Source organism: Acomys russatus, chromosome 15 (genome assembly GCF_903995435.1).
Source record: "Acomys russatus chromosome 15, mAcoRus1.1, whole genome shotgun sequence".
Lineage (NCBI taxonomy): Eukaryota > Metazoa > Chordata > Mammalia > Rodentia > Muridae > Acomys > Acomys russatus.
This window is the reverse complement of record NC_067151.1, coordinates 65,130,024-65,199,240: the sequence shown is the minus strand read 5'-3', so window position 1 is coordinate 65,199,240 and position 69,217 is coordinate 65,130,024. Positions and strand designations below refer to the sequence as shown.

Sequence of the window (69,217 nt, the reverse complement as noted above, 5' to 3'; positions counted from 1 at the left end):
AAGCTGGACAGTGCGAGTGGATTCATGACGCTGGGTGCTCTGCTACACTGTGAGCCCTTTTTACCCCAAGAGGCTTCTGAAGTTGGAACCCCTGAAGTATCCATGTTTTAATCATGATATAATTTTTTTTTTCTGAGAGACACAGACATCCCCTTCCCATCCGTCTGATGCCCGGAATTTCTTTTCCTTTCTGCAGTCCTTGAGGCAGACAGACTGCTAAGAGAAGAGAGCGAGAAGACAGAGTAACCGCAGCTTCCTGAGTCGGGCACATCACAGGAACAGGAGAAAGGTCAGAATCAACAGCTGGACCCAGGCCCCCTTGACAGTGGGTATGGTAGGAAATGTCACTTTTCTCACAGCTTTATGCCATACAACTGAGAGGCTCAGAGAGACTGACTTTGGTGGTATGGTAGAAATGGTAGATTTTTGTTTTTGTTTTTTTCTGAGACAGGGTTTCTCTGTGTAGCCTTGGCTGTCCTGGACTCACTTTGTAGACCAGGCTGGTCTTGAACTCACGGGGATCCACCTGCCTTTGCCTCTCGAGTGCTTAGATTAAAGGCGTGCGCCACCACGCCCGGCCAGAAACGGTACATTTTGAGTCAGTCACCTCTGAATTCAATTATAGCTTTCTTATTAGCCAGCTCTGTGCACTTGAGCAACGTAACCTAATTTACCTTTAGGATTGATGTGAGGACCAAACACACACACACACACACACACACACACACACACACACAGCCTGTGCTATCACAGCTGAGCTGAAAGCACCCTTTCCACACAGATCAGGTAAAGGACTAGCTTGCAGATTACCAGAAAAGCTGTGGAAGTGCTCAACACAGTGACATTAAGTGAATGGGCTTCACTTCTCTGAGGTGTCCTGGGAAAGCTATGCAAGAACATGGTTCGGCATGGAGATGGAGTGGTCGCGGTGCCACATGCCTTTAATGCCAGTACTTTGGAGGCAGAGGCAGGCCTCTGTGAGTTTAAAGTCAATCTGGTCCACACATCAAGTTCCAGGCCAACCAATGGGACCTTGTCTTAAAAGGTGGGGTGTGGGGGGGCAGAGTAGATGCTGGGAGGGATACTGCAGAGATGGTCCAGTGGTTAAGAGCAACTGCTGCCTTTGTAGAGGACTTGGGTTTGGTCACCAGCACCCATATTGTTGGCTTACAGCCATTGGAAACTCCAGTTCCTGGGATCCAGTGTTCTCTCTGGCCTCTGTGGGGGGCACCAAGTACACACATGGCGCACATATCTACACGCAGACACTCATACATACACATAAAATAAAAAGATAAGTCTTAGAAGAGGGGTAGCGGAGAACAATCCACAGGCATCTCCTAGGTCCTAACCTGATAGGCTGCTGGTAGAAGGATGAAGGGGCTGAGGGGCTGCTGAGTGGCTATTCAGCCTGCAAGGGCAGAGAGGCGCTTGGCATCTTAGCGTCACTTATGTCTCAAGAGCGTCCTTTTCTCCAGCCTTACTCTACAACCCCCCAAATTCTTACAACCACTTACGGCCCTCTCAAGTGCTTGTGTCCTCTCAAACTCAGCTGTGCTGGCTCAGTGGTGGCAGCTGCTCACGCCTGTCAGGGACAGTCTGAGCTAGGAGTCTCCTCAGAGCAAGGGCAACAGCGGCTGTTAGAAAGCCCGTGGTGGCATGTGTTTTGGTGTGAGATGGGCAAGGACTCAGCAAGGAGGAGGGAAACTAAGGACACTGGGTAGATGGCTGCAGCCAAGAAAAAAGACTCCCTGGGGCTGCATGACTCTCCTCTTGTCAGTCCCTCCTCCTGTCCTACTGGCACCCCCTCCCCCTCTGATGCTGATGCTGTCACTACGAGCTCCCAGCATGCCAGTGTTTGGGGCTCTGCTCTGTCCTCTGTTGGAAGCACATTGTAGTGCTCAGCAATTCTCCCTCTGACTCCACTTCCTCTCTGAGGTGACATCTATCCAGGGGCAGCTTCCCATTGGGACCGCACTAAATCCAGGTGAGGGAGCTGAGGCTGGTGCGAAGCACCCAAGGCGGCGGTGGCTCCCTTCCTTCCACTGCTCCTCGGTGGCTTTGGCTTGCAGAGCCGCAGGCACCCTCGCACACGACCCCCCTAACCCCCTCCACCACCACCACCCCAGCTGCACATTCCCGTGTTTGTTAGGAGATTTCTTGTGTAAGAATCCCTTCAAAGACAGGGGAATCAGGGAGAGAGGCTGCAGACTGGGAAGGCGAGGAGTGCTGACCCCTGCAGGCCTTGTGGGCCATTTGCTGCACGTGGCGGCGAGGCAGAAATGGGAGAGAAGTGGATGAAAGCAAGTAAGACTCCAGAGATGATGTTTCATTCTTGCTGCCCCTGTGGTGGCTTTTGACGGGGCCGGGGAGGCGGTGGAAGCAGCTGCAGGCAGAGAGCCAGTGTGCAGCCGGGCTCCACTCCCACGCATCCTCTGTAATCTTTGGCTCTAGTTCTTTCCTACACCCAGGGGGCACTGGCTGGATTGGGTACCAGGTAACAGAAAAGAAACGGGGAGGCTGTCTGCTGGCCACCCGGACGAGCAGACTCTAAGAAGCTTGTAGCGCATCCCAGCTCCACCTCGGAAGTAATCCTCTAGCTGTTTGACAACTGGTCCTAGTTATTAACGGATATACATGCAAGGAGAGCAGACGGGAGCCCTGTGTATCTTTCCTGCCTTGTGTGTGGGCGCCTGGCGGGCCGGCGGGGACATGCTGGCGATAAGGTCTGTATCTGCAGCTCTCTGGGGTCCTCAGAGAAGGGGTGACATCGCTATCCTCGGACTAGAGCAGCTCTCATACGCAGGCGACAGGTTGTGGGAGACTAAGCTGTTCCGCTGGCCGTGAGGCTGCGGGTCAAGAAATTTTAGTTCTACCTTTGCCTTTGGCTTCTGAAGCGGACTCAGGCAGTCTGCAGTGTGGAAGGAAAGGTCAGAAGAGCTTGGCAGTGACCCGGTTACCCCCAGAATTCTTATCCCCAGAGGGCCGAGGTGCTACAAAATCAAAAGTCACGTGGTGCTTGACCCGCCCCTTGCCCTTACTCCAAAGAGCGATCAGACCAAAGCAGAGGGTCACTGAGGTGAGGAAGGGGAGAAAACCCACAGCCAGCACCATAGCCACACCCCTGCTGTCCAGAAAGAAAGGCCCTGGGACCCCTGGCATGGTGATGTTGGGGTCAGAAAGGGTGCCATTTGGTGGTTCAACCTGAATGACTTCCAGCCAGGTCCTCAGGGAGTCATTCCCAGCGACATTACTGACTACACAGACATAGGCCCCCCTGTCCCGCAGCTGCACCGATCGGATCTCCAGGGTACCATCTTCTAGGACCCTGACTCTCCCAGCCCTTCCCAGCCAAGCTCCATGAGGCCTCATCCAGGAGACAGTGGGGGCTGGGTCCCCATCTCCAGAGCAGGAGAAGACCGCATGCCCGCCCTCCTCTGCAATGACCCATCGCGGCCCGGACGTTCGGATCAGGGCTGGTTTGCACGTGAAGTGGTCTGGAGGCAGGATGTCGGAGAACTCCCTTAGGCTCTTCCCGTGGACGAGCTGGGGGCCCGCGCAAGCTGGGGGAGACGTGCCAAAGTCTAGGCGGCTGCGGCGGCGGAGCAGCCAGAGGAGGCGGCAGTCACAGGTTAGGGGGTTACCAGACAGCCTCAGGGTGACCAGTTTGTCTGGAGAAGGGAAGGCTGTTTCCTCTAGGGTCTGAAGAGCATTGTCTGCCACATCCAGCAGGTGGAAGGCAGTCAGGCCGTGGAAGGCATGGGCAGCGATGGAGGTAAGGCAGGCACCTGACAGCCTGAGCTCCTGGAGCCGTACCAGGGGGCTGAGCCTTCGGGCTGGGATGGCTGAGATGGGATTCTGAGATAGATCCAAGACGCGGAGAAAACTCAAGTGGTGCAGCGCCTGGAAGGGCACTGAGCTCAGATTGCAGCGGGTGATGGCAAGGCTGCTCAGATTGAGCCCAACCAGGCTCCCTGGGTCCAGGGCCTCCAGAGACGGCCAGTGGTGGATCTCCAGCTCCTGTAGCTGCCCCAGCCCTCGAAGCGCCCCAGACGGCAGCCTCTCGATATCCAGTTCTCGAAGCCTCAGACTTACTAGCACTGGGAGCCGGGCAAGGGCTAGGCCGGGCACCGTGCTGAGGTTGCAGCGTTCCAGGGTGAGGGTACTTAGCTTGGCCAGCCCAGAAAAGGCCCCTGGAGCCACGAACACCAGGTGATTGTCTCCAACCTCCAGCTGCTGTAGGCTCCCTAGCTCACCAAAGGCTCCATCTAGGAAGAGGACGATCTGATTGAGGCGGAGGTCCAGGAGTGTGAGGGCAGACAGGCCTGAGAAGATCTCAGGACCCACAATTCTCAGTCGGTTGCCTTGTAGCCTCAGGGTGAGCAGACTCTGTAGGCCGTGGAATGCCCCAGGCTCAAGGGTGGAGAGCTGGTTGTAGCTGAGGTCCAGTTCTTGGAGCTGCCCCAGTCGGGAGAGCATGCCCCTCTGAAGGCCCCACAGGCGGTTCCCACTCAGGTCCAGGAGCTCTGTGTCCAGTGGAAGTCCTCCAGGGACAGCGTCCAGCCGCCGATGGGCACAGAGTACTGCCCGCGCCTGGGAGGTGCAGTCACAGGCCGCGGGGCAGCTACTGATGCTCCCTCCGGGCAGGAGGAGAAGGAAAAGGAGTGAGGACCATGGGAGCCAGGCTTGCTTTGGAGTGGAGGCTGCGTCCATCCCCTGAGGCCTGGAATAGATGATGACATGCCTTCTTTGGAAAGTGGCTTCAGATGGTGGTGACCCTGCATTCCACTGAACTGCCTTAAAGGGGAGGAAAGCGTGGCCTGTCTGGATCTTGCCAGCAGGTGTGGCACACAACTAGGGAAACTTGCCTTTGCAGCCACAGGATTACCAATCACGTACTTCCTAAGCATGGAACGCTAGCCAAGATTTCTGTGGTAGAAGGTGGAAGGGACTGAGTAGTGGGGAAAGAACCCTGCATCTTCATGTAGGGAGCTTTCCCCCTGTATCTACGAGACCAGGGATACCTCAAGTCCTGTCTCCCTGACATCTGCTCTCTGCAAAGTCTGCTGTTCCTCCCAATTTTTTTGTTTTTTGTTTTTTGTTTTTCAAGACAGGGTTTCTCTGTGTAGCCCTGGCTGTCCTGGACTCACTTTGTAGACCAGGCTGGCCTCGAACTCACAGCGGGCGATCCACCTGCCTCTGCCTCCTGAGTGCTGGGATTAAAGGCGCGCGCCACCACCGCCCGCTGAGCCAACCCGTTCTTGTTCTCCCATATTGTGTCCCTATAATGGTACCTAAGGCTCAGGGAGATCCCACCCAGACTTGAGTTTCTGACCCTGTGCTGACCTGAAAGAGGCCCTCACCTTGACCAAGTCATCAGAAGCTAGGGGCCATGCAAGCTTCAGCTTTGCCCCAGTCTCTGCCCTCTTTCAGCCTGGCCCAAGGCCCAGGCTCTGGACTTGCCAATTTGGTGTCCCCAGAATGTTTGTGTGGACGACAAGCATGATTGCGTATTACCCATGGAACAGAGTACAAGGACAGCGGGCGACCGAGATTGGGAGTTCCTTACAAAAGGCCCGAGGGCAGCAGCGCGTCTTCCCTTAGAGATAGGGTTGGGATGTGGAAGCTACCGGAAAGGTGCTCACATTGTGCACGGGGCCCTCAGCTTTGAGCTCCCCTTACGTCCTTCCTTACTGGTGTTTTGGTTCTAGTTTGTACGTGCCTCTGAGGGAGAGCGCCTACTCCTTCCCACCTGAGCTGCCCAAGAAGGCACAAGGAAATGGTTTGTGAGCCAAGGAGCCATGGATAAAGAGGAAGAGACAGTGCATGCCCTGGTGCCATGGGTGGGAGGAAGGGAGCCACTGGCTAGCACCATGGACACCTGGGTAGAAGCCGTGATTAGCACCCATCTATATAAACTGGGTCTCGGGCAGTACCAGGAGATGGTGACCACGATAACTGTTGGGGGCTGGACAAGGTGCTAGAGATGGGGCATCCTTAGTGTTGAGCGCCTCTGCTTGCTAATGCCGTGGAGACCACAAGAGAAGAGGAATACTGGAGTTAGAAAGAGATGGCAGAGGAGCAGGAGCGGAAGCAAGCTGATGCTCCTGGAGGCAGCCTGCTGTTTCTCCTGGCTGCAGGTCTTGCACCTCTGGACTTTAAGGCTTCGGGCTTTCTGGGCCCCGCGGAGTCAGCTTTCTGTTGCGCGTCCTATTTTCTCCCACGTGGGACACAGAGGGGACTGTGGCTTGCCCTGCCTTCCTGCACTCTAGGAGAGTCATTCTGGAGACTCTCCTCCGGCCGCATCAGAGGACGATAGTGGGTGGGAAGCTGAAGAGAGATGCTGAGTTCAACCCTCACTGTGGAGGTCAGGGGAAAGGGCAGGGGGCGAGGGATGCCGGAAACTAGTGTGAAGGGACTTGGGGAAAGAGCTGCCCCTTTGACAGCCTAACAGGCATCTCTGCTGTGCTAAGAGTTCTCAGCCTCCCGGTTCCCCGCGCCTGCTCTGGAAGTCCACCTGACAGCTAGCTCTTCATCACTATTGCTGCAGTTCCTGTTCCTCCCTTTGCTCTGCACTCAGCCAAAGTGCAGTGAAGCATGTGTGCCAGCTCCCTTCCTTCCTGCGTCCATGAGTTTCCTCTTTGTCCCCAAAAGCCTGCTAGCCCACTGGCTGGGGGACTCAGGGTCAACATCTTTTATTTATAAGGCGGCTCGTTTAATCATAGTCTTCCTTTGCTATTGTCTGTGGCTGCAGGACTGGCTTCTGCTCACTTTTCAGGAAGAGATGGGTGTTACAAAACTCTTCCTGGGGTCTGGAGTCTGGGCCATTGCTCCCCCCCCCCCCAGGAATACGGAGATTTTTTTTTTTTTTTTTTTGGGGCTCTGTGTGACAGCCACAGACCCACATGAACACATATCCACTTAAAAGCGCAGCAGACTGAGGTACCGGGACCTGCATGGTGAGGGAGCACTTAGGAGATTTTTGGAGTAGCCACACTGACTGTGGGGAAAACCCCTTCCTAGAGGTAGAAGAAGTAGGGGTGGTCTCCCTGGCGTCTCCCCACTGCGGGTCCTTGGGACATTTTAGTTTTCCAATCGCAGGATGATCAGTTGGCGGAGTGGAGTGTGCAACCTCCCTCTCCTAGACCGGCACACTTAACGTGGCCTTGTCTTTGAGGATGCCGTGGGAAAAGGGCAGCTGAGACTTGCATACAGAGAGGGCAGGGGCACTTACCGGAGAAGCTGGAGGGTGGCATCAAGTTGGGTGCTGCATCTCTCCAGGGCTGGGGACTGTCCCATCCGAGCTGCACCTTGGCTTCTCCACCTCCCCCCGTGTGCCTGGCTCCCCACTTCCCGCTGCCCAGCAGCCTGCAGCATCAGCCGGCTGGCAGGACTGCTGTGGCTCCTGCTGCTACTGCAGCCGTGTTGCCAAGACCGAGGGAGAGAAAAGAGCCAGAAAGCATTTCTCCTTTTTTTTTTTTTTTTTTTTTTTTCTTTCCCTCCTCTTCTCTCTCTTTAAACCAGAATGAGGCTGCCGCAACCCTGTTGGTGCAAAATAAATAAATAAAGCAACCTGGGAGGGCTGCAGCAAGCGCCACTACAGGATGACGAATCCGCTGAGGAAATGAAGGGGGGGGGGGGAGGACTCGGCAGAGGCAGGGGCAGGGTCTGCTACCGAGACAGCCTGCCTGGGAAGCTTGAAAAGACTTCTGACATCCTGGTTCCTCCTGGGGAGCTAGAGAGCTCTTGGGACGCTGCTTCCACAGACTCTAGTTTCTTAGACGCAGGGCAAATTCTGTTGGTTCTCTCAATCTAACCTGGCCTGTGGGCATCATTTGTCGGAAGTTCTCTGTCTAGAATATGTTCCTGCAGCAGCTTAGTTTGCCATCCCCCATTGCGGGTGACTGTGAGCCTCAGTTTCCAAGTCTCCCTGGGGGATTGCTTAGCGTGGGGGAGAATCTGGGGTGGGGTGGGGTGGGGTGGGAGATAAAGTTGCTGACTCGACACAGCGAGCAAGACTGCGGAGAGGAAGCATGCATCCTGGGCAGTCACATTCAAGTCTCCCACCGCCTGTGTGCCCTGCACCCTTGCATGAGCGCACACGCACAATACCCTTCCAGCCTTTAAAAATCGTCTTTAGAAAGAATGGCACAAGTTGGGGGTTTTATGTTTACCCAGCTAAACCCTTCCATGGAGAAGGGGAAAAATAAATCTCCCTCCTCCTCATCTGCTGTCTGCCTTTACAAAGCTGGGAGAAGTTGTGAGCAAGATTATGGAGAATAGGTCCCTGGCCTGTCCCTAGTCATCCTGGAGTCGGAGGCACACAGGCACAGAGCAGGGGACAGTACTGCCTTCCTTCCTCATAGGGACAGCAGTGTAGAGGCTGAAGTCAGGGCATCCTCCCAGGGGCTCGTCCTTGGGTTTTCTGGTGGGTTAGCCAGCCTCTAGCCCTCTGCTTGTCTTAGGGATGGTTTGCAGGACAGAAGGCAGCTGGAGCTGCGATGGTACCCACTAGGGAGCAAAGCTCTTCCTTAAGACCCTCAGTCTTCTCAGAGGTGTGACCTCAAGGAAGAGACGGGATCAGAGGGAAAGTGTGTACAGTACGGTGTCACCCAAGGCAGAGTCGCTGTGCCCCATCTGCGTGTGGAGGTGACAGAACGTTGTCACTGTGGGGAGAGCTGCTGTGTGCTCTGCCTCTGCGTGAGTGAGCGCCTCTGATTAGGCTGTGCTAACAAAGTTGGCTGTAGGAGTGCACACAACAGCTTCAAACTCTAATTTTTGCCAGCAATGCTCCCGGTCATCATTGTTCTTTCTCTCCACACCCAAGCCCCATAAAACGGTCCCCCTGGCCCGCCCCTGTCCTCGTCTCCACCCCAACTTCATTCTGTACATATCCAGGTAGTTCAGGTCCCAGACAAAGGGCAGGGTGGCTAACAACATTTCTGAACTAAGAAGAAGGAAGGCAGGAAAAAAAAAAAAAAAAAAAAAAAAAAAAAAAAAAAAACAACAACAACAACTCAAGCATCTGGATTCCCGTTATATGCGTACAGGTCCTTCTGTGTGCTTGCCACCAGTCTCTGAGCTAGATCCATCTCCCCCAGCCGGAGCCCACGGGGGAAACGCTATGAGGTATTCAAAGGACTGTTGTTAGCTTGCAAATCTAGAGTTGAGTTCTCTTCATCCCGGATTTATGCCCATTTGTCAGTTTGGTTTCAGTTTGATTCTGTCACCCTGCAGGCCTTTTTATGTACCATCCATCCCATACCCTCCAGAAGCCAGGCTGGAACTCATGGGCAGTCAAACACAACAAGCCTTTCCTTTATCGCCAGATGCTGTTGTGCCTGGGGGCAGAACACCAGTCTCGGCAGTCACTTACTCCTAGGGACATCACCCTCCACAGGGAGCAGAAAGGGAGAGGCTGCGAGAACGGAGTCCAGGGAGGCCAGCCAGCGCGCTGAAGGGAGCAGGCAGTTGTCCTTCCTTCAGATCACTTGGAGAGGCCCTCGGGGGACTCGACATCAGTGCTAAAGAGCTCCTTATAGAGTGGGGGGAAGGCGGCTTGGACCACGATGGGGTGGAGGTGCTGGAAGACCTGCAGCTTTTCCACATGTTGGCTGCACAGGCTCCGGAGCGTCCCCTTGGGTGGCAGCTGCGGGCAGGTTAGGAGGGAACAGGGATCAGTACTTCAGTGCTTACCAGAGCAAACACATCTTCATGCAGTTACCGAGCTAGGATGACCCTCCCTGCCTCCCCCGCACCTGCCCCCACCGGAACAGCCAGTCCCACTGGTTAGGTATATGTGTTTCCAGAACCCGAAGGGAAGATGGAACTGGTGCGGGACAGGTGAACATTTTCTGGGTTCGGTTTTGAAGGCCACTTCTGTACCCTTAGCACTGTGCCTGGCTTGGAACGAGGGCCTGCCTCAGTGAGGGCGGAAACGGCTCTGCCCACACATGAACTGACTGCTCTCACGGCTCTTTGCCTTGGTCGTCTCAAGTACCTAACTCTTTTTGCTCGGCTGATTCCCACGGTCAGTGTCAGCCCTTCTGAGGATAGCCCTCCCCTGCCCGACTCCCCTCCCTCGCTGGGGTAAAGCCCTTCTTGTAGGCTTCCTTCTGGGCAGCAGCACTTGCTACACTGTAGAAAAGGGATCCCATTTGTCTGCCTCCCTGTCCCATGTGTGCATAGATAAGGTCCGCCCGTCTTTTTCTCACTGTGCGTCTTCTGTTCCTGCTACAATGCTGGCACGAATGCTCAGCAAACTGCTTGTCTGAACTAAACAGAGTTTCTAAGCAGGCAACCAACACAGTAAGTAGTAAGCCAGTGCCCCAGCCTTCAACCAACGGAAAGGTGCACCTTTACAAAAGCCCATGGGGCCAGAGGCAGGGACCAAGAAGACTCCACACACCATCCTTTCTAGGCAATTTACAGCCAATGAGGCGAGACTTAAAAAACACCTCTTTCTTAAAACTTAAAAGCTTCCCCTTCTCAGCTTAGCTCCCTAGAAAGGTAACAGTCAGAGAGAAGCAGGCAGCAGGTGACTCCTCACATCTCTTGACTTTATCGTCCTTTTGAAGTACTTGGTTCTGCCCGGGTTACTTCAATAGTTTTTTTCTCACCCCTGCCCCAGAGATGTCTGTTGAGAAACTTGGTGAATCTAGGTGAGGCACTGTCAGAAGCTCTGACATAACATCAGTGGATAAAATGTACTTTTATTAAATTTACACACTTAATACACAGTAGCCATGGAGTCATAAAAATGGTTCTGTGCTGCTTAACAACTCTTTGGGGAATTATGAACCTCAGACTACAGTGGTCCCCTAGTGTTAAAGGTGTAGTCACAGTGCGGCTGGGTACACCCTGTGGCGCCCCTCAACGTGAAGCTATTGGCACACATTTCTTAGAGCATATTCCTGTTAGCAAGTGGCGTACAGCCTTATCTGACACTAACGCAGGCTGAGGGCTGGAGTCCGTCTCCTGTTGGGTGGTTGTTTAGGGAAGGCCTGTTCTGAATGAAGGCATGAATCAACATTTGGAAGCAGGGGAGAGAATAGAAGGGAGACTACAGCAAGTGCAAGAGACCCCGAGAGAGATGGGGCCGGGCAATGTATGTTTAAGGACTAGCAAAGAAACAGTGTAGTCAGAGTAGGGGAGACAGAAGGGATGGTGCAAAGTCAGTGGGGAAGAGGCCAAGGGTCACATCATGGTCCAGGGGATCATAACACAGACCCTAGAGTTGAATTTTGGCAACTACAGGAGACTGGAGAGTGCAAGAGGCAGGCGATGGGCTTTCCTTCTTAAAACGGGCAGGGTGGACGCTGAGAGAGTGTGTGTGGCTCTGACATGCCATACAATGATAGAGGCAGAGGTTGAGTTAGGAGTTTAATAGCCCAGCTGTGACTGATAGCTGGAGGTACATCATGGGAGGTGTGATGTAATTTGAAAGTGGATCCTGCGGGGGCTGGAGAGATGGCTCAGAGAGCACTGTCAGTTCTTCCAAAGGTCCTGAGTTCAATTCCCAGCAACCACATGGTGGCTCACAGCCATCTATAATGAGATCTGGTGCCCTCTTCTGGCCTGGTGGCTCACCTGCAGGCAGAACACTGTATAAAAATAAAATAAAATAAAATAGAAGAAGGAGAAGGAGGAGGAGGAGGAGAAGAAATCGGGCAGTGCTGGGCATGGTGGCACATGCCTGTGATCTCAGCACTCAGGAGGTAGAGGCAGGAGGATCATGAGTTCAAGGCCAGCCTTGGCTCCATGAGACTCTGCCTCAAAAAAATAATACAAAACACACCAAAGTGGACCCAAATAAGACCTAAGCAAATGATTACATGGACAGGTCCTTCACATAGGTTGTACATTAGATTCCCCAGTGGTGGGGCTGGAGAGATGGCTCAGAGGTTAAGAGTGCTGGCTGCTCTTTCAGAGGTCCTGAGTTCAATCCCCGGCAACCACATGGTGGCTCACAACCATCTATAATGAGATCTGGTGCCTTCTTCTGGGCTGCAGGTGTGCATGCAGATAGAGCCTAAAAAAATTCCCCAGCGGCAGCTCTGAATGCAGCACTTTTCTAGTCTTGGCTCCCTTGTGCAGAGCTCTCACTCTTCCTATGATGTCTCTTCCCTGACGCTGTCCCTCTAGAGCTTCCTGGCCTCTCGTCTTCTGCTTCACTAGTCACCCCAGCTTCTGACCTCACATTTACCAAAAGTACCATGAGGGCTGGGGAGACGGCGCAGTAAATAAGGCGATGGCCTTCAAGTATGAGGGCTGGAACCCACATAAAGAAAGCCAGGGGAGAGCTGAGCGCGGTGGCTGATGGCTTCGATCCCAGTACTTGGCAGGCAGAGGGCAGGCTGATCTTTGAGTTCAAGGCCTGTCCGGGCTACACAAAGAAACACTGTCTTGGAAAAACAAAACAAAAACAAAAAGAAAGAAAGAAGAAAGAGAAAGCCTAACGAAACAGTACATGTTTGTAATTTCAACATTTGAGAGGTGGAGACAGGCAAATCTCTGGGGCCTCTCAGTAGTCTTAGGTCAATCACAGGCCAGGCGAGTGAGAGCCTGTCTCACATTGAATGAATGAATGAATGAATGAAAGAAAAACATAAAGAGGTTGGACCACCAAAGGAATGAGACCTGAGGTTACCTGGCCTCTACAGGCATCCTCTTCTGCACATGTGCCCACATGTACACACACACACACACACACACACACACACACACACACACACACACACACGAGCCATCCTCCCTCTGTTACTATTTGGCCTCCTTAGAGTCCCATTCATCCATTCCAAACCTGGATCCCTGTTCTGCCCTGTGAACGTTTGTTAAACCTGTGTCTTTCCTGGTCTCTTGCTCTTACCTCACCTCTTTAAAGGAAGCAGTTATGTTCTGCCCTCTCTACTCTCAGATTGTGGAGTGTGTCTACATTTTTTTATTTGTGTGTGTGCAGGTCAGAGGTCAACTTGCAGGAGTGAGATTCTTGCTTCCATCATGCGGGTCACAGGGATGGAACTCAGGCCATCGTGCTGTGCTCTGTGGCAAGTATCTTTACCCACTGAGCCATCTCACTAGCCCCCTTAAATTACCTTGAACCCCTGTCTACACCATCATAATATTTTTCCAACCCCCCCCCATTTTTAAATGTAGCCCAGGCTGACCTCACACTCACTATGGAGCTGAGGATGACCTTGAATTTGTGTGCCTCTTTCTCCCTTCTGCCTCCCGAGTTCTGTTTTTGCAGGCGCGCACCACCATGCTGTGCCTCCGAGAGCTTTCATAATAATAAATTAGGGGCTCCTGGGATATTGTCGAAAGAGCACTGGGATTAAGACTTGTGTTATCAATTAATACATGTCACTGAAATAACTTTTTTGCTACAGGGAGATTTTTTTAACAACTGACCTATTATAACTGGGTTGCCACAAGGATAAGAGATATGTCATCAAAAGCACTTTGTTAACCTCATGATTAAAACATCGCACATTCTGCTCCAAGTTAGCATTGTATTTAGAAGGTACACAAGTCTCTTTATACCAGATTAAAATATCTAACCAGGGACAAGAGCTGCCTCTCTGTGTCTTTCCACGGTGCCTTGTATAAGCAGGTGCTGGGTAAGCGCTGGCTATATTAAACTGAATGGTTCCCTGGAGGTCTCTTTCAATTCCAGGCTAACGTCCCATCTCTTTGCACTTGGAAACCCAGGCTCCTGCAGTCCTCGCTGCTGTTGCAAACACCCCGACACAGTGCGGCACTGCAGCACCGCACCCCTCCTCTGCCCCCGAAGACCCTGGGCCTGATGCCGCAGGACCGGCAGTGGGCGCGGTCTTTCCCACCCTATGGACTGCTCTACCTTGGCTAGGAGGCCTTGGCGATGAGTCTTGCAGAGATGGTGATGGAAGGCCAGTTCCAAATTGTACTGCAGATGCTCCACTCTCCTCTTCTCTTGGAGGCCAGGACGGTCTGAAGGGAGGGATGAGACCAGAGTGAAACGGAAACAACACAAGACAGTCGTGCCCAGCAAAATGGTGTCATGTATCTTTTTGGAGCAGGTGTATCTAAAAAGTGTGTGTGTGTGTTGGTTTGATGACGACAAGCTATGGGATCCTGGGCCTGTTTAGCTAACTACTAGGGAAACCAGGCAGCCATGAAAGGGGTGGGAATTGCTCACCTCCTAACTCCAAGCTACCTTGTGCCTGGTAACCTGGTATTTCAGGTAGCTGCTCACTCAATGTCGGCACTAGGTTTCCGTCACGGGGGTAAGATGCTGGAAGAGTGCTTCCCCATTCCTACGAGAGCGACTCAGACAGGTGACCCCCTGAAGTGGCCCGGGCAGGCACCAAGGCCTCTTACGTAGTCTGCCATTCTCCTTCAACTCCCTCAAATACTCAGAGGTCATCTACAAAGTCTTGCCTCCAGCCTGAGGCCATGTTAGCAGAGGCGGAAGACACATACTGCCAAGTAACAAACCCAGAGCCTTAGACCCACTTCTCTGCGTCCTCTGGATATTCAGTGTGCAGCTGGCTCGGCCCAGCAGCTCTAGCCCAGTGGCCTGGGCACTGGAGCGCCTGCCCCATCGGCCTGCGCTCTGTCTCAAAGTGAGCTCGCATCAGGTGGCCATTCTCGGTCTTAGTGGCCCAATCTGGAGGCAGTTGTTAAGGTTTTTTAGGTACAGCCTGGATGAGTTACATCAGAATCTGGAAGTGGTACCCAGGCACTCAATCAGTTTTTTTTTTGTTGTTTTTTGGGTTTGCTTTTGTTTTTTTGAGACAGGGTTTCATGTGTAGTCCTGGCTCCCAGGCTGGCCTTGAACTCAGAGATCCACCTGCCTTTGCCTCCCGAGTGCTGGGATCAAAGGCGTGTGCTCCACCACACCCACCCGGCTACTCAATCCGTTCTTAAAGCTCCCCAGGTGATTCTGATGAGCAAAGGAGCCAGTGCTGTGCACTGACCAGTAGTTTAGCACCTACAGGAAACGTGGCTCACTGTCTTCCAGCCTCCTTGCTCTGTGCTACTGCTGCCCCACTGAGTGCTGCCCCATCTTAAGGTTCACCTGGACGCCTTAATCTATTCTACGGGAGCGTTGGGCAGAGCTCATTTTGCTACTTCCAACAACCTCCCCGATGCAGCCACTTTCAAAGGCCGCCCCAGCCACCAGAGCGCCCTGTCCCATGCCCAGCCACACTCACTGGCGTTGACGAGAACCAGGGCAGTGTACAGCGCAATCTCATCCTCGGAAAAACACAAGGCACTGAGGAAGTGGGAAAAGTCGAATATGGAGCCGATGAGCTCGCTGCAGCCTGCCGGGGTGGAGATGAAGAGAGTAAACATGGGAGCTGGTCCCCAAGGACACCATCCTCTGGCGTTTAGAGCTGGGGGGACCATCAACCCCCCATTTAGAGGCTTTACGTAGATAGGGTTGGCATTGGGAACTTCTCATTTCCTCCTGGCCCCTCACCCAAAGCTCGGAACAGCTCCACGCCACCATATTTGCCTTCAAAAAAGACTGTATGGTTGTCAGCGTTGTAGGCCCGGCACATTCTGACCAGCACGACTTCCATCGCTCCTGGATAAGGGGAGAGAGACGGGGCGGGCAGTGGTAAGCAGAGGTGGGGCGGGGTAGCCGACTCCCTCAGCATCCTGGTTTCCTTAGGCTAGCTCCCTCCACTTGGCCCTGGCTCTGTCTCCCAGGCTTGCTCTGCTTCCATCCCAGCCCACACTCTCCCCTCACCCCATCCTCCGGCCTGCCCTCCCCAGGGGCACCTGCTTTCAGTAGTATGATCTGGTCATTCTGGCAGAGCTCCATGAAGCCGGACAGCCGCTTGGCAAACTCCACCACGTACTGAATGGCCTCAGTGAGGTGGTGGGCACAGCGCTCCCACATCTCCCACATAGACTGCAGGGACAGGGGATGAGACCTGTGACCCTCCCAAGCCCCTGCACCCCACAGACTGAGGGTGTGAGTTTTGCTCTTGCATGCCTCCAACTCTCAAGCCTATTAGCACAAATGTACCCAAGGTCAGTTCCTATCATGGGGTTTCCACTTACTAATAGCCCCCAGCTCAGGCCGAAGAAACCTGGGAAAATGTATAAGGGATGAAAACGTCTAATTTCTTAACCCCAAGCTCCCTTTTCCCTAATAACCTAGTCTCTTGAGAAGCCCATTCAATGCTAGAGATATCAGGATTCTGTTATGGGAGAGAAAACATTGCCAGAGAACTCAGAGAACTCCCCAGATCCCTGCAGAGTGGCTCTGGAGAGGAGGCGATGGCCTTCCTGCAACACTGTGACAGCTGCTCCGGAGGAAGGGAAACTGTACAAGATACAGTTTCACGTGCAATGTACACATTGTTACCTAGTGCTGTCTGCTCCCAGAGTGGGACAGAAGAGACAGCAGACATTGTAGAACCTCTCATCTGAACTTGACTCTATCACTTGGTGACCCTGAGCACATCTGAACTTGACTCTATCACTTGGTGACCCTGAGTACCTCTGCCTCCAAGTAAACGCTGCTCTCAGAGGTCAGTTGTTGGAAGGGCTGAGGAGGATCTCACAGGCACCTCTAACCTTTGACACTGTGATATGACATGGTTATTAATACAATTCACACTTGGGAATCCAGGGCTTTTTGTTTTGTTTTTTGTTTATAAAAAACCTCATGTTTTAAAGCAGGGTGCGGTGGCACATGCCGTTAGTCCCAGCACTTGGGAGGCAGAGGTGGGTGGATCTCTGTGAGTTCGAGGCCAGCCTGGTCTACACAGTGAGTCCAGGACAGCCAAGGCTACACAGAGAAACCCTGTCTCCAAAACAAAACAAAACAAAACAAACAAAAACCCCTTGTGATTCTTGCATTGGGCCACACTTAATCACCACTGTCTTTAGACACGTGCAGCTCTCAGAGGCTGCTGGTTGGACTACGTCATCAAAGCTACAGTGCCTGGCAAGAAAGGGTGGCCAATAAACGGCCCTCAGATACGGACTGGTATCAGTTTCTGACCGGGGATGAAAGGTGGTGTGGCAAAGTCTGTGTGGAAGAGGACGGAAGTACTTGCTAGCAGCTAGGCAAACTTTGCATAAGCAGGAGCTGCAGACACACTCTCATCCAAGCGCCAGGATACAGACAGACACACCTGTGACCAGCCTGTCTGCGGCATCCCACCACTCGCACACCTGCAAAGGAGCCATCTCTGGGCTCTTGAGGTAGTGGTGGGGTAACGCCCTCCCTTCCCTAATGTCTCTTGCCCTCACCTTCCTCTGGTAGCTAGTCACCTCCTCCCGCGAGAAGAGGTTGGTGCGCTGCCGCAGCAGGTCCTCCAGTCGCAGCTGGCATGTCTCTCGGTAGGACTTGCAGACATTCTGTGCCAGGTACTCTGGGGCCAGAAGAGGAAGGTGCAGCTGGAGGCCGTGGGTTCCCACCCTGGCCTTGATAGAGAGGCCCTCTGCCTGCTCCATCCTGCTCTGCTGCCCCCCTCCCTTGGCTCTTTGCCCAGGATTTCCCGAATCCTTAGGGTGAATGTTTGGTTACAAGGGGTGCCCGGGAAGGGTTTCCCCTCACTCCCACCACCCTCAGCCTTCCCAGATGCTCACCTATGTCTGTCAGGGAGGCATACGGTGCCTCTGGGGCTCTGTAGAAACCGGGGCTGCAGTGCTTGTCTGGACCCTGCTCTGGTTCCCCAAGCTCAGGATGCTTGGGTCCCTCAAAATGAAGTCCTCGTCTTCCAGGAGTAAGCTGTCTGTCTGTGCTATAGATGCTATCTCTGCCTTCAGCTTTGCTTCGCTCTGGGCTATACTCAAGGTGGCAGGAGGCCCCTTGGACCTCTGGTTTGGCCAAGGTGTTGGAATATGGCGGCGGCCCAGAGCCTGAGGCTCTCAGGAGGCCAGGGGGACAAGCAGAGGCCTCAGGTAGGTCAGGTGAGGCGCCCAGTGGTAGTTGCCCATCTGGGAGCCCTAAAGTGTATGTGGGTGTATCTGCCCCATGACCCCCTGCGGGAGGAGCCTTCGCCACTTGTTCCTGCTGCTGCTGCTGCTGCTGCAGTTGCTTTTGCACTTCCGCATTCAGACTGTCCCTCTGCTTCTTGGACATCCGGCCGAACTTGACAGCTGAAGAAAGTTCAGGAATCAGTACAGGAGGCAGGAGAAGCCAGCACAAGGTCAACTGGCGCATGAATCAGACCCCGAGCTCCATTTCTCCAGCTCTGCCCACGGATGAGCTTTATCTTTGGGAGCTTAAGCGTCAGCATCTGTCTCACTGGCATTTGCATCTCCCCAGCAATGTCTTTCCAGGTTTTTAGATTAGATGCTAATAGTGACAGGACTCGAGGGATGAGCTTGGGCTGGGGCCTGAGAGCAGGGCTGAGGTGGGGGTTAAATAGGGGGCCTCAGGCTTTATTGGGGTCAGCTCGCCTATCTGGGAGGGCTGGAGGAAGGGAAAGGCTGCCGAACACAGGTTTCCCTGTGGTCAGGTCTGCAGGCTCCCTGGTGACCTAGATACTTACCACAGCCCAACCCAGGCTCCGTGGCTTGCTTCTGAACATCCTCTTCTGCTCTCTCTTTCCTGCCCTTTTCGCTCCCCCAACCCCTCCCAGGTGTGGGGGCACAGCCCTTCGCCCCGCCTGCCCCTTTGCACCCCTGAATGTTTCCTTTCACTTCGTTATTTTGAGCACTGAAAAATGCTGACAGGCTCCTCGTGGTTCCCTCCTCACCTCACGCACCCCCCCGCTCTACCCAGGGCTCCTTCTGTGGTGAAGACAGTGGATGAGGCCCTGGGAATGCCACATTCTATCCCCCACCTCCTGGGTCATTCACAAGCCAACTATGTCAGCCGTCCCTAACTACACTCCTGTGCCCCAGAATGGTTTACGCAGGGCTCAGAGGGAGATGGAGCTAAACTTGGGTGACAGGGCAGGAGGTAACAATGTGGGAACTGGATGGGGTCTAGGCCTGGAGAAGGCAGAATGAAGAGACCTCTTTAGAGGGGAAAAGGAGAAGAGAGTATGATGGGATGCTGGGAAAAGTTTTCCGGAGCAGAGGTTGGAGTTGAGGGACTCTGAGGAGCCTCCAAGGATCCTCAAAAAGATGGGGCAAAGGGCTATGTGAGAAAGAATAACCAGAGGGCCTGGCAGGGCGTGGTTGCAGGCCAACCCTGTCTGGCAAGTGCCAGGACGCATCTAGAGAGTGCAGGGAGTCCTGGGGAGGGGGGTTTCCCCCCCCACATCCTCACCGTCTCGGGACATGCCCAGAGCCAGGCACTTCTGCAGGCGGCAGTGCTGGCATCGGTTGCGGCTGGTTCGGTCTATGGGGCAGTTCTGCTGCCGGGTGCAGGAGTAGGTCACGTGACATTGCTGGCTGCGGCGGAAGAAGCCCTGGGAGGACACAGACGGCTTGTCCCACCTGTGCCGAGCTCGAGTGGCTCTGAGGACCACCTCCTCGAGTGGCCCTGAGGACCGCCTCCGACCTACGCGACCTACGCGCACTGGCCTCAGGACTTTCTATAGCCGGAAACCCACCAAAGTCCCCAGACCTCCACCATCCCACAACAAGACAGGTCCTCCTCCTCCTCCTCCTCCCCCCTCCTGCTCATGACCCTTGGGAGACCACTGCAACAGCCAGGTGTGCATCTGCAGACGGGTGCCTCCAACTCACCTTACACCCCTCACAAGTGATAACCCCGTAGTGGATCCCAGATGACTTGTCCCCACAGATCTTGCAAGGGATCACCTCGATTTGCGCTGGAAGAGGAGAGGAGAAGTTAGTTCAGGATATGTCTTTCTGGACTTCACCACCATGAACCTGGGGCTGCAGGTGTAGGGGTACGGTGTTCCCCGCACCCCTGGCCCGCTTCTCCAGTGAGCTCCAACATGCCCTCTTGCATCATGGAAGGGGGGGGGGGTAAAGAGTCTGAGGAGGCTGTGTTTTACTCACAAACGCAGCTGGGAGTTGTATCAGCTTTTATGGAGACAGAAAGCAGCTGCAAAGAGGCCACCTGCTCAGCCCTTCAAGCTGAACCTCTCCAGTGGCCCCTCCTATCCTGCGAAGGGCCTGAGGAGCGCTCATTGCTTCCCGCCCAAGGGGCTTCCTTTGTGCCTCCTGCCCCCCCCACCCCCTCGCTGAGGTTTAGAGCCCATGGAGAGAGTGTGAGACGTGGCAGGAGGATGAGGTACGCCAAGCCACTGGGCACTAGACAGAGATGTCAGTCACCCCTGGAAGAGAGAGAAGGGCACACAGGAACAGGAACTGAGGGAGACTACCACAGTGGGATTCAGAGAGACTAGGAAGAAACAGAGATGGAGCCTGGAGTGTGGCCGGACCCGGCTTTGCTGACTGCCGAAGGAGCCCTCATAGGGTTTCCAGATGGTTGGCCCCAGAATCAGCACAAAATAGTGCTCTGCGTGCAGTGTGTAAGAGGATATGTACAAAGGCATCTAGGCCCCTCAGTGTGAGCCCGGAACATGACTGTGTCACAACTGGCCGAGATGAAAGCCCACACCATTCACCTGTTCTCTCCAGAAATGAGGAACTGGTTGGCTCAGGCTCGCACAGCTAGTCTGCTTGAGTGCCAGGTCTACACGCCCACTCTCCTGAACGGTTCATTGTGTGTTATGTGCAGGGCTTCTCGACACGTTTGAAGGCACACTTGCATATGAGTGTGTGTGCACAAATGAAAAGTATTAAGTGGATTGTGGGGCATGATGCCACACACCTTTAATTCCAACCCTAGGGAGGCAGAGGCAGGTGTACCACTGTGAGTTCAGGGCTAGCCCTGATCTACATATCAAGATCTAGGCTAGCCAGGGCTACATAGTAAGATCCTGTCTCAAGAAGAAACAAACATACATGTGGCCCGTGGACTGATGGTATGCTGTCTGTGCTAGTGCGCATGTGCATCTTTGATGAGTAGAGCTTGCTTTTTGGCTACTAAAGCCCAAGATTTTCAACAGGCAATGGTGGCACACATCTTTCATCCCAGGGCTCAGGAGGCAGAGGCAGGAGGATCTCTGTGAGTTTGAGGCAGGCCTGGTCTATATAGAGAGTTCCAGGACAGCCAGGGCTACACAGAGAAAGAAGCCCTATCTTGGAAAACCAAAATGAAACAAACTAAAACCAAAACAAAACCCACAAATTTTCATTCCTGCTGAACTCACTGTAAGGCTGCCTGATCACCCCTGCTGTGGCCTGCTGTTGTGGCCCCCTGCTGTGGCCCCAGGTGGATTTCCTTTATTCTGTCTCATGCCTGTCAGTCATACCACTTTCTGCAGTGTTTCAAGAGACACATGAGGCACACCAAGCCACTGGGCTACACAGAGATGCCAGTCACCCTTGGAAGAGAGAGTAGGCCACACAGGGACAGGAAAGGCCTTCCTCCAGTCCTTCTGTAAAAGGGAGCTGGATGAGCACGCCCTTGCTGCCAGCACTCAGGAGGCAGAGGCAGGTGGAACCCTGTCAAGTCCAGGCCAGCCAGGCTGGTCTACAGAGTGAGTTCTAGGACAACCAGGGTTACACAGAGAAACCTTCCAAACAAACCAAAAACTAAAGAAGAACTAGAAGGACTGGAGTGAGGAGAAAAGAAACAGAAGCTAAGTGAGGCCTAGAGGCCAGCCACTCCAGATATTTTCAGCAGCACATCTAAGGACTCAAGTGTGTGTGTGTGTGTGTGTGTGTGTGTGTGTGTGTGTGTGTGTGTCCATCACTGACTGACCTCTGGCTTTCCCTGAGTGGAGAGACTAGAGCTGGAGAGCAGGCCAGAAAAATGGTCTAGAGTAAAAGCCCCTTTTCCTCTGTGATGTGTCCCCGCCCTAGGGACAGAGGAAGTGCCTCATGGAGAGCAAAGTCACTCCTATGTGATCTCACTTCCAGCCTGTTGCCTGGTCCCATGTGACCCTGCTAGCTGGGCGGCGCTGTTTTAAGAGGTGGGGGCAAGAGAGTCAGGAGATCTAGATTATCCTTGGCAACATAGTGAGTTTTCAAGGCCAGCCTGTCTCCAGAAACCAAACAACACATGGGCCTGCTGATGTGACTTCCCAAAAAATATTCCCCAAATATTCCATCACCCTTAAACCATGCTCTACTGAAGCCAGCCTAGAGCTAGGTCAGACTAAGTAGCTGTCTCCTCAAGGGATTGCCACGTGTGCGTCTGAAGTCCCTCCATTAAAGCTCAGTTCTTTGTCCCACCCCCAGACATACCTGCCACCCGCCAACTGCACAGTAAGCTGTGGCCACCAGACATCAAGAGCTCTTTTTGGATTGTTTCCTGTAAGTTACAAACTGGTTTAAATGCTGGGGGGGGGGGGGGAGGAAAAACAAGAGGAGTCCTGGGTGCCTGGAAGAAGGGTGGAAAGTGTGGGCGCACGCACACTTCCAGTCACAACACTCGCAGCCTCAGTTTTCTTGGCAGTGAATGAGGGTGGGAGTGACACTGCCTGCTGTTCAGGTCAGAGAGCAGGCCACACCGTGGAGGGCAGGACACTGCAAGGGCCAGCTATGACTGCCTGCCTGAGATAAAACAAATCCATGGGCATGGCAGGCTGGCAGAAGCACACGGGCCCACAGGCTTTGCATACGCTTTCCCCTCTACAGCCTGTGGGTACAGCTCTCTTTAGTGGCCCTAAGACCAGAGAGAGGGAGAAACCAACATAGGTCACCCAGAAAAGCAAGTGGTAGGGAGATTAGGCCAAGCCACAGTGGGAACTCAGGCCCTGGCCCAACAGGCAACCACAAGCCTCCCTGCCTCTTCCCTTCTCCAAGAGCCACATCCGCGTGCCGTGTGTACACTGACCGCACGGATGACCCCAGGCACACCTCCTGTCCCATACCTGACCCACTGTTGTTCCTAGCCCAGGAGCCTGACCACAGTGTGAGTAGTCCCTGCTGTCTTAGAAGAGATGTGGCCAGTCAAGGACTGGAAGATTTGGTGCCTGTGTGAGAGAGAGAGAGAGCCCTGGGCCCCCAGCTACCTCTACCTTCCCCATCGCCAGTCCACGGCAGTGGTCCACAGCGACACAAGCACATAGGATCGGAGCTCTCTGGGTTAGAATCCCTGGCCAAATAAGCCAAAGAGACGGAGAGGTCCAGGACTGTGGGGAAATGGTTATAGCAATGGAGAGACAACAGAAATAGAGGGGACTCTCTGCTGTGTCCTGGCCCTGCGGCTGCCCTGTGCCTCCACACCGCCTGGGAGGGGACTCTCTGCTGTGTCCTGGCCCTGTGGCTGCCCTGTGCCTCCACACCGCCTGGGAGGGGACTCTCTGCTGTGTCCTGGCCCTGTGGCTCCACACCACCTGGCTTCTTGCGTTTCTCTAAGTTTCCTTCCCCTCCCCCTCCACCTCCTTCAGTACCATCCACCCTAAACACTTAAATATCAAAGAAAGTATCAGCGTGTGTATATGTGTGTGTGCGCGCGCGCGCGCGCGCGCGCGTACGTGTGTGTGTGTGTGTGTGTGTGTGTGTGTGTGTGTGTGTGTGTGTATGCCTGCGGCTGGGGGAAGAAAGGAGGGGAAAGGCTGGGAGGGAGGTGGTGAGAGGAGCTGAGAAACACCTTCCATGACAAACCTTTAAGACTCACAGGGTAGCCTTTAATCCCAACACTTAGGGAGGCAGAGAAAGGGGTGGGGGGGGGCGAGAATCTCTGTGAGTTCAAGGCCAGCCTGGTCTACAGAGTGATTCCAGGACAGCCAAGGCTACACCGAAAAACCCTGTCTCGGAAAAAGAAGACTCTCAGGGTGAGCCAGTCCCTGAACAGCAGGCGGCAGGCCATGGGAACCCTGCTTGGGTAGGGGTGCTGAGTAATCGCAGGATTACTCAAACTGTTGCCTGGGAGCCTAGTCTGCCAGGAACTTACCATCTCAGGGCTCACCGGTGCCAGGAACTGGAGCCAACCAAAGGTCAGGAGCCCCCAGGCCAGCCCCTGGCCCATGGCTCATGCAGCAGCTAGACTCTGGGCAAATGCTTTCTTAGGACTTTTGTCTCACCTGCTGTCCCCTCAGTATGCCTGTCTCCTGAAGGTTATCATAAAGGAAACCCTCAAGTCGGGAAATCTCGACACCCAGAAAGCCGGGAAAGGAGGGTTGCCATGAGTTTGAGACCCTGTTTCAAAAAGGACCGCCCACCCCTCTGACTCCATTCTCACCAAAGCAGAAATGCCTGGAGCAGGCTTACAATGATCGAGCGAGTAGCACTGAGCCTTCTGCACTTCATGAAAAGGGAACCTGGCGGTCTTGTTATAATACTGGACCTGGGGCCACAGATGTAGCTGATTAAGGGAGGCCTTGCCTAGTGTGCACAATGTCCTGAGTTCCGTGGCCCAGCACCACGAAACAAAACAAACGCAGGTCTTTGTTCAAGCAGCCCAAGGCGGGGCTCGGTGAGCCTGTACTTTAAGGAGCTCCAGGACGGGACTCTCTGCCTTGAGACAATACTTGGAATAGAAAGATTTTTAGTCCCTCTCACTGCTTTTGTGCCAGGCTGCTCCTCCCAAGGGGTCAAGCCAGGTCAAGCCTATTCCTTATCCAGGCCAATTCACTTACGCTTATTCCTGTGCCTTCCCTGCCAATGTAACGTAAAAAGCGTAATTATGATGTAGCTCCAGAAAGAGTCTTCCTTTGGATTGCTTCAGCCCTGAGCAGCTCTCCAGAGAATGCCCGAGAGCCTCCTACCAGGAGAAATACGGTAGAGGCAAGCCACTTCTGCCTCCCACCTCCTCTAATCTCACCCAGCTCACAGCTGCAAGATTCATTGATAGTGCTTTTGACTATACCCAGAGCTGGGCGCTGGGCCCTGACCAGGTGCCTAGCCACAGAGAGGAAGTGGTGGGGACAGAGAGGGGCTTCCACCCAGGGGGGTCTCACTCCAGAAGGCCCAGGGGCAGAGAGGGAACGGGTCAGGGCCGAGGCACGCTAGGGCTCTCTCTCCTGTGCCTCTCTTCCTGCTGGCCATTGGACACTGAGTAAGGAGGAATAACGACAGATGTAAACACTGCCTGAATTCTTAGTGCACACCAGTCTCTACACTGTGTGCGTGTGTGTGTGTGTGTGTGTGTGTGTGTGTGTTTTGCTGGAGACAGAACCCAAGGTCTCATGTACTTTTTGAACTACCCTATTTCCCCAGCATCGAGGTTTGTTTGTTTGTTTGTTTGAAATATATTAGTTGTGCATGCACATGAGCCACACACCAGGATGAGTATGTGTGAAGGTCAGAGGTCAGCTTATAGGAGTTGGTGCTCTCTTTCATCCACCAGGGGCCTGGAGATGGAACGTTAGTTTATCAAACTTGACAGCAAGGACCTTTCTTCATCCTCTGAGCTGTCTCACCGCCCCACCCCGCCTTTTAAACAGGGTCTCTCTGTGTCCTCAGGCTGGCCTGGAATGCAAGACCCTCCTGCTTTAACATCCCGAGTGCTGGGATTATAAATGTGAACCACCGCACTTGGCTTTCTTTTCAAGAAGTATTTATGGGCCAGGCAGTAGTGGCGCACGCCTTTAATCCCAGCACTTGGGAGGCAGAGGCAGGTGGATCACTGTGAGTTCGAGACCAGCCTGGACTACGGAGCGAGTTCCCGGACAGCCAGAGCTGTTACCCAGAGAAACCCTGTCTTGAAAAACCAAAAAAAAAAAGTATTTATGGATTGTTATATGGCATGTGTGCCTACTATACACATGGGCACACATGCTACAGCTCACACGTGGAGGGCAGAGGACAACTCTATGGAGTCAGTTCTCTCCTCACTTTCATGTGGGTTCTAGAGATTGAACTCACGTTGCCAAGACTGCACAGCAAGGCCCTGTAGCTGCTGAGGCATCACATTGTCCTTGGGACTCTTTACATATGCTTTTAACGATCACAACCATTCCGGAGAGTCCCCTAATACTGTCCCCACTTTACAGATCAAGAAAAGGCCGAACAAAGAGTTTACATCCAGGTCTTGGTAACTGGAGCCAGAGTCCTCAATCACTAAGCTGTAACCCCTTGGAGGATGAGCCGCGTAAGGATAGCAAAGAGGGTGGGATGCAACAAGGCGGACACGTGTGAGGTGAGGGTGATGATGAGGGACCCATGCCTGTCACAATGAGAGACAGATAAACAGATGGTAGATAGACAGATACCGTTCCTTGGGCCTAGCTTTCCTCAGTGGTCTTGGCTGGCTCATGCACCCTTTATCTGCTTCTCTAGAGCCAAAGTCAGATCACTTCTGTGTCCCAGCAGAGCTCCTGACCCAAGGCCCCTCTGGAAGGCCACAGCTCCTTTCGGGTATGGACTAGGTTACCCCTTGTTAAGCCTTTCTTTGCAGCAACGAATGAATGGCTGAATGAGAAAGAGGAATGCTGCACGTAGCGTACGTAGGCCCCTTCTCTCTTCACCGAGACCACAGCTCTAGCCAGTGGTCCCTCGGGTCCCACAGCCTCTCGCCAACCTCCCTGCTGCCTTAGCTCTCAGTTCCTCCAGTTTCTGCTGGAGGTGGTGGGTGCCACCGCAGGGCTGGGAACCGCGCATCTACCTGGTGGGCACATCCCTAGCCCAGGCAAGCCCTCGAGAGAATTTTCTACTTGACACACCTGATCCCAGACTGAAAAACTCAGGTGGGCGAAGGAGAGACAGGTTTTGCAAAGCCATGGAAGCCAGCCAGCCACTAGAAACCCCCTCTTGCTGCCCCTGCCACCCCCACAGTCTGGGACAGGAGAAAGGAGGGGAACGAAAAGAACTCAGAGAAAACAAGCCACGGATGGGGGGAGGGGATGCATCACCAGGAGGAAGCTCCCAGGAGTGGAGCCATGCGAGGCAGCCTCCCCTGCCTCCTGAGCTGCAGTGGCACCGCAGAGGGAAGCAGACACAGAAAGACCTGGCCGTGGCATCTTACTACTGTTCTGTTCCCATGTAGAGATCTCCACTTGGAGACCTTGAGCCTCGGAGTCTCAGGGAAGAGGCTGCGTCCTCATCGCAGCGGAAGTGAAGGTTAGACCCCAAGTATTCATGGGGATAAACATGAGACCCCGAGGAGGGCTGGCCGTGTCTTCCTTAGAGAGCACTGGCATGGGGAAAGTCCCCTTCTCTGTTGGTTTGAGTCAGCAGCACTGAGGCCGGGGAGGGGTGAGTGAGCCCCTGGTAGGGGCATCACTTATCAACACTCGGTGGGACAGATTAAGGTTCTTCAAGTCTATCACCTTGAGCCTGAGGCGGTTGGGATTTCCGGTAGGAATGGGAAGGAAGGAGTGAATATAAAGGAAAAGCAAGCCCAGAGAGAGCAGGGTGCGAAGGCGCACCCTAGCTACACCCCTGCAATCCTAGCACCTGGGAGGCATAGGCAAGCAGGTCAGGTGCTTGGGGGTCCTTCTCAGCGAGTCCAACGCCAGCCTGAGCTCTGTGAGACTTTGTCACAGACCGACAAGCAAAGACACAAACAAAACCAAGTGAGGCCCACGAGATGGCTCAGTGGGTAAAAGTGATAGCCGCAAAAGCCCGATGGCCTGAGTTCGAATCTCAGAACCCCCAAGGAACGAATCAACGAATCACCTACCAAATGTACACACAACACACACACACACACACACACACACACACACACACACACACACACACACGGGGGCGGGGGTTGTGCTTGGAGTTCTTTGTGGCCCACTGTTCTGTAGTATCGTGGCTGGATTCAAGGAAAAGAATAGACATGTGGCACCTGCCCTCCCTCTGGGACCTGCTGATTCCACACGGACCAACTCCCAATAGTGAGATGGCTGGGTCTCCCTGGGATACACCGCTGGCTGGCTGGGGTGGGGGTGGGGGGTGTTTCACTATGAAACATCCTCCATTCTGCCTTTTTTTTTTTTTTTTTTTAACCACCGCCCCTGTGTCTGTACCTTATGACCTGCGCCAGTGATGTCTGGGCTTTTTACCCTAGTTCCTCTCTGGACATCACCTCCTTTCATCACTTATTTCCCAGGCTCACTCTGCTCCTGGCTTCTCTGGCCTCGCTCTTTGGTGTTTCATGGCCCCAAAAGCCCTCTCTGTTCTCTCCCAAGTTGGTGGTAACTGGCACTCAACAGGGTCAGAAAACTTGGATGTACTGTGTGTGTGTGTGTGCGCGCGCGCGCGCATGTGTGTAATGCAGAGCTCCCGAAGTGTCTCCCACAGACACTGTTGGGGACTTCTGCTCTCTGCTTGGGCATGAAGTTTGCAGAAATATGGCATCTCAGGGCTGACCCGAGGCTGTTTCTGAGAAGTCCGACAGCTTCTGCTGTTGCGGAAAAGAAGCCGGAAAAGAAGCTGCGGCTCTGACTGACAGTCAGCTGTTCCTCCATCTTCCTTCCCACCAAGGCTCCTGCACCTGAACTGTAGTCCTGTCCCCTGCGTGCAGGCCGCAACCGCAGCCAGATCTGCTTTCCTGGTATACTACGGGGAGGGGGGCGGGGGGGCAGGGGCAGATTCTCTTTCACCTTTGGGGGGGTGCCTCATTAGGAACCAAGGGGGTCTCTCTTGAGTCCTGGGTTCTTAGAACTGGGAGACTCCTCCCGACTTCGCTGTGAAAGCCAAATCATGTTTTGTGGCCAGAGACCAGAGCTCAGTTGCTTGCCTCAGGTGACCCCATGACAGAACCTGCTCATTAGACTTCTAGTCTACGGGTCTTTCCAGGACCCGATATGGTCTCCCTTCTGTGGCTTGTGGAAAGACCCCAGGCTGAAGCTCAGGCTGCATCTGGCCTCAGGGTGCCCAGCTTCCCTTCTCTTCACTCTCCCTGAACTTTGATGACAGGTCCTCTGGCCTCCCTTACAGGATACATGGAGGATGGTCTGATTTGCCTATGTTGCTCAGCTGGAAGGGAAAAAGGCCCCAGACATCTGCCCAGCAGCTGTCAGCCCGTGGCTCCAAACAGGGAAGGGAGTGAAGCCAAGGGTTTTCTGCTCACATCTCTACTTGTCTTGGATGGGCAACTGCACTTGGAGGCACCTGCAAGTGTATGTGCGTACGCACACGCCCACACACACACACACACACACACACACATACAGAGTAAGGACTCCGTGCCTGGATTGTACTTAGCCATCATGTCTTGGTATGCGTGCCTGTGTATGCCTCTGTGTGTGTGGGGGTGTGGGGGGGTGGGGGGGTGGGTGAGGCTGACTGGAGGTTCTGAGGCCCTCCATGATGAGTTGTGCCCCCCACTGCCTGCTGATACTCCCGCTTCAGGAGTCAGCATCCTCTGTGGTTGGAGGCACAGAGAGAAACTTGTCACTAGGAGCTAGGAGTGTAAGCTGGGGAGTGGGGGTTTGGGGGCCAGCAGCGGCCATGACTACCAGCCTCTACCAGCTCCCCTGGCCCCAACTGGGAGCGCTTGGGTGACACACTCCCCTCTTTTGTGAACCAGGGGGCTGGACACCTCAGGCATGCTCAGTCTTCCCAGAACTCACAGTCTGGAACTCAGCACTTTGTTGACCATTGCTGCCGAGGAAGCTGCCTGGGGAGAGAAACTCCCTCGGGACTCCACCCATCTCCCAGAAGATCTTGACCTTGACTGGGACACACCCTGCCAAGGAGGCACTGTTTCCAAGACACCCCTCTAGGCTCCCCCACAACCAGGTGGCCCCATTTACTTACTTCTCATGACTGAGCCTAGGCTGGCGGCCTTGGCTCCCTGTCCTCCTCAGTAGGGTAGCCCAGGACAACGCACAGATGGCAGTGGAGGTGGGGTAAAGCCCTGTCAGAGGGGTGCAGCCCGCAGATCTGCACAAAGCTCTCCCCCAGTGTTCCTGGGCAGGGGGGGTTTAAGCTCTACACCACACAGGTGGCCAAGTGACAGCCCCCCAACTCCCAGAGGGTGCACTGGGTATGATGACAGGCACCCCATGTGGCCAATCTGGGTCTGGGGCAGGGTGTGAGGGGCGGGGCAGCCAATCACAGGGGGCGTTGGAAAATTCCAAAACCACAGCCACAGCCGCGGTAAAAGCTGTTTCCACTCGCCAGGTTAGTTCTAGCTGGGGAGCTTCGTGGAGCTCATGGGCAGAGGCCTGGCTTGAAATCCCCTCTTCCTGAGTACCCCAGGCCCTCTTCACCAGGTGACACCAGGGTTAGGGATGTCCCAGAGGTAAGTCAGAGGATATCTGTCTTGGGTGGTGTCTTGTGGCACTGAGACCCTGTGGACTGTCAACAGCCATACCCAGTGTGGTATAATCAGGAGGCTGCTGACCTCTTACCACACCCATGTTCCTTTTTTTTTTTTTTTTGTTTTTTGAGACAAGGTTTCTGTGTGTAGCCTTGGCTGTCCTGGACTCACTTTGTAGACCAGGCTGGCCTCGAACTTACAAAGATCTGCCTGCCTCTGCCTTTTGCACATATGATGCTATCCTGGGCCGGGGAAAGGACCGCGGCAGTGTCTTTAGGCAAATACCCAAGATTCTGTGGGATCAGTTGATCCTTCAGAAAGGCCTCCAGGAGCGAGACCGGAACACAGATAGTGACCACCCCCATTTTCACGCTCATAGCAGCAGTGCTTACTTCAGTGTTGGGAATGACTTAGTTCTGTGTGGTTCACAATCCCCACAAAACAGTCTACGGCGTGGCAGCTACCGTTCCATAGACAAGTTAGGTGAGGCACAGAGAGGCTAAGTAACCTGCTCAAGGTCTCACAGGTAGTGAGCAGTGGAGTAAGGACTCAAGGCCAGGCAGAGTGACCCAAAGATCTACTTGAGGGACGAGGTGGAGGGAGGGCTCTGGTTCAACTTTGCTTTTGAGGGTGTCTCAGACTGGCCAGTCTCTTGGCACCTGAGTTCCTCTGTTATTGGTGTGAGGTTTCTTATTGATGGGCCCCTTCATTTTCCAGTCTGCTTCAGGGTACCTCAGCCTCAGAGGTTCCTTTTCTGGCCCCCAGCTGGTCTGGGTGTGGCCCCTAGGTTCCTCAGCTTGGGTCCCTTTCTTGAGATTATTCACTTGGGAGGCAGTTTTTATTTTCTTGGCCTGGGCCTTGAGGGAGTGGAGCTCAACATCTGGGCCAGCCCCTTTGAGACATCTTCAAGCTTGCTAGAGCCCTTAGCTCCTCAGCCAGTAAAAAGGCTGTCTATCCTGGTTTGGGATTTGGGCACTGGATTGGAGGGGGCGACCAGCCTGGATCAGGAGGACACTCATGGTGGGGGGCTAAAAGGACAGGAGGCAGGTCTGAAGGCTTGGCTTGGTTCCCCCCCCGCAGTTTCCACTGCTCCAAAAGGCCCCCCCACTTCCCCCCACAGCGTGCTCCCTGGTCCCTTCCCCCCACTCGCCTACATCGCTACATCATTCTGACTCGCTTTCCTCCCAGGGACCTGCTCAGCATTTCCGTGGGGCCCTGTGGCTAGCGGCACATGAAGCCGATCAGGATTTATGCTGAGCCAAGCAGCCCCGACCCCCCCCTCCTGACCCCCAACCCAGGAGAATGGAGCATCCTAGCCAGCCCCAAGCTCAAGGAGGAAGGATGCTGGAACAGGAAGAGGTGTAGAGGGCTTCAGCAGTGGGAGGAATTGGTGGACAATGAAAGAGTATGTTATGGGGAAAGGAGGTGACAGCCTCTGGCAAGATCGACATCTTCAGCTTAGTGCTGAGGATGTGCGTGACACTGTTGGGCAGGGCTTTGGCGGAGTGGATTCGTCTTTTGAAGGGGAACAGCCTCTCTCTATGCAGCTGGGTTGCGGGCTGACGCAACGGGCTGACACAAGATGCATACTTGCAAGTGTCCGTTGGGGAGCCCTTCTAGAACTCTATTCTCTTCCCCATATACTGTCGTCCGAGGATTTCAGGACCCCAAGAAACAGTCAGTGTCTCTGTCCAGTTCTCTCTTACAGAGACAAGGCTTCCCTGCTCTCTAGCTCCTGCAGAGCCTTGCTCCGGGCTTGCTCACACCCTCAGAATGTGTTAACCACAGAGATGAACACCAAACCTGGCTCGGCCACCACAAAGCCTTGGGCACGCTCCCAGGCCTCCCGCTGTGGCTGCAGGGTTCAGAGTCTGGGGTGGCCTTACCCCTCCTCCCTGCCCTGGCCCAGCGGCTGGAGCCTCTGTCCGGCCCTCTGTCCTCCTCTTTTCACAGTTCCCCTTTTCCTTCCATTGCTTGTTACTTGATACCCTTTGGGTTTCTTTCTTTTTCTTTTTTTTTTCTTTCTTTTTGGTCCTTCATTGCCCTGGCCTGTAGGTCTTTTCCTTTGGTCCTCATTTTTTGGGCCTTGCAGTCTCAGCCTGCCTCTTCCACTTCTGTCCAATCCTGGGCATTTTTATTTTTTTAAACTCGCACCTCCCGAACTGAACTGTTTTGCCATACTCAGTACCACCTTCTTGGCCCAGACCCCTACTACTCACAGGTATGGGTCTTCTTTGCAGTCAGCAGCTCTGTAAAGACAAGAGAAGGAAAGGTCAGTCAACAGTTGAAAGACATGGAGGGTGGGCCAAAGACTTCCCCACTTACGGGCTCCTACTGTACCCTATTCCACCCCCATCCCCGGCCCCCAGACCTGCCCGGTCTCTGAGGAGAAGCTGGCCCCCCTCGGCAGTGACCATCACTCTGCCCTTTGGCCAGGCTGGCCCTCTTCCAGGTCCCCAAAGTGCCCAGCTCCTCTGCCTCCAGGACTTCCCCGTGCCACTCTGCCTCGCTCCCATAGGCCTTCATGTGGCTAGGCCTCAGATGTCTGGAGCAGCCGCCCATGCCCTCTCCCCTGCCCTGGGGTTTAATCAGTCAGCACTGTGCACTGCTTCCCGGCACTTGACGTGACAGCCAACTGTGCCTAGGTGTGCCACGGTCCCTTCTAGATTATAAGCCCGTCTGGCAGAGTCTGGCTTGTTCAGCTTGCTGCTCCGGGGAACGGCGAGAACCCTCTAGTATCTGGTGCATTGGAAGTACATAATATTCTGCACCCAGAGTTAAATCCCCGTGGGGATGCAATCTTTTGGTTGCTTCTCTGTGCCAGGAAGGATGAGGGAATTGCAGAGGTGTGGGGCTGGGAATAGATGAGGGTAGTAGAAGAGGAAGGGCGGGGCTGGGGGTGGGGTTGTAGATAGACCCTCTCTGGCCACCGCTGTGGCCCACGAGCCTGCAGAGGGAAGCTACTTGCTGCTTGGCTTCATGGCTAGGTCTAGGTGGAGATCAGGTAGGGAGAGCACAGAGTGCTTCAGGGAGGTTTGCAAGAACACTCTGCTGTCCAGGGGAGCAGCTGCTGCGAGAAGGGCCTCGGCTCCTACACAGTCACAGGACTGGCCCCGTATTTGGGATGAAGTCATCATGCAGTAAGCATCTGGGAAACACCTAGAGAGGCTGCCCTTGGCAAGAGAGGCTCCATCCAATGTCCTATGTCCACACAGTGCCTAGGGCCAGTCTTTTGTCCCAGAAAGCCCATTAGCCCCGCCTGTAATGTCCCTAACCTTTGACTCAGTTCTGTTACTTTTTGTCTTCTGCTGTCCGAGACTGGCACAGGCAGGCACCCCGCCCCTCCCTCGCTGTCCCTCCACCAGGAGATGCAGCCTGTAGTCTGGCTGCCTGCAATTCCTTGCCGCCCTGGTGGTGAGCGGGGCCTGGGTAGCCTGGTTCCCCGGGGTGGGGGAGGGGAAGGTCTGCCCAAAGAGGGTGGGGCTTCACGACATGCCCACCTCCCTGCTAATCCTACCCGGCCCTACTCAGTTTCCTCCCTGACGTGGCATCCTCCTCCGGCCTCCAGCTTCGCAGTTCAGAGCAGTCTCTTGGTAGGGGGGCACTCCCCTGGTTGGCCACAGGGGTCTTCCCCTAGTGGCCCCGGAAAGCTGGTAGTTCTGTCACTCACTCTCTCTAAGTTCCCAGCTGACAAGCACGGGAAGGGAGGAGTGTCCCGTTCTGAGGGGCTGCCCACCCACCCCTTCGGGCTGCCCACCCTGCCCACCCACCCCCCCTTCACTCCATTGGTGTGGAGCCAAGGACTGTTCATCCCGCACCTTCCCGGCTCCACTGGTGCCTCACACTGAGGAGATAAAACTCCATGCCTGGGTCAGCTTGGAGGAAAGTCTAGGGCTGTGGGGATGAAGCTGAAGCAGCTGGCAGGGTGCACTTGCACCCCGATTCTGCCATAAAGACAGACAGGGTAGTTCAGGAGGGTGGGGGCGCTGCCCTTTCAGCCACGACTGCCCAGGGTCCTGTGGCAGGGAGGGGCCGCTCACACCTGGGCGCCAGCTCCTTTCCCATCCTTCCCTGCTCTGGCCTCTCTAACACAGCTCCTCCCTCCTGCCCTCACTCCAACCTGTGGCTTCCTTCTTGCCTTCCCGGTCTTCCTTGTCTCCTCCTGGTGCCATCTTAACCCCTCTTCCAGTTTCCCCTACAGTTAACCAAAAGCCTGGTCCTATCCCACCTTCCTGCTCCCCTCTGCCAGGCCATCCCTTCACCGTGCTCTCCTCCCTTCTCCCCAATTCCACCTGGCGCCCCCACCCCCAGTCTCTTCCCACCCCTCTCCTCCTCCTTTCCACCTGCCTGCGGGGCTGTAAGGCCTCTTACCCCGAGATGTTCGGTGGTGTCTCTGTGGGGCCCTGTCCATGGGGTAGCTCCCTTGGTGCCGTCCTTGCTGCCCTGGCTGCCCAGGAGGGCAGGGAGCAGGGCCCAGGGGAGGGAGGAGGGAAGAGGGAGGGAGCACCTGGCCCGTCAGCAGGCAAAGGAGTGGCTGGCAGAGTGTCCTGGCACTAGGAGGGGACTCAGGGAGAGAGCAGTGGCCCAGTGTCTGCAGTCTTGAGAAAAAAGCAGGTGAAAGGGGAGCAAGTACTTATTGATTGCCTACTGTGTGCAGAGTCCTTGCCAGGCCTTGGAGGTAAAGTAGTACTGCGGGTCCTGGAACTCCACAAGCAAGTGTGGTACTCACAATCATGACTCCGTCATTGCTCAGAATAGAGGAGACTTGCTAAGGAAGGGCAGTTTGTGACTGAGCTGAGATTTGAACCCAAGTCTTTGTGTGTGTGTGTGTGTGTGTGTGTGTGTGTGTGTGTGTGTGTGTGTGTTTTAACCAGACCAGGACAGGTGACAAAAAGCAAAAAGGGGAAGACAGGAAGAGTGCAGAGAAAAGACAGCGTGTTAGGGGCTCGGATATCCAGGACGGATCTGCAGGTTGGGTTTCTGCAGCACGTGCCTGGTAGTCTCCATCTGACCCTGCGCTGCCTTCCTCTGGATTTCCCAGGCTGCTGGGTGCTTCCCATACTCCAGGTGGGGGCGGTGGGGGGGATGGCGATGGGGGAGGTGGGGGGTGGGGGAGGTGGGGGGATGGGGTGGGGGAGGAGGAGCAAAGTAGAGAGGAGGTGAGGGGTAGAGGAACGGAGAGCAGAAGAGAGGAACCGGTTAGGAGGAGGGGAGCATAGCCTCCCCCTCCCTCCCCCATGCCTCCTCGTCACCCCCAAGTCTGTTCACGTGAGGCCTGGAGGCCGAGGAGGGCCAAGAGCCAAGGCTTCCGTGGATATTGGATGCCACAGTTCGGCACAGCCTCCACCCAGAGTTTGATTAGCTGGGCCTAGCTTTCCTGCTTACCCAACAGCGGCTGGCGAGGGGCCAGGCGGCCAGCAGGAGGCTCCCAGCCCCTCCTCCTGTCTTCTCCAGCTGGTAAACAGCGGAGCAGGAGCCAGCCACGCCAGGGCCTCGTGACTCGCCCACTCCCTCCACCTGGTGCACGTGGCACCTGGCGTGGAGAGGGCGGGCGGCTGTCCCCTCCCTCCCAGCACTCCTCCAGTCTCCACCCTTGCCCCTCCTTGGAGCGGCACCCTTTGCTACTGTCAGCGCCCAAGTCTCTAGGGAACTGAGTTTCCTAAATCCCAGAGGCAAAGATTAGGAGAAATCTCCCAACTCCTAGGGTGATTGATAAGGGCTTTTGGGGGTGGAGTGGGCTGGCATGACTTCTGAGGGCTTTTGACGATTTGACTATTCCCATGTCCTGTGTGTGTGTACATGTTCATGTGTGTGTACACGCATGTAGGTGTGTACGTGTGTGTGTGTGTGTGTGTGTGTGTGTGTGGAGACTGGAGGTTAAAATCTGGTGTCTTCCTCAGTGACTTTTTTTTTTTAATTTATTTTTACTTTTATTTTTTAATTTTAGCTCTCATGGAACCTGGAGCTCACCATTTTGGCTAGACTGGCTAGCCATGAACCCTAGGGAGCTGACTGTCTCCACCACCCCATTGCTGGGACTACAGATACATATCTAGCACTGTGCCTGAGTTTTAATTGCGTGGGTTCTGCGGGATCACACCTTGCCTCTCATGTTTTTTGTGGCAATACTTCACTGACTAGGGCTCTCCATGGCCTTTGGTAAATATGGGCCCACGTATACTGCTCTGCTCAATACATGACTACATGACGTTAGTCTGGAGAGCTTTTGAGTGAAAGGCAAAGTTTGGGTGGTGTCACCCCCACCTAGGTACACAGCCAGAAAGAGAGAGTAGGGAAAGGATGGGACAGTCAGGGGATGGGGACCTCCCTTGCTCACCCCTACCCTAGAACCAGCCTTTCCTGCTCTTTTTTTGTGCTCCTGCAGGATTCCCCTTCCTGTCCGTCTGTTACTCATCAAGTTTTCTGTGCCTCGCCAGCTCTCTCTTCCACCTCCCCATTTTTTTTTGTTCTTATTTTCCATTTAATTTTAATTTTTTGTTTTGCCGGCATGTTTGTCTGTTCATCATTTGTGTGCACCGTACACCATGGGGGACAGAAAAAGATATCAGACATCCTGAAACTGGCGTGCTAGATGGTTGTGAGCTACTTTGTGGGTGCTGGGAACTGAACCTGGGTCCCCTCTGGAAGAGCAACTGGTGCTCTTAAACTGCTGAGCCATCTCTCCAGCTCGTGTGTGTGTGTGTGTGTGTGTGTGTGTGTGTGTGTGTGTGTATTTTTTTTTTTAAAGCATGTTGCCTAGGATGACCTCTAACTCACAACCCAGCCTCAGCCTTGGGTGTGCTGGGGTTACAGGTCCACACCACTGACTAGATCCTTTTTCTCTTTGGGATTCTGGGTCTTCACACACCCCCCCACCCCTCATCTCCCCAATCACACCCCCCACCCACCCCCTACCTCCCCAGTCCCCACCCCACCTCCCACCTCCTCCCACCCCTGCTTTTAAGTCAGAGGCACAGGGGAAGCCCCTAGGAATGCCTGTAGATGACACACAGTGTGTCGGTGGCAGACACTGCCTGACACTGGTAGAATGGCTGCTTCTCACTAGGCCACTTCATGCTCCTGTGGGAGCAGTCAGGAAGTGAGGGAAGTTGGGAAGACAGGGGCCTGGCTATAGGCCTTGACAGCCACTTGCTTCCTAGATTTTCGTTGAGACAGAGTCTCACTCTGTTGGCCAAAACGTCCCTGTACATTGACAGCAACCCAGTTCCCTCCTCCTTCTGAGAGCTGGGGTTACAGGCTGGAGCAACCATACCCCGCTTTTGCTTGCTGTCTCTTCTCTGAGGCATGGTGGTGCTTGGGGTCCCTCCTCGCCGTCAGACCGACGTGGTGATCAGAGGGCCCCCTCCTCCTCCGTGCTCATCGCTCCCACGAGATCACCCCAGGGGAGGAACTGCCCCAACAGCTTCAGCTGTTTGTCCCTCCCACAGTGGCCATAGGGTGAGTGTTGCTATCCGGTGTGACCTTGGGCCTTACTCAGCTGGCCAGGAGAGCAGGGTAGGTTCTGGGATTACCCCCTCCCCGGGGTGTTCCTGCTCTTGCCTGACCTAACACCCTACCCCCACCCCGCACCCCTCACCCTTGCTATAACCACTGTTCTTTTCTGTAGGAATCTTGATTTCTAAAGCAGGGCAGGGGTTATTTCCTCCTCAAATGCATTCTTATGCAAGGAAGAGGCTGATAGGGATCAGAGAGTCACTCTACCCCCACGTGCCCAGTCCCCTTATCAGGCCCTGGAATCTCAGAGCAGGGGGCAAACAACCCGAGGGGGTGATGCTGGTGGTGGCAGTGTGGCTTGGAAATGGGGAGCAGTCACCAGCTCATCCCCCCTCCTCCCCACCCACCCCTTAAACCGCAGAAACCACTTAAAGCTCAGCGCAGGCCTGTCCTTCCAGGGAGGACCCGAGGCAGCAGGTACAAAGGAAACATCTAGGGCTTGGGCAGCGTTCACAGCCTGGCTTGGCGTGTAGAGGGCCACATCTCCACTGGAGCCTAAAGTGATGTATTAGGGACCACCTTTCTTTCTTTCTTTCTTTCTTTCTTTCTTTCTTTCTTTCTTTTTTTTTTTTTGGTTTTTCGAGACAGGGTTTCTCTGTGTAGCCTTGGCCATCCTGGACTCACTTTGTAGACCAGGCTGACCTCGAACTCACAGCGATCTGCCTGCCTCTGCCTCCTGGGTGCTGGGATTAAAGGCGTGCACCACCACGCCCGGCTAGGGACCACCTTTCTTTGACTACTAGGGGCTTCATGCCTGGTGGGACTTCAACCCCACCAGAATCACTTGGGAGGGGATGATGTCTTGGCCATAAAAGAGGAGGAGGGAGGAGGAGGAAGGAGGAGAAGGAGGAGGGGAGGAGGGGAGAAGGAGGGAGGAGGAGGAGGAGGAGGGAGGAGGAGAAGAGGAGGAGGAGGAGAGGAGGAGGAGGAGGAGAAGGGAGGAGGAGAAGAGGAGGAGGAGGAGAGGAGGAGGAGGAGGAGGAGGAGGAGGAGGGTACAAGCTCGTTGGAACATCTGTGGTTTCTGTAGTCACAGCTTCCCGGCCCCCAGAGAGGCCTAGTGGGAGTAGAATAAGAAGGATTGACCCTAGTCCTGGCCTGGAACTCTGTGGTCACCTTGCTTATAGCTTTCATTTCTCGGATAACACTGAGGTGGGGTTGGAGCTGAGATGGTTGAAAATCAGGAACCGAGGCTAGAGATGGCACCCTCAATTCAACCCCCAGCACCTCATAACCTGGCACGGTGGTGCTCACCTGGGTGCCTGGGGAGGTGGAGGCAGGGAGTTCAGGAGTTCACTGTCATCCCCAGCTGCATAGGGTGTTTGAGGTAAGCCTGGGCCCCATCACAGCAGAATTGGGAGCTCTGATTTTGGGGACAAGGAAAACTTTAACAGTGTGGTCTGCTGGGTGGCAGCCAGGAGCCCTGAATTCTGCCACAACCTTGAGCCAAGAGGTAGAGTGTGGTGGGTTGATGGCAGTGCTGTGGGGCCTGGAGCTCCTCACACACAGGGTAGGCTCTTAGGGTTCATTCTAGGAATGGGGTTGTAGTTTTCACCTCACAGACTCCCCAAACTCTAGGGCAGGGTTTCAGCAGGGGATATGTGTATAGTTGCTGTCAGGAGCCGTCCTTGCAGCCAGAGCCAATCCTCGGGCAGGTTTATTTAACCTCACTGATCTCTCTCGGCCTCTGTGAACTGGAATAGTAAAGTGTGCCTTACCCAGTGGTGGTGAGATAAGACCAGTGCGTAAAGTACAAGGCTTGGTACAAAGTACTATAGCTAAAAAAAGTATTCCAGTCCCTCCCTCTCTTTCCACTCCCGTAATCTTGCCTCCCTCGCTTTTTCTTGCTTTCCTGTATGTCTCATCACCAAAGAATTCTTTACTCTTCCCTGGTCGTCGCAGAACTGGCTTGATCCCCGTGTTTGTCTTCAACACCGTACCGGCACCCATAGGCCTCCCTAGCAGTGTTGGAGGAGTGGGTGAATGAAGTGCTCGCTAAGGGCTGCTGTGAAAGAACTTGAGGGCCGATGTAGCACAGTAGAGCGAGAGCGACGCCGTGTGTGGGAGGACTTCACAGGTGTGAGGACAAAGTGCCAGGATGTGACTGAGGAGCTGTCATTCTGGGAGAAGAAACTTTTCAAGCTTTTAATACATATATATTTTTTAAATTACATTTACTTACCTTCCACTGTGTGGGTCTCCAGAATTAAACTCAAGTTGTCAGGTGTGGCAACAAGTACCATGGGTCGCGTCACCTAGTTTATTCTTTATTATCTGCCCAAGGCCCAAGGTCACGGTGGATGACAACTGTAGCCTTACCTATGGCAGTTGCCAGGAGGAACAAATGTTTGAAGCTGTTGGCAGAGTTCCTCCTCCTACTCGGGTGATCAGGCTGCTGTCCCAAGGGGTGATTGTTTGGCCAATACCACCACCTGGTGGACACCTGGAACGAGGGGCTTGGCCATGGGAACCTAGTCAAGTGGAGGAAGAACGAACTGAGGAACCATCTGACTTGGGAAGGGTGTGTGTGTTTGTGTGTGTGTGTGTGTGTGTGTGTGTGTGTGTGTGTGTGTGTGTGTGTGTGTGTGTGTATGTGTGCGCGTGCGTGCGCGCACGCAGCTGCATCTGCTGCCATTTTTGTGGGGAACAAGGGAGGAGGAAGAAGCTGGATTGGTCTAGGGCCTGCCATCTACCTGCCTCCCCCCACCCCCCCCACCCCCCAGCAATTCCTTCTTCCAAGCCTGGCTTGAGCCAGGAGGAACCAGTTCCCGGGAAGGCAGAGGCAGAGAGAAGGTCACGGCAGACGTCATGGACTTTCAGGTAGGAGGTAAACACAAGATGACCCACTTTTATCTCACTTCCTTCACCCTCATCTTCTGGCTAGAGTAGGCTTTTCTGGCATCCCGAAACAGCTCTCCCTAATAGCGTCCTGTTTCCCAGATCACAGTACCTACAAGCCCAAGTACTGCTGGGTACCCAAGAGCTACTCTGTGGCTCCCCATCCCCCACTGGGTTTCTGGCCATCTTGGAACTTGCTCTGTAGTCTTCGACTCAGGGATCTCTGCATGTTTGTGACTCCCGAGTGCTGGGATTAAAGATGTTTGCCACCAAGTCTGGCCTATTCTGTGGTTCTTGACTCCTGCCACAGGGACAAGGGTGTGGTTGAGGCTGACCGGAGGGAAGCTGGGAAGGTTTAAAGGGCACCGAGTGCTCACTGACTCACCCTTAAAGTTCAAGTTTTTCATTTGTCTTTAAAGGGGTAGAAGGAGCCGGTTTCCTCTGTGCAGACCCAAGGGACCTTCAGGGGAGGATGGCTTCGAACTCTGGTTCTCTTGCTGGGGTGACTCAGGGGCTCTCAGAAGGATTTTGTTGGACTCCAGGGACCCCTGATTGTTAGTTTTAATTGTCAGCTTAACAGAGTCTAGAATCTCCTGGGAAGAGAGAAGTCTAGATCATGGTGGCCTGTGGGTATGTCGGTGGGGGACTCTCTTGATTATAACTGATGACTATAGAAGACCTACCCACTGTAGGTGGTATCATTCCCTGGGTTTAGGTCCTGGACCGCACAAGAGGAGGAAGTGAGCTAAGCATTAGAAGCATGCATACATTCAATTCATTTCTCTCTCTGCTCTTAACTTTTTTTTTTTTTTTTCCAGGTAGCCCTGGCTGGCCTGGAACCTAGTTTGTAGATCAGGCTGGCTTTAAATTTTTATAGAGAACTATTTGCCCCTGCCTCCCAACCGCTGAGATTAAAGATGCCACCACGCTCTGATAATAGTGGTGGTGATGATTTTGGTTTTGTTTTCCAGACAGAATAGCTTTGTGTAGCCTGGAACTCGCTCTGTAGACCAGGCTGGCCTCAAACTCACAGAAATCCACCTGCCTCCGCTTCTGGAGTGCTGGGATTAAAAGTGTGATCCCCCATCACCTGGTGTTTTTATTATTATTTTTTTATATGTATGTGTGTTTATTTATGTATATGTATGCACATCTGGCCTTCAGAAGCCAGAAGAGGGCATTGGATCCCTTGTAACTGGAATCTCACAGGCAGTTGTGAGCTTGCTGATGTGGGTGTTGGGAACTGAACTTAGGTCCTTTGGGAGAGCAACAGTGCACTTGACCACTGAACCATCTCTCCAGCTCGCTCTTTCTGTTCCTGACTGTGGATGTGGCTAGCTGCTTCAAGCCCTGGCTATGACTTCTCCATAAAGACGGACTATCACCTGGATTTGAAAGCCAAATAAACTCTTTCTCCATAAAAGTCGCTTTTTGGGGGGGTGGGTGAGGGGTAGTTTATCACAGCAATGGACTTGAAAATAAGACAGGACCCTAGGGCCTATTCAGCCTGGCCTTTTTGAAGCAACATCTCTTGAGGATGAACCCTAGGCTCTGCATATTTAACAAGCCCTTCTAGGGCTTGAACCCTGCCTAAAGTCTGCTCCTGCTCAGGTGAGCGTGGGCTGGGCGGGAAAAGAGTTGCTGTAAAGCCTAGAGTTTCTGGTGCCCACTGGAGAGCATGAGGCTAGAGACACTGTTTTTTATTAACAAAAATAAATACACGCTGGGCAGATGGCGAGAATGAGACCCGCAGACCCAGTGGAAATTTCCCCGAGGAAGCTGTGGTCCACACAGTCTATAGGCTAAGATGCACAGGTGCCACGGAGGACCCTGAGCCTAGACCTCCAGCCAGGGGGGGCAGCAGGGCGACCAGGGGCGTCTCACACTCCCCCAGCAGCACGTCTCTGCGCAGCCCCGCGCCCCTGTCCAGCACCTTGGCCCTCAGACTGCGGGCGGCCAGGTCTGGAGGGCCCAGCCCTTCGAAGAAGAAGTCTTCGTTGAAGATGGGGTTGGAGCTGCCCTGGACCACCCGACTCCGCTGAGCTCGCGGCCTCACGCGCGGCTGCAGCTGCAACACCACGCAGCAGCCGCCCCCGCCGCTCCCGGGCCGGGCTCGCGGCCGAGGCAGGTCCTCGGCGCTCACCAGGCGCAGCCTCAGCCGCCCGGGCCCGGCCTGGTATTCGGTGGACAGGCGCAGCCGCCCCCCGCGGGGCCCCAGGCGCAGCACACTGTCCTTGGTCGGCCGCAGCTGGCAGCAGAGGAAGTCCAGGTGGAAGAGCGGCGGCGCGCGGCGCGGCGCGTACGGGCTGGTGTCCGCCGAGCTGGCCTCGTCGGGGGGCAGAAAGCAGGGCCTAGGCGAGCGCGGGGAGCCGCAGGGCGAGGAGTCCGGCGACGAGGCCGTGTCGCTATCTGGCGCCCGGCAGAGGCGGAGGTCCGGGGCCGAGACGTGCAGCCGCGAGGGCGCGGGGGCCAGGCCAGCAGCTGGGCCGCGCGGCGCGTGGAACAGGGACTCGCGGCGGCGCGTGTGCGGGCTCTCCGGCAGGAAGGCCCAGCCCTCGCGGCCCGCCAGGTGCGGCAGGGAGCAGGCGACCGGGAGGTTCCGGCAGCCCAGGTTGCGGTCCACCCTGGCTTCGGTGCCGCTGGGGTCCCGGAGCCGAGGCGGGATGAAGAACTGCGGGATGCGATCGGGGGTGAGGACGTTAGGGTTGCAGGTCGAAGGCGAGCCCGGGGCCCGGCGCTTGGGGACCTCAGCGGTCCTCACCCTATAGCCGGCTTTCTCCAAGAGCCACATGCAGTGGGTGGGGGTGATGAAGCACTGAGGCAGAGGAGGTCCAAGTCCAGCCTCCCCGCTGGGAGCTCTGGACCGAGATGGCTGAGAGAAGAGAAGAGGATGCGAAGGTCGGTGATGCTGCTGAGAGTGAACACCTGGCCGTTCGCCTCCAGTGGCCTTGTCCCCACACTCATGGGACACAAGGCTGGTATTTAGAATCAGGTAAAAGGAAGGGCAAAGTCTGGAAACCGGAGAAATGGAGTACAGGACCAGACAGTAAGAGATGGCTCAGAGGTTAAGAGCGCTGTCCGCTCTTCCAGAGGTCCTGAGTTTGATTTCCAGCAACCACGTGGTGGCTCACAACCTTCTGTAATGTGATCTGATGCCCTCTTCTGGCCTGCAGGTGTACATGCAGGCAAGCACTGTATCAACCAACCAACCAACCAACCAACCAACCAACCAACCAACCAACCAATCTATCTTAAAAAAAAAAGATTTTTAGATGGAAGGTCTGGAGATGGCTCAGTGGTTGAGAGCCCTTGCTGCTTTAGCAGAGGCTTTGGTTCCCAGACCCCTCATGGTGATTCAGTTAGCCATAAGTCCAGCTCCAAAGGATTCAACACCCTCTTCTGACCTCTGCAGGCACCAGGCAGACACGTGGTGCACATAGATGCATACATGCACACATACATACAGGCTAAATACTTTTTTAAAAAATTAAAGACGATTTTCAGAAGGAGGCCTTGCACAGCCAAGTTGCTAAGGATGTCCTACCCACTTCAGGCTTAGAGAAAGTAAAACTATAACCCAAAGATTTGTAGTCACAACCACAGACCCAGATATTAATTCGGCTCAAATATACTCTCGTTCTGTAAGTCACCGCGGCCCTACGTAGGTTGGCTCTCTTGTCCTGCACTCAGGATCTGGTCTGGGGCTCACGAAGCTCCGTCCCTGCGCAGGCGCCTCTTGTGCCAGCTTCTTTGAATTGACCTATCCTTGGGCGCTAGCCCCACCTAACTCTCGGCTCCTCCCCCAAATCGCCTTTCGCCTTCTCAAGTTGCTTCTGAAAGAGACTCACCTCTGATAGCCAAGAACACGGCTAATTGCTGACCCGTGGACGCGCCGGGCCAGGGCCAGGCCAAGGAGATTCCTCTCTTTCGGTGAGGAACCCCTCTCCCCTCCTCAGCTTTCTCTGCCCTGCCGCGAGGTTGTAAGGCGGAGCTGGGCAGTTGAGTGGTCCCTCCCACTGTCTGCTCTTTTTCTTTTGGAAACCTCGGAGCACAAAGGCGCCATTGATTCTCCGCCACCCTCAGTGTGGGCCCAGGAAGGCTTCTTTGCAGAGAGCTCAACGCACCCCTGCATGGAGTCACCATGAACGAGAGTACCAATAGTCTGCCAGGGACTCTGAGCTCATGTCCGGCTCGGTCATGTGCCCAGAGTGTAGACCTTACCTGTGGGCAGCGGCTGGACACTGGCCTCTGGCCTCTGGCCTCTGGCCTCTGGCCCCAAGGCATGCGGAGCCCTCCGGGACCAGCGTCCTCTCTCTAGCTTGCTCCCCCAGCCCCGTCTTTCTGGGAGGAGTTGGCAGGGGCCTCCCGCTGCCTACGTCTGACTTATTTTCCTGGATAAACACAGGTCTGTCTCTCTGGCCTTCAATCAGGCTTTCTTAACTCCTTCCTCCAGTCAGAGCCAGATTTCCAGCAGCAGCTTGCTAGACATGAACACAGGCTGCCGCGGCTGAGAGGGCTGCAGAGAACAGTGACACTGCCCTCAGCGGACAGCGGCTAAGCCCTTGGCCTGTCCACACACAGCACAGCTCCGGCAAAACTCTCCCTGCTGAGATCGTGGCTTAGTCTCTGATTCCGGGCTCTGGAGCCATCCCAGTGACTTCTCAGCACTGTGGCTCTCAGTGGCTAGTTCTCTGAATTATGTCCACGCCTCCTCACTCAAGCGCCACCCACCCCACCCCCAGCTAGCTTCAGGGTTTCTGGATTTTAAGACACTGAGGACAGAGGGTTCCAACAATTAGGACCAAGTGACTTACGTCCTTTATCTTTAGTAGATTCTAGGAAGCACAGGTGGCCACTGGGCAGATGAGATTATCAGTTTTACAGGCACAACCACCCAATCCTCTCAGAGACAGAAGCACACTTTTTCCTTAGCATGGGCTATTTCTCTTTTTTACTCCTTCCCTCACTAACAACTCTTTTTCTTAAGTACAAGTGCCTCCTTTCCTATTTCACAGTACTCCACCTTTTTTTCCTTTATGACATTGGTTATTTTTTCTGTTTATGTCTCTCCCTCCCCACCCGACTCCCTTTGTAGGTCAGACTGAATAGCCTGGAATTCCCTATGTAGCCCAGGCTTGCTCAGGTTAACCTGACTGGTCCAGACCCCTAAGTGTGGGGACTAGGTGAAAACTATTACGTGATTTTTTTTTTTATGTCTGCTTCTTCTTCTTAGGATATACATGCCACGAGGACAGTGCACAGCACAAGCCAGATGTTCAGCCAGGATTAAAAAATATATATTATTTTATGTGTGTGGATGTTTAGCCTGTGTGTATGTTTGTGCATGACGTGTGTGCCTGGTGTTCTCAGAAGCCAGTAGAGGGCATCAGATCTTCTGGAGCTGGAGTTAGAGACAGCTGCGAGTCACCACACAGGATGCTGGAAATGGAACCTGGGCCCTCTGTAAAGGCAAGTGCTCTTAATGGATGAGTCATCTCTCCAGCTCCTCAGTCGGGACTTTAAGGTGCAAATGAGTGCTATTAAACAGAAGTATGGTTAAAAGAGATTGTCTATCTGTTCTTTGGAAAAAAATCTAAATTGTACCGGTTGCATTCCTGAGTACACAGAACGGGGAGCTAGGAGAGAGACAAAAACATGCCTTGCAGCAAGCACAGCCCCAAGACAAACTGTGGAGGGCGGGGTCATGAAATAAGCCAGGAAAGCAGTGACTGTTTTGGCATCTGATGACACTGAAGGATCACATTTCTTTTGTTGCCCTCCTAACCTCCGACCTTGCATTCCTGAGGCCCCTGACTGTTCAGTCCTGCTGGTTTTCAGGGGAGGGTTGGGGTACCTCAGGCCATACTTTGGGCAGCAGTCAGAAGGGCTGGAGGTCCTGGCTTTGAGATGTGCCAGATTTGTGGCCTGTCGTATGCAGTTTGCTTTCCCCATCTGGTAGACAGAAGGAATGAGCCTGACTCTCCTGTGGGCTTTGTGAGGATTAAGAAAGATATCGCAGCAGGGCATGGTGGTGCACGCCTTTAATCCCAGCACTCCAGAGGCAGAGGCAGGAGGATGGCTGTGAGTTTGAGGCCAGCCTGGTCTACAAAAGTGAGTCCAGGACAGCCAGGACTGTTACACAGAGAAACCCTGTCTTGAAAAAAAACTTAAAAAGAAAAGAAAAGAAGGAAAGAAAAGAAAGATATTGCGTGGGCCTTAGGCTGACTCCTGCCCTGAGAAAACAGAAAACTCAATTTAATATGGAGCGATAAGGACTTTTAAAAGGATTTAGTTTTATGTGAGTAGGTGTTTTGTCTTCATGTTTACTTATACACGATGTGGGTGCAGAGCCAGAGGAAAGTGGAAGGAGGCATCGGGTCATCTGGAACTGAGTTACAGGTAGTTGTCACCCACCACGTGGGTGCTAGGAGCTAAACCAGGGGCTTCTGCAAGAAAAGCAAGTGCTCTAAACTGTTGAGCCATTCCTCCTGCCCTGATACGGACAGTTTTGACTTGTAAAATAAGCTCGAAAGTGAGTAGGATTTGGGGGGATTTGATCTTGAGCCTTTATTCATCCATCCATTCACCCATAGTTATAGAGTATCCTGCTGTGTGCTGGCCTCTGTCCTCGACTCTGGGAACATAGCAACAAGGAAACAAAACCCCTGGCCAGATGTGGTTTATCCTCTCTGTGGAGAGGGTGGGCAGTGGTGACATTCGCATTGGTTAAGGAGTGACGGGGCTCGCCTCCTGTGTTAAAAGGCCCTGATGACGCTTGAGGGTAGAATGGAGGCGGTAAGGCCCTTAGCGAGAGCAGAGAGGACACTGCTGAGATCACAGCATGATACGATCGGTGCGCGAATCTGGGCTGCAGTCGTCTTTGTCTGATGCACTCCCAAGAGAAAGGATTTCCAGACAGATTCATTCCCATCCCAAGATTTTTGGCTTGAGCATCTGAAAGAACGGAGTTAACCGTTTTTATTTAAGAGGGGGAAATATTGGGTGCTCAGCTTCATATCTGTTAAGTTTGAGACGCTTTAATGTTACACATCTGAGCAGGGGTTCTGAGTTGACATTTGGATATGTGAGTCTGGTGTCCAGGGAGAGGCCCAGACCACCTCAGAGGGGCCAGAGGAAATGAGGATGGGATTTAAAGTCATGGGTCTGGTGAAATGTCAGCTGAAGGACACAGGAACCATGTCCTTGGCGCTCCTGAGTTGGGTCCCGAGGGAGGAGGAGTGTGCTGTGCTGGCTGCTGAGGTGAAGTGAAGGTGGCAGTTATTAGTGATGGCTTTGCCGAGAGTTGTCGTGGGAGGTTGGTGAGGCGAAGAAGACAGAGTAAGCGCAGGAAGATGGGTGGCCGGGCGGTGGTGGCGCATACTTGGGGGCCAGAGGCAGGTGGATTCCTGTGAGTTTGAGGACAGCCTAATCTACAGAGAGCAAGTTCTGGGACAGCCAGGGCAACACAGAGAAACTCTGTCTCCAAAAAAAGAAAGACAGAAAGATGGATGGATGAGGCACTGGAGAGAGGGCTTGGTGGTTAAGGGTGTGTACTGCGCTTACAGAGCTTGATTCCTAGCACCCATATGAGGCGACTCACAACAGGCTGTAGCTCAGTTCCAGGGGAGACGATGCCTCCAGCCTCCGTGGGCAGCCACACACACCCAGAGTAGCAATTCTGGTTGATTATTACCTTAGGTTTAGTCTCTGGTTCCTATTACAGGGTGCAAACCTTCAGGGTGCACACACACACACACACACACACACAGGCATGCACACAGGGACAAACACACACATATGCACACACATACACACGCTCGCGTACACAAACACACAAGCACACCACACACATACACACACACGCGCACACACACACTTAAACCAAGTCTTTTTTAAATAGATGGGAGAAGGCAAAGGCAATTCTGTCTAAGAGAGCTGGCTGGAAGGGTTAGGAGAAAGGGGGCCTTACCCAGAAGGCACGCGACAACTAAGAGAGAACTTGTTGTTTTGAGACAGGGTGCCCTTGAATTCCTTCCAAATCTCCATGTAGTGGGAGATGACCTTGAACTCTTGATCTTCTGGCCTTCACCTCCCAAGTGCTGGATTTCAGATGTGCATCATCACGTCCAGTTTATACAGTGGTGGGGATTGAACTAGAGTCTTGTGTGTGCTAGGAAAGTACTTCACCAACGGTGTGTGTGTGGGGGGGGTTGGAGACAGGGTCACTTTATGTAGCCTCAGCTATCTTGGAACTCCCGATGTAGACCAGGCTGGCTTTGAACTGACAGAGATCTGCTTACCTCCCCTTCCAGAATGCAGAGATTAAAGGTGTGATCTCTGTTGCTTTTTTTTTTTTTTAAGGTAGCATCTCATATAGTCTAGGCTGGCCTTGAACTCACTGTGTAGCAGAAACTGTCCTTGTACTCCTGATATTTCTGCCTCTGCCTCCAAAGTGCTGGAATTTCAGATGTAGCCCACCACACTCAGCTCAAGAGTGTTTGTGTGTTTGTTTTCTTGAGACAGGACTTTGTAGACCAGGCTGGCCTTGAACTCACAGAGATCCACCTACCTCTGCCTCCCCGAGTGCTGGGATTACAGGCCTGTGCCACCACTACCCAGCCCTTTTTCAGAAGTTTTGTGCACAGAGTTTAAGAGCTGGGCATGGTAGTGCACGACTTTAATCCCTGCACTCAGGAGGCAGAGGCAAGTGGATCTCTGTGAGTTCAAGGCCAGCCTGAGGCAGGATAGCCAGAGCTACATAGAGAGACGTTGCTAGAAGAGGAGGAGAAGGAAGGAAGGAAGAAGAAAGAAGAAAAAAAAATTGAGCATTTAAGATGAAATAAAGAATGAGAATTCAGGTCAGCCTTAATGAGGAGAATAGATTGCTGGTCTAAGAGGCAGCGCCCTGCCCTGCAACTACAGCGTTTGTAGTTGAGAATAGGGAGGGGTGGGACAGCATTGCCAGACTCAGAAAATGCTTTTCTGGGAAAATTGTGCTCTGTCCTCCCTCCCCCAGACAGCTTCCCAGAAAAAAGCTATGGAATGAGAGGGGGGTGGGGGTGGGGGCAGACTGTGCAACCCTTAGGTTCCAGGCAGTTAGCTGGCTACTTTTTAAAATTCCAAGGGGGGAGTTTTCTTAGAGCCTTGGTTTGTTACAGCCCCGGTTTGGGGAATTTCTTTTACCTGGGACCCACAGGGTGGAAAGAAAGAGAACACACACACACACACACACACACACACACACACACACACACACTGCAAAGTAATAAAAAAAAGAGAAAACTCTCCCTACGGCCTAACCATCCCTTACAGACCTCACTTCCCTGTGCCAGTCTACGGGCAATCAAATTTAGTTTTTGGAGTTGACAAAGCATATTCAAACCGTAGCAACTTCTCAGGTGTCCCACTTTTGTTGCTCTTGCGGGTGCCACTGTAGACCGCTCAGAGTGGTGAGCAGTACAGAGTGCTTCCCTGCGTCCAAGCCAGGTGGGGCATGTACAGCTGGGCAGGTAACTGCTACAAGGCTCCCTGAAAACACCAAAAGATCCAAACACCCAAAACTGCTTTTGGGTACTGTCCATGGCTTGAGGGCTGTGTGGTGGCCCCAGGCAGTAAGGATTGGTTACTAACGCTCACTGGTGATAAACTATGTCTTGCAGTTCAGGCTTATAGGCAGGACCATTAGTTATTGGCTGAGCCCTGCAGGCTGAGGTCCAGGAATGCTTTCTTTAGAAGCTGGTGTGAGGCGCTGGTGTCTGTTGCTGTCTTAGATGCTAGATCTTGTGCACAATGGCTACTAGCATTTTAGTTTCCCTTAGTTCCTGACTTGGGCATCTGGTGAACACAGGCCCTCTGCTTCAAGGGAATAAGTTGCCACTTTTGCCTGGATGGTTGCCTTAGTTGATAAGCATTCTTCTGCCCAACGAAATGAGCCAGTTCAAGCTGTATTAGAGTGTATATATCCAGGTACTAGTCTCAAGGAATGCCCCTCATTGGCTCACATATCTGAATGCTTAGCCATTAGGGAATGGCACAATTTGAGAAAGACTAGGAGCTGTGGGCTTTGTCAGAGTAGCTGGGGGCTTGTTAAAGGAAGTGTGTCACTGGGAGTGGGATGTGAGGTGCTAGCTAGGCCCATTTCTTTCTCTAGGCCTGTGGATCAGGGTGTAGCTCTCCGCTACTGCTACCTGCCACTACATGACAACGAACTAAACCTTTAAAACTGTAAGCAAGTCAGGCGTGGTGGCGCACGCCTTTAATCCCAGCACTCGGGAGGCAGAGGCAGGTGGATTACTGTGAGTTTGAGGCCAGCCTGGTCTACAAAGTGAGTCCAGGACAGCCAAGGCTACACAGAGAGACCCTGTCTTGAAAAAAAAAAAAAAAAAAAACAAGAACGAAGATTTGCCTTGGTCATTGTGTCTCTTCACTGCAAGAGAACACTGACTAAGGTTGGGATTCAGAGCCAGGACAAGCAGCTGAGGTGCCTAATTTGCATACCAAGGTAGACCCGCCCTCCTGATTCTCACAGCATGCTTCAGTTACAGGTGACACACCCTGCGCTCTACCCTGAACTTTCCAGCCCAGGGGCTGGGCTTCTGGATAATCCAGACAGTTTGGTCCCTCTCCTCTCTCTTCTGTGTTTCTCCTCTCTCTCTCTCTCTCTCTCTCTCTCTCTCTCTCTCTCTCTCTCTCTCTCTCTCTCTCTCTGTCTCTCTGTCTCTCTCTCCCTCTCTCTCTCTCTCTCCCTCCCTCCCTCTCCTCTCTCTCCCCTCTCTCTCTGTGTCTCTCGCTCTGTCTCTCTGTCTCTCTGTCTCTCTCTCCCCTCTCTCTCTGTCTCTCTCTCTCTGTCTCTCTCTCCCCTCTCTCTGTGTCTCTTGCTCTGTCTCTCTCTCTGCCTCTCTGTCTCTGTCTCTGCTTTGCCTCCTACTGCCTCTTTCCTTAGTGCTGTGCTCCAGAGCCTCCCATGACTTCTGGTACACCACCTCTGCTTCCCTATCTTGTAGCTTTTGTGTGGTCCAGGGCCACCTTTGATCTACTCTGTTCTCCCATCTCCCATCCCCCGCTCCCCCTTACTGTCATGCCTCTTGCTTCCTCTCTTCTCTCACCCTGTGTTAGTCACTTCCAGGGGCCCCTCTCCAGCTCCGCGCTCAATGCCCAGCCTCTGGCTGGTACTTCCTACAGGGTGGCAGTTTCCTGAGTGCTTCACACCCAATGGGGAACACCTTGAGCGCACTGCCCACCTTTGCCTCACACCAGACAGCACCCCTTCACAGGTGCGCTCTGTACAACTGATTCGAATCCTTAACTTCTTTTATTCGCCAGAGCTCTCCTATCTGCGGGTCTGACCTGTGCAGCCTCTACTGCCTCCCGTTCAGAGCCTTGCAGGGGTCTTCTGTCTGGTGCTCTCTGCTTTTGGTCTTCTTGATGCTTTACGCTGCTCCTGCCTAGACCTTTGAAGGTATCTGTTGCCTGCAAGGCAAAGTTCAGGCTCCAGAGTGAGGGTTCTGAAGCCACCCATGCCTGCACCTGCCCTGCTGCAGCCTCTTTCCTGTCTCTTGCCATCCAATCCTTTGGGGTTCTTGAAACCCCCTGCCCACACCTCCACCATGCTCTTTCACACCCCTGTGCATTGCTCTGAGAGTCCCCTCTGCTTGGAAGAGCATCACCTTCCCTCCTACCAGCTGGTGCCACTTAACTTTCTCCTTGCAGGGCTGGTGACAGAACCCTGGTCTTGCCCATATGCTAGCTAAGCACCCTCCCACTGGGCTATGTTCCCGGCCCACCTGTTTGTCTGCTGTCTGTCTGTCTGGGCACATGCAACTCAGTGTATAGGCCCAAGTGTGCACGTATGGAGGCTGAGGAATCCATCACTGTCTCCCTTGATTTTGAGACAGAGTCTCTGACTAAATCCAGAGCTCACTGTTTAGGCTAGACTGGCTGGCCTGCAAGGCCCAGGACATGCCTGTCTTCATCCCATCCCAGCTGGCTTAAGAGCCTTGTCACCACCCACCACTCATTGTTTTTCTACGGGCTCTGGAGATCTAAATTCAGGCATTCATGCAAGCACTTTGCCTGGTGAGCCACCCCCCCCAGCTCCCCTTGTTTTAAGACAAGGCTTCACTCTTGTCTTAAAACCTAGCATAAGGTAACCAGGAACTCAGGATCCTCCTGTTTCACCCTCCCTGGAGCTGAGATTTCGGGCATGTGTCACCCCACTACTTAGCTTTTGAGTTTAATTCAGTTTAGGCAAGGCTTCCTCCTGATTATTTCCCTTGGTTCATAGAGTTAAATGGATCTCTCTCTCTCTCTCTCTCCTCTTCATTCTCCTCCTTCTTCTCTGTCTCTGTCTCTCCCTCCCTCCCTCCCTCCCTCCCTCCCTCCCTCCCTCTCGCCCTCCAGTAGTCACGGCTCTTCTGGCTGGGGCCAGGAAAAGCTGGGAAGATCTCACTGTGGTGCCCTGTGCTTCTTCAGTGTGCCAGGTGCCTCATTCTGTGCCTGGCACTTGGCAGGAGCTCTGTAAGTCTTCCCTATTGGCGATGTTGGGAGGAGGGCATTGGAAAGTTTGAAAAAAAAAGATACGTTTTAAAAAATTTATTTTATGTGTACAGGTGTTTGGCTTGCAGGTAAGGCACTTCATACATGCCTGTTAATCCGTGGACGCCAGAAGAGGGCACTGGGATCCCCTGGGACAGGAGTCACAGATGGTTGTGAGCCACCATGTCGGTACTGGGCTAGTGTGCTTGACTGCTGAGCCATCTCTGGCCCACGGATGATTTTGATTACAACTACAGAAGGTTTTTGGGCTGATTATGTGGTGGCAGGCTGGGACATCAATGGTCATCACTCTGCGGAAGGCGTAGTCATTGCTCCTGGGACGGCTCGTCTTCCAGCTGCAGCTGAAGGAAAACACCTGCAAGGCAAGAGTGAGCCGAGTGCCGAGAGCCAGGGCCAGCACCTTGAGCGCAGCAGCTGCTGAGGGCATGAGACGTTTGCCTCAGATCATCATCCAGCACCTGAAACTGCCCTGTGCTGCAGGCTGGGTGACCCTCGCTTAGGGAAACATTCTAGTTTTGTTCTCTTTCTCTTCATCCATGTCTCTAGCAAGCACTCAGCCCTGCTCCTAAACGTGCTGGACCCCAGCCTGGGACTAGATCATTAGTACTGCCTCCAGCCTGGGACTAGACCATTAGTACTCAGCCTCCCTCCTGCTTGTTGTGTGGGGTGGGTTGTGGCAGGCCCAGGCTGAGGCTGAGGATTTCTTTACCGGAGGACTTGGCATAGATGGTCAGCTTGTCTCTGCTCTGGGCGGTGCAGGACATGTAAAGCTTCTGTTCTTCAAGCTTTTCTACTTGAACATCCAGGACAGCCAGAGAGCCCACAGGGATCAAGCTGGAGGAAGAGACAATTGAGTTCATCCTCCCCCTCCCCCCATTTGCTCCCACTTTGGACCCCCCCCCCACACTTTTCTTGCCTCACCCTGCCTCCAGACTCATACTCAGCCCTGGGCTCCAGGCTATTTGCTGGCTCCTTGTGCCTAATGGCAGAGGTTGTGTTCTGGCCTGGGCTTCAGAGATATGCTTGGCGTGGGTGGGGTGTGGGGTGTGGGGGGTGGGAGTCAGGAAGGATCTGCACACTCAACTTGTGGAGTTTGCACAATCCCACCATGAAACAGAACCCCGACATCAGCCACGCCCTGCTTTACCCAGGGATCCACACTTACTTTTTAAACCTGATATTAAGACTTAGTGTGAATAGTCCTTCTCCGGCCAGGTAGGCAGTTTTGGAAAACGTCTCATCCATCATGGCTGCCAGTGACCCTCCGTGGGCAAACCTGGGGGTCAGGGTGGTAAGACTAGGGTTAGGGCCACTGGACAGACCCCATTCACAGGCCTTCCTCTCCTTCTTGTACAAAGCCTCTGAGCTTTCCTCTTTCTCCAGAGCCCCTCAAAGATAGATCTTCTACCCCAGACAGCCAAGCAGGAACGGACACAGAGATACGTCCTGCGGGCATATGTCAGAAGGCCACAAGCCACAAGTAACTGAACTTTCTCCTTTTCAGCATCTCTCAGACACTGACACAGCTATTTTATTTCACCGGGAGACTTTTTTTTCCTCACAAAATTAATTTTTGTTCTGATTCATCACCTAATAGCTGGGTGTACCCACCACATTTTAGAAGGTTGCATACATTCAAAGCAATAGGAAAAGCCTGAAACTATTTTTACTTAGTCTTTCGCTGTTTTGCTTTTTGAGACACAGGCTCGCTCTGAAGTCTGGGCTAGCCCAGAACTCATGGCAATCCCACCTTGACCTCCTGAGTTCTGGGACTGTAGGCGTGAGCCATCTCACCCTACCAGTCACTCAGCCTACAGTTTCAAGGCAGGGTAATTAACTTATGACTTATCGAAGGGCCAGCAAAGGTAGGCTCCTGAGCAGCACTGCCTGGAAGACGTTAAGAGCCCACTTCAGTGCGATGCCACAGACGTTTGCTTTACTTCATGGATGTGAAACCTTCATTGTCACTGTTGGCTAGGCTAGGGGAAAATGTTGAGGCATCATAAGATAACATGTACATGACATAAACAGACTTGGGTTTTGAAAGTAAGTATGATTTGTCGTAGATGCAGGCCAGCCATGTTTGCTGTTCTGCCAAGGCTGCAGTGGGATTCTCTGCAGAGGGATGCCTCCCTCTTCGGAGGCATCATACTGTCTGCCTGGCCTCCTAGTTCTACCACTCACTATTTATATGTCCTTGAACAACCTACGGAACCATCGGAGCCTTCATTTTCTCACCAGGTATTGTGAGTAAAAAGAGTTACTCTCTCATTGATTAAGTTCGCCGCAAATCTCACCCACACTTCTGGGCACTTGCCTCCATTGCTGTGAAGGGAAAATGAATCCGTGCCAAAGGACTCCCAACCCGCCCTTGTTGCTTTGTGTTCCCTGGCCAGACAAATGGTCTAGTGGGAAGATGCTGATTCTGCAGAGTACTTCTTAGCCAACAGGGCAGTTCCTTCTCACACCCACTGCCTGGGACACAGCGGATATTAATCTCTGTATGCTCTCTGTCTGCTGACTAGGCTCAGGGTTGGACCATCCGTGCTACCTTTTTGTTATAGCTCCACATACCTCTGAGCGGAACTCCCCAATGCATCTCTCTACCCTGTCTCCCCCAGGGGATTTCTTTTTCAGAAGGGAAGGGATCCTGGCCTCTCAGAACTTTTCTTTCTGGAACATTCTGAGGCTTCAATAAGGGGGCTCTTCATACATGCGCAGTGGAGCCTGGACAAGCTAATCCAGATTGTCCTCTGGGACCTGACATTGGAAAGCTGAGACCCAGTTCCTTGCATCCCATTTTAGGTCTTTAGAGACTCCAGGGCCAAAGAAGAAGAAGGAGGAGGAGGAGGAGGAGGAGGAGGAAAAAAAGAAAGAAAGAAAAGAAAAAGAAAAAAAAAAAAAAAAAGAGGCAGGCAGATCACTGTGAGTTTGAGGCCAGCCTGGTCTACAAAGTGAGTCCAGAACAGCCAAGGCTACATAGAGAAAACCCTGTCTAGAAAGACAACAAAACAAACAAACAAACACAGAAACAAAAAACCCCAAACCAAACAAAACAAAAAAACCAAAACCCCCCAAAAACCAAAAAGAGACTCGAGGGCCTGATGGGTGCTGGACCCACCCTGCTGTGCCACGCCTGAGAAGTAGCCACCCCGGCTTGTCTGACGCCTTACCCTGGTGGCCCCTCCAGGTAGGGGCCTGGCTGGAAAAGACAGACTGACTTCTTCTCGGATGGGTGGAAAAAGATGACATATTCATAGCCTTGTCCTTCCAGTTGGATGCATCTGGTAAAGATGCGCCAGTCCTGTTTGTCTGGGGGAGGGGGGTGACAATTTGAAGCAGAAATACTTCAGGGCATGGGGACCTGCCAGGGCAGAGCATTATGAGTTTAACAAGAGCAAGGAGAGAGAACCAGAAGACAGCTGGGCTCTGCTGTTAGGGAGTTCATAACTGAGCAGCAACTCCATGTATGGGTGGAAAAGAAGACGCAGACCGACAGATGGACATCCAGGGACTGGGGTGGGGGTGGGGCAGGGGGAGGGCGGGGCAAGGGTAAAGGTGGCCACTCTGTCAGTCAGATCCACTGTGTCTTGCCGAGGCCTGTAGTGGGGAAGGGAGGCCTAAACACTTTTACAAGCCTGGGATGGAAGGATTGGGATGAACTGCCTGGTGTGCTCCCTTTCAGAGGGAAGTAAGGGAGCAGGCAGAGAGACGGTCCCCATCCATACCTGGTCCACAGGAGACAGCAGGACGAGCCTCTCATCTGAGAACTGGGGGGTGAATTTCCTTTCTGAGTGTCTGAAGATTTCATAATAATTCTTGGGGAATTTCATGCATGTATTTTGATCACAGCCACCCTCTCCCCTTTGGAGGGAAATTCTTGCTATGTAATCTTGGGTGGCTCTGCAGACCAGATTCACTGGCCTCTGCCTTCTGGGTTCTGGAATTTGTGTGTCACCATGGCTAGCCTTCCAGAGAAAGGCAGCAGGCTGAACTGACTGAGGGTTTCAGGCAGGGATACCTCTGTCTGTCTGTTTCTATACACACACACACACACACACACACACACACACACACACACACACACACACACGGGGGTGGTGTGTGTGTGTGTTTCACACGTGCTCCTGGACTCTTTCAGACTTGGTCTTACCTGAGGCAGCTACCAACCCCGATGGGAGCTTAAGCCCCTGGATATGTTCCCTGTTGGATTTGAAGGAGGGTAGTTTAACCCAGCTGCCTGACTTGGTTTTCTCCAGAAATTCTTGGTACATGCTCAGCATATCTGGACACCAGCTGGCATTGGGAAGGGCATAATCTTTCAAATCTGTCTTCTCTGGGCAGAATCTTGCAACCTAGGCAAGAAGAGTTGTGGTGGCAAGAAGATGTCTTGGAAGGGACCGAGTGGTGGCGCACGCCTTTAATCCTAGCACTCGGGAGGCAGAGGCAGCCAGATCGCTGTGAGTTCGAGGCCAGCCTGGTCTACAAAGTGAGTCCAGGACAGCCAAGGCTAACACAGAGAGACCCTGTCTTGAAAAACTAAACTAAAAAAAAAAAAAAAAAATGTCTTGGAAGGTGGGCATGCTCTTGGGCTGTGGGACTGTCATTTAGCCTGTTTCTGGGTTTGGGTCTTTTCAGTCCTATCTGTTGGGTTAGTAACCCCGAGGGAAAGAACTCATCTTCCTTGTAGGGGCTTTGGGAACCTCTGTAAATGAGAGGCCTGGTGGTGTCAAAGAGCCATGGGGGGGGCGGCGGGGGCCGGCGGCGGAGGCCGGGGGGTGCGGTGGCGGTGGCGGCGGTGGCGGGGGCGGATGTCTGGGATGGAGATAGGGCTCGCCCGTCCAAGCAAGCTGTGCAGGGCAGCGTTATTACTGAGCCCTTCCTTGAAATGGAGAACTGCTACTGAACAGGTGGGGAAACTGGGGACAGCGCTAGATACCGTTTTCCTGAGGTATCATTAGCTTCTCACTTACAGGGGCTGGTCAGTTTAGGGCCTGCCTGCCTGGCAGCTCCTTTGAAAGGCTTTCAGGAAGTGTAATATCATGGCTGGGGGCGCGGGTCAGGGACAATGCATTTATCTGCCAGATGTCATCTATTAGTCACTTCTGTGGGGAATAAGCAAGTTGATTGCCACACCCACAGACAGAGTCCTCTGTCTGGGGTTCTCAGCGGTTACAGTGTGAACTCTTTATAATAGATTTGCCAGTAGCCTCACAGGATTTGGACCAGGACTTGTCCTAATGGGTTTAGTTCGGGATACGGCTTATGCAGTAAGTACCCCAAAGCATTTTCCCTTTGCCAAACCAAACAGCTCCGTATCATCCCGCATACAAGGCAGGATGATTTAGGGCGCTCAAGCCCTAGGCCCTTAGAGAGGAAGGGAGCTCACCTGACCACCTGGGAACTCACCAGGGAATCCGTGGAGGATCCAAACGCCTTCGAGGCCTGCTGGAGTCCGGGCAGGATATGGGGGTTCCTGGGGAGAGCTTTGTGGAGAACAAGTCTTGCCACCCGCTGGAAGCCTGTCCTCATCATGGCTGAGTGTCAGGATCCCGGCTTTGCTCGGATAAAAGTGGCTGACTCCGGAGGAGGACAAGTGAGGGAGCGCCAGGCAGTCTTACTTGGATTATCATGAACCCACCTCTTTGCAGACACCTCTAACGCCGGCTTTTTGCTGAAGAGAGGGTGACTGTGCAAGACTGGGCTGGGCTGCTACAACACCCATCGGTGCTTGGGGCCTTTCTCTGGTCCCAGGGCCCTGCCCAGTGCCGGGAGGGGGGTCAGGGGGAGGGGAAGATGCCACTTGAGCCTGAATGGGCAGGAGAAAGGGTCTGTACACAAACAAGTAGAGTGGGGAGCCCAGCACCTCAGAATACCACCCTAGGGGTTCTGGGGGTACAAGTGAAAAGACTTTCCAGATTGCAGTGGTCTTGTTGGAATCTTGAGAAGATTGCTGCATTAGCCACTGCCCTTCCCTGCCTACAGATACTGACAAGTACCTGACTGAGAGCCCTGGCTGTGACTCTCTAGTTGATAAGACTCCCCAGCGCCCAGATTTCTCACTTGGGGGGAATCTGCAGGCTCCAGGACATCACAGGCTGTGGGTGACCCCGAATCCTGCCTCCCATCCTCCTTCCCTCAGGTCTGCTGCGAAATCTGAGAACCTGGCTGTCATCTCCTGAGAATGTTGCCTCTGTTTCTTAACAATTAAACTTTATTATACAACCCAACTAGCTTACACAAGAGGGAAAAGAGGTTAAAGGGAAAAAAGAGTGAACCTTTCTGTATCCATTCCACGGGACAGGTCTCTTGGTGTCTCTGGCCTGCGCACTGGTCCAGCCTGTTCGCTGATCCTCTTCCCGATCCACCTGCGCTCAAGCCTGGTGTCAACCTGTTGCTCCTCTCTGTCTTCTCCACCTGCTTGCCTGTCTGTCTGTCACATACAAGGGGCTGGTCTCCCTCTCCCATTGAGGGTCGATTAGAAACACAATAGTCCAGATGGAGTCCCCAGGTCTATTTTCTGAATTCCAGGCCCAAGATGGCTCCACCCAGTCTATCTCAAGGTTAATCTCAGGGAGTATCCATGGTGTGTCCAAGGGCAAAGCCCGCCAAGACTGCTTTCACCTGTGACAAGGCTTACAATCCTTCCCACATGCAAACGCTTCTTATACCTCAGAGATTCGAGGGAGGGATCCCCGCTTCTGCCATTCTACTTCTGTTTTTGTTGTTGTTGTTTGTTTTTTCTTTGTTTTTTGAGACAGGGTTTCTCTGTGTAGCCTTGGCTGTCCTGGACTCTCTTTGTAGACCAGGCTGGCCTCGAACTCACAGTGATCCACCTGCCTCTGCCTCCCGAGTGCTGGGATTAAAGGCGCGCGCGCCACCACGCCTGGCCCATTCTACTTCTGAGCAGAGCCTGCCAGACTGTCTGGCCCTGAGCTCTCCTCAGAGCCTCTGCCACCTCTGTTTCTGTCAGTCTGTCCATGACAAATAACCCTCCCACTATAAACTCCATACTCCCAGCCATCTGTCTTATTGCTCCTCTTGAACCCGGCATCTAAAAACCAAAACAGCTGGGTGTGGTGACTAATTGCAGCACTTGAGAGACAGAGGCATTCAGATCACTGTGAGTTCAAGGCCAGCCTGGTCTACAGAGTGAGTGCAGGACAGCCAGGACTTACATTATGTTTAATATAAAAAATAAGATAGAAGGTTCCAGGCAGCAGATATTAGAATATATGAGGCTTATTAAAGGAGCATGTGGAGAAAAGGAAAGGGGGAGGGGTACCAGAGAGAGAGCGGTGTAAGAGAGGGAGGGGCGAGGTAGGTCTGTCCGTGGCAGGTTAGCAATGGTAGGCAGACTGAAGCACAATTCTAATAAGGACTACATAGAGAAACTCTGAAAACACGGGGGTGGGGGGTGGGGATAGGGGGTTGGGGGACAGAACAGTACAAAGATAGGGTAAAGGCAATGATATATTGGCTGGTCCTGAAAGGTCCAAGTGATTTATTATGATGGTAAAATTTATTATTATCTCATTATCAACCAGTGCCATTTAGTCAGCCACACAAAATACCAACCACAGAGAAAATGGGTTTCAGGAAAGAGTTTGCTTGGATGGATCCCACGGGATTTAATGCTTGCCCTGGTGGATTTGGCTTAGCTTTAGTCCTATCCCTCTTGCTAGTCCTGTTTTTCCTTTCTGGGTTGGGAATGTTCGTTATTATGAGCCTGTCCCATCATTGCACATTGGAGGTATATAGGTTAGCTTTATAATTTTACAGGGGCTTGCAGCTCAAAGTTTGCCTTGGGTCTCGGAGAAGATGTTGAACTTGGACTTTGAGCAATGTTGGGGAGTAAGGCCTCTGAACAAATCTTGCTTTGTCAAATGGCCTCAAGCTGCTGTGATCTGGGAATAAAATGTCCTAGTTTAGGTCTGGAGTACTCAAGCATTGAAGGCTTGGTCCCAGTGCATCAGTGTCTAATGGTGATGCTTTGGGGAAAGAGATTGCATCTGTGTGTTACTTGACAGGTGGGTGAGAAGGACTGAAAGGAGATGGCACTTGGCAGGGGTCATGTCTTGCCTTGCTCCTGGCCTCTTCAGTTGTCTTTCTCTGCTCCAAGCTGCATGAGGTGAGCAAACTTTCTTCATCACGTTTTTCTGCCTTTCCACAGATCTATAAGCAATGGAAGCAGCTGACCATGATGTCAAATAGAGCTTCTCTCCTTTAAGTTGGTTTTCTATGGTGTTTGTCACTGATGGAAGGCTGGTTAAATAAAAATTCAGGTATTCCGCATAATTATGATTATGTAGCTTTGTTCTCATCTTGGCCACATACTTATTCCCTTTCTTGTGTAGCTTTTATTTTTCTTGAGTTGGTAATGACTAAAGGCCACGCAGCACGGGGACGTACAGGAGACCAGAAGGAACTGAGTAGTTGAGGCGAGCAACCTTATTTTCCTAGCTAGGAAGGACGAATATTCAGAATGGAGGAAAATAAATCCTCTGGTGAATCCGAGACTGAAGAACAGATTTAGTGGGCTCGGGGACATCCACACTGGCGGTGACTAGAAAGGTATCTAGAGAGAAGGGACTGAATTAGAAGGCCAGGGAAGGGAAGAACTGTGGAAATCTATCTGAAAAGAGGAAGACTTGCACCTCAGAACGCTACCTTCCCACATTCCACCTCTTAGTTTCTGTCTGCTGCTACACACGTGCTGTGAATGCTTTCTGTAAAATAGGGGCCCTTCTTAGCAAGGGCTTTGAGGGCAGCTGCCCAGGGCGGTAGAGGGGTGCTTGACCAATGCCTCAATGGGTTTCCTTACCTTAGACACCCTGCTTCAGACCCTTCTCCATCTGTAAGAGTTTAGTTTCAAGAAAAACAAAAGACATTCATGCCAGAGTAAAGAAAGCCTCCACCAGCCTGGCATGGTGGTGCACGCCTTTAATCCCAGTACTCGGGAGGCAGAGGCAGGCGGATCGCTGTGAGTTCGAGGCCAGCCTGGCCTACAAAGCGAGTCTAGGACAGTCAGGGCTACACAGAGAGACTCTGTCTCAAAAACAAACAAACAAACAAACAAAAACCAAAAAAAAAAAAAAAAAAAAAAAAAGAAGAAGAAGAAAAGAAAAGAAAGCCTCCACCTTGACCTGAGCTCTCTGGCAAAGCAAGTAGGAAAAGAGTGAAGTCAGTGAGGGGGTTGATTAAGATTGTTACCCTGTTTGGTTTGTTCCCAAAGATGACTTGAGTTCTGTGACTTTCTTTGCTGATTAATGACCTGTCCCTACAAGCACATCCTGGGCCTGCTGTTCTGGAGAGGACCCAGCAGTGGTACCCTGAGGCATACGTAATGATCTCCTCTGGAGTTAGGGACAAAGCGACAGCGACCACAAAATCTGATTTGTAGAATTTAGCCAATTTCCATGGTGCAAAAACTCCCTCCATGGCTGATTTTAGGTCACTGCCCTGACCGCACGGCTAGACGGACAGCAACGTGCACAGTGAGTTTTGGTGGGTGGTGGGAACTGTCTGTTGCAGGCCGCGGGCTGAGTGATGTTCCAGGGCTGGAACGCGGGCTGAGTGGTGTTCGTGGGCTGGGATGTGGGCTGAGTGGTGTTCGTGGGCTGGGACGTGGGCTGAGTGGTGTTCGTGGGCTGGGACGTGGGCTGGGTGGTGTTCGTGGGCTGGAACAAAGTGAAGCAGCTTTATTGGTCAGGGGCTCAGAGGTTCAGTAGATTAATCTTTGCCCAAGGTCTGAGCTCACTCCCGCATTGCTAGTATGTTTTGGATTCTTGTCTTTTCAGGGATGACCAACAGCAAGGACCTACTCTCCTCAGCCCATCCATTTAAAAAATATTTTTGTTTTATGTGCATTTTGTGTGTTTTGCCTGCATGCATGTCTGTGAGGGTGTCAAACTGCCTGGAACTGGGGTTACAGACAGTAGTGAGCTGCCATTTAAGTGCGGGGAATTGAACCTAGGTCCTCTGGAAGAGCAGCCTGCCAGGGGCCTTTCCCATCACGAAGAGGAGAGAGAAGGGCCTTTGCCAGCGCTCTTAACGGCCGAGCCAGTCACCCACTGGACCTCTGGAGCGACACTCCCAAACCAGACACCAGTCCTGCGTTCAGAACCCCACTGAGTGTGTATTCCTGAAGTCTTCTGATGTGGCACCTTGTAAGGGTCTGGAGTGACCGACTCTCCCCTCAGCCTATGGCCGGCTCCCGTGCATATGCCGAGACTGGCCCACTCTTACCTGAGCTTTGGGTCTGACGCCAGCTGGGCCAGAATAGTTGTGCATGATAAAGCTGGTGGGCTCCCACAGGTGCTGAAAAGGGGCCACAGTGGGCCAGTTCCCCTCAGGAGATATGACTACATACTGGAGACCCCAGATATCCATTCTGTGACTTTTAAAAGAATACTCTGACCAGAGCCTTTCATTTCTGACTCAGGGTCTGGTTGCTGGTTCCCTTTAAGCTAGGTTGTGGAAAATGGACTCCATTATGGTTCGGGCCCAGACCTTCCCCAGGGTACTATCAGAATGGACAGAAAGGGTTAAATCGCTTTTAGGAATGCACTCAGTGATTGAGTGGGGAGCTACCTTACAGTTCCACTTTTTTTTTTTTTTTTTTTAGTTGCATCCTTCTGGCACCAGGGGTTAGGCAGTATCTTTTCTAAATCTGTGAAACGCTCAAAGGTTAGCACAATGTCCTCTATCTGACAAGATGTTTCCATCATGGCTCAGACCTCTGCGGACCCGTCACTGGCCATTCCAAGAACATGCCAACTGTAACCCAGCAGCTAAGGGCAACCAAAGCGAAGCAAGACACTCACACGGGCAGGAAAAGATCCCTTTGTTTGAGCAGAGCTGAGCTTGAGGGTGTGAGTAGGAGGCACGACCTCATCTATCTCTCTGTCATCTACAGTCACCCTCCACGAGGCACACCTCCCTCACTCAGAGGCAGCTCTGTGGGGCGGCTGAACCTCTTCCTGATTCAAGACCTTGGCAGCTTGCACTGCCTGCCTAGCCTGGAGCTAAGGAGGAGGGGCTGAGGAGGAGAAAGACTGCTCCTACCTGCTCCTACCCTCCACGCCCACTGCACCTACCACACCAGAGTCAGCTCTGAATACCTCAGACACTATAAAAGGAGATTATTAGAATAATAGAAATAAGTGAACCCAGTTTAAAAACTTAATTTTAAACTCGGCTTAATTTTTGAACCTTGTAAATTGCATCCTTTCAGGATCATGCATATGGCCATCGTGAAGTCACCTAAGAGTGTCCCCCCCGCCCCCCGCTAGTGCTGCAGTGGTGTGAAGGACAATGGCCCCACGGGCTCGAAAGTTTGTGTGCTTGGTCCCCGCCTCGTGGAAGTGGAAGTGCGTGGGAAGCATTAGCAAATGTGGCCTTGTGGCGGGGTGTGTTACTGGGGGTAGGTTTGGGGTTCCAGTGTCACTCTCTGCCTGTGGATCAGGATGTAAAGCTCTCAGCTGCTGCTCCAGCGCCACGCCCGCTGTCTCCCGCCGTGATGGTCGTGGACTGACCCTCCGAAACCGTAAGGAATCCCCCAGTGAAACGCTCTCTAAGAGCTGCCTTAGTCATGGTGTCTCTTCACAGCAGTAGAACACTGACTGAGACAAATGCCACACTTAAAGTCTAAAGTCTAAAATATATACTCTCCCTTATCATCTTTTGAATTTAAAGATGATAAAATTGATTTGTTGTTAAAAAAAAAAAAGGTCAAGAGAAACCAGTTAAACTTTTACCCTCATGCTGCCTACTACAGTCAGGAAGCACTGGACGCTTTTTACATCAGGAAGCAGGCCGTAAGAAAGACTACGTTGAGATGTGGTTCAGATCTCATGAGCAAAGAGTTTGATAAGGTCAAAGCACCGAGCAGTGCCAGGGCTGCTAGACACTGAGGTCTAACCAGACACATGCCTCCAAGGGAGAAGGACACTGACACTGTCTTTCTTTGGGGGGGAACTTGAGTGGCTGAAATTCTAGGGGCAATTCCTTTAATGGTATGAGATAAGTTTTCATTGAAGAGAAAGACTCTATAAAAGCTTTTCTGCTGAGATTTCTGCCTTAGCCAGGGCGACTGTTGCTATGATGAAACACTACGGCCAGAGCATGTTGGGGAGGAAGAGGCAGCTTACAATTCCACATCATTACCCACCTCTGAAGGACATTAGGACGGGAATTCAAACAGGTAAGGAACCTGGAGGCAGGAGCTGATCCAGAGGCCGCGAAGGGATGCTGCTTACTAGCTTGCTCTCCATGGCTTCCTCATTCTGCATTTTTATAGAGTCCTGGACCACCAGCTCAGGGGTGATACCACCCACAACAAACAGATCCCTCCTCCATCCACTACTAATTAAGAGAATGCCTTGCAGGCTTACCTAAGCCCAGTTTCATGGAGGCATTTTCTCAGTTGAGGCTTCCTCCTCTCTGACGACTCTAGGTTGTGTCAAGCTGAGATAAAACCAGCCAGCCCAGACCCACTAACTCTTCGTAGTCTGTGCCTATCTTTCCTCCCCCTCCCCTGGAACTAGTCTGCTCACAAGGAGGGTACAGCTTTTTACTCTGTGGCTCACTGGCAAATTATAGGCACCGTTAAGTGGCCCTATCGTCTGTACTCTCACCATATGTCGTTTCTATCATATATTGGCTTAATTTTGACTTTGAGTAGAATTTCATTACTGTTCTAAAGTCATTGCATCCTCCCAGGGACCATTTTCCCCAGACTTAATTTGAGTGTGACTCTTCAGCTAGTGTCTTATATTTTTAGTTGTGAGCCTAGCCTTTAACAGCTGAGCCATCTCTCCAGCCCCAGCTAGTTTCTTAATGAACAAGTGGCAAGTCTCACTTACACCGAGTATCCGCCTTCTATTAACCACTGCAACTCTCGCATGATTCTTTTGAAGGTCGATTCACTGTCATTAACTTCTTCTAACCCGTATTTTAGTTTATCATATGCTATTTAATTGTTTTACTTTTATTTGCATTAGTATTTATGCTTGGCGTTCTGCCTGAGCAGCCACATGCAATGAAAATGCCGCAGAGGCCAGCAGAGGGCACTGGAGCCCCTGAAACTGGAGCTAAGCAAAGTCATGTTGGAGCATCAAACTGTTCTTTGTAAGAACAGCCAGGCTCTAAACCACTAGCCACCTCTCCAGCCCCGGCTCCCTTCTAATTCTTCTTTCTGTGAGTGCAGTCCCATCCAGCCTGGTGAACTAGGCACTAATCACCACCCCTCACCTTCCAAGTCCGTAAGAAGAAGCCACACCCTTCTGTTGTCTTCCAGTCTGAACCTACAACTTAAAGCCGTCTCTTTGGCGCTGTGCGGTCGTTATCGTAGCGCCTGTTTGGTGTGTGTGGGGGGGAGCGGGGTACGATCATCTCTGAATGCCATGGAGCAATTCCAAGTGGTGATCTGTGGAGGAGGCAAGAGGGAAATCCGATTTAACATGCCTCGGTAGCTGTGTTGGTTCAAACTTTGAGATTCTGACACAGCGAGTTTATTTTATGCATACTTAAGCACAGCACAATTTGGAATAAAGTTTCCTCCTTGTTGATAACGAAACTACAGATTCCCATTGGGCAGCAACACGGTTATTACACGACGGGCGACATCAAAACCTTGTTCTCAGAGGGAAGGATGTAGATTGCAGCGTACAGGATGAGACTTTATATTCTGCAAGTTCGTATTATTTGGAGAGAGAGCTCCCTTTTCTCTGACTATTGTCAGTGACAGAGGCTGGGATTCCGGTCGGTGCTTCTTCCCTCCCCTTTGTTCTTTCCCTCCCTCCGCCTATATGTTTCCACGCCTCCCGTCTGTCTCGCTTCTCTTGCTCCACCCTCCCCCATACCTTGTCCCATCTCTTCTCACTAGCCTTCCTGCCTTCCTCCTATTCCCCGCCCGGTTGCTTCTTTTTCTGGCTCCAGAATCCCTGTTCCACTTGTGATTCAGCCCATGTGCCTTTCTTTTCTTTCGTTTCTTCTTCGTACTTGGCCGTAGCTTTCCGCTTTCCTCCGCCTGAGTCTTATTTTTCCTGCCCCTAGGCGCGGCTGACCAACGTCCGCCCAGCCCTCATTGTTCTGTTCAATCACCCTCCCTGTCCCTTCATGGCATTTATCCTTTAAGGCCTGGTTACTCAATGTTTATGAGCCTTCTCTTGTTTTGCGCTCCCAAACAGAACGAAGACACTGACGGGCTGGATCATACCTGACAGGATTCATCGCTCTGCAGCATGGCTGACACTGCCAAATCGCTGCATTGCCTTCTTGTGTATCGCACCCACAGGTCTTCAGGTGGCTGTTCCTCATCAGACCAGTACAGCTCCCAGGACAAGCTTTGAGGAACAAAGCTTCCAATGCCCAATTGGACTCAAGCTATTCTCAGAGCTGTCACACCAGGACTCCTATTAAGCCTGGAATGTTCTCAACCTTTAGAAACCCTTGGACGGCACAAAGTGCTAGTCCTACTTGGTTTACCAGACCCTTTTCCCTCCAAGTTTTCTTTGGGCTCCTACAAAAGTTTCTTCATACCCACGTCAGCTGACGAAGAAACCTTAACGAAATGACAACCACATTTCCTTTAGGGGGGGTTGGGATAAGGTGTTGGTTGAGCTTTCTTTGGCCGATAAGATGTTTATTTTCAGTGGGATTTGGTATAAATTACGATGGATTCGTGCGCAAGAGGAAAAAAGAGGTTGGACTCAGGAAGGTCTCTCTTTTTTTGCCTACTAGTTCATTTCTTTCTTAGGTGTGGAGAGAGAGAGTTGAAAAGAAAGAAGGGGGGAATACAGAAAATGGGCAAAAAGTAGATTGTTGAACTCTACATGCCTCAATTCAAGAAGAAGCCCAGCTGTTACTAGCTATACTATAAGTTATTTTTAAGTCATCAGTATATAATTGGGATATATTGATGGCAAAATAGAATTTAACTTTGATACACGGGTAGACTAGCAATGCAAACTTAATATAAATGCTCTTCACACACCCACGTTATAATACAACACAGCACGATCTATCTACAACACCCAACGTATAATATCCACAACACACACTTATATATAACACCCCATCTATACAGGCACACACTATATCTACCCACACACACATAAGACACACACACACTATATACCACACACGATATATACACAACACATATACACACATACTCGTGCTATAATATATGAGCAAGCACCTAAATACACACACACAAGAATATACACCTCACAACTAATCATACAACACACAAACAGCGGCTATATACACACACACTATATACACAAATCACACATATAAAAGTAGCACAACACACACATAATAATAACACACACTATAGATTACAAAAACACAACACACTATATATAAATACACACCACGAACTATAAAAATCAACACAGCAGACCACATATAACACAAACAACACACACTACATACCAAAACTAATAATACGACACACACGATAACACATATATATAGACATAATACTAACACACATCTAGACACCTATATTACAACATCACATCACACTTATAATAATCCCACCACACACTATATACACACACACACCCATATATTACACCACCTATACACCCCTATATATACAAACAGCACACTATCAAGTAGCCCACTAGATAACAACACAGCACTATAACAACACACACTTAATATAAATACAACACACTCCATAGTATACAACACATACACAGCACCTATATACACCACACACTATTATATAGCACCACACGTATACAACAAATATAAGTATATAACACACACACTATATAATCACACACACTAGTATAGTAATATACACACACATATAGTATGACAAACAACTAACAATAACACAACACCTATTATAAGATCACAAAAACAAACAGCACACTACTATATTACAACACACACCTATATATTAACGACACACTATAAATAGTAAAACACAATCACACACTTACTTATACAACACACACTATATGACAACACACACACACTATATACCAACACACACTATATATATAATCTACACCAAATTACATAATATCACACACTATATAGACAACAAACTAGCATATAACACACACACACTATTGATAACTAACACACACTAGTATATATACACACACAACACTACTATAATAACACACACACTTAATAACACACACACATATATATACAACAAACACTATAAAACAACTAATCACAACTATACATCACACCA

General features: G+C 52.6%; 4 protein-coding genes across 4 annotated transcripts; all 4 read right to left on the bottom strand.

Moving 5' to 3' along the window:
• Positions 1-2,809: 2,809 nt before the first annotated feature.
• Lingo4 (leucine rich repeat and Ig domain containing 4) lies at positions 2,810-4,850 on the bottom strand. Its single transcript, XM_051157663.1, has one exon. The coding sequence runs from the start codon at positions 4,711-4,713 to the stop codon at positions 2,932-2,934; it is 1,782 nt and encodes a 593-aa protein (XP_051013620.1). The 5' UTR covers positions 4,714-4,850; the 3' UTR covers positions 2,810-2,931.
• A 4,559-nt stretch (positions 4,851-9,409) lies between these two features.
• Positions 9,410-34,616, bottom strand: Rorc (RAR related orphan receptor C). The gene is made up of 11 exons (XM_051157662.1): positions 34,454-34,616; positions 32,302-32,331; positions 19,648-19,733; positions 19,226-19,367; positions 17,593-18,105; positions 17,254-17,375; positions 15,769-15,901; positions 15,464-15,571; positions 15,195-15,305; positions 13,859-13,968; positions 9,410-9,649 (listed from the first exon to the last, which is right to left on the bottom strand). The coding sequence occupies exons 1-11, from the start codon at positions 34,491-34,493 to the stop codon at positions 9,488-9,490; spliced, it is 1,557 nt and encodes a 518-aa protein (XP_051013619.1). The 5' UTR covers positions 34,494-34,616; the 3' UTR covers positions 9,410-9,487.
• A 7,613-nt stretch (positions 34,617-42,229) lies between these two features.
• C2cd4d (C2 calcium dependent domain containing 4D) lies at positions 42,230-43,521 on the bottom strand. The gene has a single exon (XM_051156875.1). It carries the CDS (start codon positions 43,223-43,225, stop codon positions 42,230-42,232), a length of 996 nt encoding a protein of 331 aa, XP_051012832.1. The 5' UTR covers positions 43,226-43,521.
• A 9,773-nt stretch (positions 43,522-53,294) lies between these two features.
• On the bottom strand, positions 53,295-58,524 carry Them5 (thioesterase superfamily member 5). Its single transcript, XM_051156874.1, has 6 exons — positions 58,399-58,524; positions 57,143-57,344; positions 56,163-56,301; positions 54,155-54,265; positions 53,699-53,823; positions 53,295-53,344 (listed from the first exon to the last, which is right to left on the bottom strand). Exons 1-6 carry the CDS (start codon positions 58,522-58,524, stop codon positions 53,295-53,297), a joined length of 753 nt encoding a protein of 250 aa, XP_051012831.1.
• Between the last annotated feature and the right edge of the window lie 10,693 nt (positions 58,525-69,217).

Excerpts from the sequence above, each read along its gene's own strand:
- Lingo4 (XM_051157663.1), bottom strand. The coding sequence starts at position 4,713 with ATGGACGCAGCCTCCACTCCAAAGCAAGCCTGGCTCCCATGGTCCTCA.
- Rorc (XM_051157662.1), bottom strand. The coding sequence starts at position 34,493 with ATGGACAGGGCCCCACAGAGACACCACCGAACATCTCGGG. Across the intron at positions 18,106-19,225 it reads TCTGGGCATGTCCCGAGACG|CTGTCAAGTTCGGCCGGATG; the intron begins GTGAGGATGTGG and ends AACTTTCTTCAG. Across the intron at positions 17,376-17,592 it reads TGCCTCCCTGACAGACATAG|AGTACCTGGCACAGAATGTC; the intron begins GTGAGCATCTGG and ends TTCTGGCCCCAG.
- C2cd4d (XM_051156875.1), bottom strand. The coding sequence starts at position 43,225 with ATGTGGCTCTTGGAGAAAGCCGGCTATAGGGTGAGGACCGCTGAGGTC.
- Them5 (XM_051156874.1), bottom strand. The coding sequence starts at position 58,524 with ATGATGAGGACAGGCTTCCAGCGGGTGGCAAGACTTGTTCTCCACAAA. Across the intron at positions 54,266-56,162 it reads TACCTGGAGGGGCCACCAGG|GTTTGCCCACGGAGGGTCAC; the intron begins GTAAGGCGTCAG and ends CCTGACCCCCAG. Across the intron at positions 53,824-54,154 it reads CTTAATATCAGGTTTAAAAA|CTTGATCCCTGTGGGCTCTC; the intron begins GTAAGTGTGGAT and ends CTCTTCCTCCAG.